A 72,089-nucleotide genomic window follows, 5' to 3' on the forward strand; every position below is an offset into this window, starting at 1 on the left:
CCCCAATGATCATGCTTCCCTATCTCACTAACGCCTTTATTTGACACTTTTGCATATAGAACCCATTACATACAGCATTGCATCCTCAAAAGCGTAGCATATCTGTCAAAGCGGATCATTACGCCATAGAAAAATTCAAACATGCATCAAAGTATAAGCCAGATAATACAGATCAACACCCAATCAAGATAACAATACTTCCCCACAGAAAAGTTGTCCTTACAAACTCCGATTGATATCTGCTACTACATCACAAATCTCCTCAAACCGTGGTGCCAATACCTGGTATTCTCAATCCCCAAAAGAAATCTTATCTTCTCTCTCCTGGCCTTCTTTGTCAGAATCGTTGTCTCCGAGGTTATTTCCCGTGTGCTGCGTGAAGATTAGAGTGCGAATGAGGGTGGGCATTCAACCCATCTCATTTTTCAACCGTTTGAATAACCATACTTGGTGTGTGGCAATTCGAACGATTGCCACTCTTGATGAGTTACACCCCGCCTTTGGCCTGAGGGATTAATGTAATTCTTATGCTTCGAAAGCATCAACATCTTCGTGATTATGTCTTTTGATCGAGTCTAGTCGTCACTGGTCTCCGTGGTCCCTTCCCCTCGTACGGAAAAACTTTTAGATCCAACCCCCGTGTTGTGTATCCTTTACCTTCCGTCCCGGCAAACCATTTCAAAACCAATCCCCAACCTCAGTGTTGATATTAATTTTTTCTTCCCTTGACCTCAGTGTCGATACCTTTCTTTCCCAACCCCAGTGTTGATGTCTATCCTTTTCTTGTCCAACCTCAGTGTTCATGCCTATCATCCCTTCACCGACCTCTGTGTCGATGCCAATCGTCATTCACAACCTCAGTGTTGATGTTTATCTTTTCTTGTCCAACCTCAGTGTTGATGTCCTCGACCTCAATGCCGACGCCTTTCCTTTCACAACCTCAGTGTTGATGTCCCCCAACCTCAGTGTTGATACGCTCCAACTTCAGCGTTGATGTCCTCCAACCCCAGTGTTGATGTTCATCCCTTCTTTCAATTCTTGTGGATCGTAGGTCTGTCAACCTTATCCTCGTCTTTTTCATTCTTGTGGATCGTAGGTCTGTCAACCTTATCCTCGTCTTTTTCATTCCTTGTGGATCGTAGGTCTGTCAACCTCATCCTCGTCTCTTTTCATTTTTTTTTGTGGATCGTAGGTCTGTCAACCTTATCCTCATCTTTTTCATTTCCTGTGGATCGTAGGTCCGTCAACCTTATCCTCATCTTTTTCATCCTTGTGGATTGTAGATCCTATCATTCCATCGAACCCGTATTTTCCAACCACGGTTTCATACAACAATCACCTCCTTTGAGAACCTTGTATTGGCACCTTGGCTACGTTACAAGCTATCTCCATTCATCAAACTATTCACCATAAACTTTTCCACCAGAAAAAAGAAAAACATTTCTCTTTCCCCAGCAGATATCAAAACAAAAATAAGGATAACACCTACACCATCCTCTTCAGGACAAATTTCTGGTACTTTGATATTTAATCTTCTTCCACCTCGAAGGTTCGAAAAGCTAGCGCCAATCTCACCTTCAGGTTTAAGACGATTAAATAGGGGCAGCTGTCATACCCCAAATTTGTCCTACCCTTAATTTCTAACTGGCTTAAACTTCGCATTCATCTGCATACCCCATTAGGACATTAACATGACATCGCATTCATTCATTAAATAAACATCTAAAAGCATGGGGTCAAAAATCCTCTGGTGAATCGAGTTCTTACTGGTTTAAGGTTCCTACTATAGACAAGTTGGTTGAAATATGGAATCAGGGCTTTTTGTTCACGAATATCGGTCTCTTGCAAATTGCAAGTTATGGGTCCACATTAATCCTGCTATTTCAAGGGAGAAAGGTGATTGCTTTTGAGAGGTTAAAAGTGCAAGCATGGATTAATTCTCAACAGAGTACATTCATTCATCGAAGGTTGTATCTATCCTCTACTTACAGTGCAATTCACCGGGATGGGAGTTTGAATTTGAATGTTGGAACATCTTAGTTTCAATTAAAAGGAAAAGAAGACTTTGAAATTCAAATTATTGCAAAAAAGGAGTAAACTGTATTTTTGAACCCAAAGCCAAGGCATGTCATCATGTGTTGTTTCAAATTCAAACACCAATTCAAAGCTATTATCATTACCACCTCATTACACAAAAATCATCACAAATTCTTTACAAATTCAAGTCCAAACTTATTACAAAAACCCATTCATTCAAGCCCATTACAAAATTACAACACAAAAGAAAAGCAGTTGAAGCATTACAAAAAAATCATATTCAAATCAAGCCAAGTTCCTCGCATACAAGCTAAACCAAAGTTCTGCAGTAAAGATAACAAAACCAAAACCAATCGCACAGGAAAATGAATCAACTACAACTTTGAACCGAATCCCAAGTTCCTTCCATTCACGTTTGTTCCAAATCAGCCCCACACATAAGGATTTTATTCAGCAGCACATTGAAACATACAGTTCCAATTGAACCGGCTGCTACACGAAACCTGCGAACCAGTCCCTCACAAAGCTGACCCGAGCTAAACCTGCAAGCAGAAACAGAAGAAGAAATTCAGTACCAAACACCATAATTGCTAAAAGCCTTGCATCATTAAACCACCAGTCAATATTAACTGATTTCCATGTAACCACATAACAAAAAAACAAAACAGCATTAACCTCAACTCAGTCTGTAGGATATGTATTTATAACTGGACGTTTCGTTGATAGTGATTGGAAGTTGCAGAAGAGAATTCTCAACGTTGTGATGGAACCATACCCTGATTCTGACTCTGCTCTCAACCATGCTGCCTTTCTGATTGGAATTTCGGTGGCAGACTGTTTCCTATTACTTGTAATCGTGCACTCAGTGAAGTTTCCCTTGGAAATCTCAGATTATTACTATCTGCAAAAAATACACTTATCCTCAATGGTCAGTTGATGGTGGGAAGTTGCATTTGCTGAGTTCTGTACAAGATCTAGTGATAAATCCGGGATATTGTAAAATATGTGAAGACTTCAGAGTTGCACGAGAAAAATTCCTAAATCTCAAACAGCAACTTCAGGTCCCCAGTCAAAGGAGCTTTTTGTAATAACCACCCAACAGATTTTTTATAACCAAACTAACATAACTAACTTGTCACACCTAGTAACTAACTCTCAACAAACTTCTAGCAGTCCTAACAGTTATCTGAAACAGAATTTCAACAGAAATTAGAAGAGTAACTGACCTGAAGAAACTCTATATAACAGGAATTCTTCATCACTCACCATTCTCCACCATTTTTTTCACCAATCCCTCGATCCCTTCTCACCTTCACACACCACCTGATTCTTCACCATCTTCATTCTCCACCACTTCACATTCATCTCCTTTCAATCTCCATTCATATTCTCCAAGAACCTTCATCGATTCAGAACCGTGGCAATCTTCATCACTTTCATTCATTCACCAACTCTGAAATTTCTAACCTTAACAGAATCAGCTCCAATCCTCTCCATTGGTTCAACTTCAACAAACCTTCAATCTCTCACTCTCCATCACCTTCACCTTCCTCACGCTTCATCTTCATCTGCAAATTAAAAAAAAAAAAAATCTTCATCAAGAACAACATCTCAAGAATGCATACAAAGAAAAAATCAGAAAAAGAAGAAGAATAGAATTCGGGATTCATAGAAGAGGAAGTGAATCGAAGTGCGAGAAACTAAAAATATCTTAATCAATCTTGGCTCTGCGTTTATCTCGCATCCTCCTGGTATCGAAACGTTCGAAGCTACTTCACCTTCGATCGTATTCACCGCTCTGTGTCAAATTCAATCAGGGGAGGACCTGCAATATAATCACCACCCTCAAAAGATCGATCTCCGCCATCAAGCTTCAGCATCGAATCCGCAACGACATCTACTACAACTTCGTCACAATCTGCGTACAAGAACAACAATCCAGCACGTAACTTTCATCATCAACCACTTCACCATTGTCGTGAATCCGAGAACGAAAGGAAGAGAGACGGGAGCTTGAGGAGGACGAATCACCGCTCACGGTGGCGCTGTGGAAGGGTTGATCGGAAAATGAAGGGGAACGGCGTTGTTTCGTGGAAGAAGAGAGTGAAGCTTCTCAAAGGAAGCTGATGCGTCACAATTGGTGAACCCTAAATCCTTTTTAACTCTTTAGTTTAAACTTTAGGTTAATTGAATATAGGATTAATTAGATTCAGTTTATAATGTTTAAATATGATTAATTAGGTTTCAATTTGATATTAATTACTGGTATAAAGTTTGACTAAAATTGATTAACAAAATTCTGAAAAAATATTTGGATTACAACTTTGGGCTAAACGAAATACTGGTTACACCCCCCACCGGCCCAATCACACCGCTGTTTGGCATGAAGAAACTGAAACAAAAATCTGTATACTAATTGGGGCCTGACGCTTTCATTTCCACACCCCCATTCGTTGGGCCCAAACGCGCTTACAACTAATTCCTGTTCAGGCTAATATTGCTTTTACACCCCTAGTTTAGGCAGAATTGTATTTTGGTTTGAAATCTGTTTTTCTTCATAACTTTGGCTTTATAAATCATTTTCCCATGCAATAAAAAATAAACAAAAATACATTTTGGGTACTTCTATGTGTGTAGATAATTGTGGCATTTTTTGTAGATTTTTAGAATTGTTTTACTATTTTTAATAAATCTTTTCTCCACATGTGTTCATTCTCCTTTTATGTTTTCTAGGTTTTACGAAATAATTTTGTTAAATGTCTTAAGAGTAGAATTAAATTCCCATTTTCTGTATGATATCAGTAGGCTCATGTATGACGTTGTGTATAAAAAATAAAAGTCCAATTCTCTGTTTTGATTAGAATTTCATTAATGTTCCTATGCCCGATTGAAGCATGTTTCTAAATGGGTAACCAAGTGAATTTTGTCCATAATGTGGCTTGCATTTATGCAAAAGCCTTGAGTTCTTTTTGCAGGAGCTATTAGAGATGCTTAAGGAGCATTAGGGTCTGAACTTGATTTTTGAATCTCTCCTTTTCTATTTTTGCTCGATTTTTCTTTCCATATGTAAATATTCATTTTGTATAGTATTCCATTGTGTATAATCTCGTGTGTTTGATATAGTGATACATTCTCAACCTCATAACCTCCCTTAGGTGATAATTAGGAATTAGAATAACATAGAATAGGATGGTAGACTTAGTTCCCCATTTCATTTCTTTTTCTTTTCAACCTTTAAAATACTTAATAAATGTCGATGAAGATCATACCGTTATTACATTTCATAGTAGGAAAGAAATGATTGGGGTGTAGGCCTCGATGTATGTTCTTTCCTACTTAGCGGAGAAGAAATGATTGAGGTGTGAAGCCTCGATGTATTTCTTAACCGTTGTTTAGAGAAACGATCGTGGTGTAGGCCTCGATGTGCATTCTCTAAATATTCACAAAAAAAAAAAAAACTCTTTTTGTATCTCCTTTACTTAGCGGAGAAGAAATGATTGAGGTGTGAAACCTCGATGCATTTCTTAACCGTTGTTTAGAGAAACGATTGTGGCGTAGGCCTCGATGTGCGTTCTCTAAATATGCAAAACAAAACTCTTTTTGGTATGATCTAAGTCACAAATCAAAATCCCCTTTAAAAAACACCAACCAAAAACACTTCAAAAAACCTAATAAATGTTCAGACTTTAAACAAAAGTAAGGAAGTGATGCGAGACCTTGTAGTGGGTTCTCGTCATCATGGAATTACCCTAAAAGACACAAACCAATCATTTCTTTTTCTTTTGCCTAAGGGCACCGTTATCTCCGCTCCATTGCATCCTAGGCTGTCCCTTATGCAAGAGCGTGAGCGTTAACGCCGCCCAACTAAAAAACACAAAAACAAACAGAAAATCGTGAGCCGAGCTACGGTAACTCTGATTCCTGAAAAGGATACGTAGGCAGCGGGGTAGGGCCCGTGCGAGTACAATTCTTTATTTTCCCTACATTTTGCATTCATTTCGCATATAGACATAGACATAGTTATACACCCATTAGATAGAAACAAACATAGGTGGATACCATCGAGTACGATGGGCGCGAGGGGTGCTAGTACCTTCCCCTTGCGTAACCGACTCCCGTGCCTTGATTCTCTGGTCGCGAGACCTTGTTCCTTCCTTTGCTAGGTTTTCTGATATTCCTTTCCCTTATGGGATAAATATATTGGTGGCGACTCTGTTCATTTTTCGCGAGCGTGCGACAAATCCAAACAAATCCTCATCGTTCATCAAATTTATCAAAATATCACCAAACCCCATCATACAACTATTAACCCCTTAAATTAAATATAATAACTAGGATAACCCCCTTACCTTAGATTATTGCTAGCTTTGATTCTCTTCCCAAATTCTACGGTTGGTTCCCTTCTCCTCTTCTTGCCCTAACTCTCTCTCTTTCTTTCACACTTCTCCAAAATTCTACGATGAATGAATTGTCCTTCTCTCCTCTTCCTTGTTTAATCCTTGGATCCTTAATATGGTTTTCCCAATTTCGCCTTTACTAACTCTACCTCATATTATCTCCTTATTTAATTTAATTTAATTAATAATGCTAATTAGAACTATATTATTTTATTATCCTAACTAAAATCTCAATTCCACTACCCCACACACATCAACATAACATCACACGTCACATAAACACTGCATATACTCATCGATAAATCACAATGACTCATATAATCACAAAACAACCAAATAATAGATTAAATAATTAAATCTAATTATCAAGGTGTTTCAACTCTCCCCTATTTAAAAAATTTCTGCCCTCGAAAATTACCTGACAGAAACAAGAACAGATAAGACTTTCACCTACTGATCCACCCCACAACACCTTCACTAAGGCAATTTCTTTACCTCGCAACTGCCTCACTTCTCGTCCTTCTACTCGCACAGGCAACGTTCCAATATTCAAGTTATCCCTCAACTGTATATCATCCATTTAAATCACATGCGAAGGATCCGAAATATATCTCCTTAACTGAGACACATGAAACACATCATGAAGATTTGCAAGTGACGGTGGAAAGGAAATCTGATAAGCCACCTCACCTATCCTCTCTGAAATATGATACAAACCAATAAAATGTGGCGTAAGCTTTCTATAGTTCAATGCTCTACCGACACCAGTTACTGGAGTAACTCTAAAAAACACATGATCATCCACGTGGAACTCAAGTGATTTCCTCCTCTTATCATGATAACTCTTCTGACGACTCTGAGAAGTCTTCATCCTTTCCCGGATCATCCTTATTTTTTCATTCATCTCTTGCACAATCTCAGGTCCGAGTATAACACTCTCGCCTGATTCATACCAACACAACGGAGTTTTACACCTTCTACCATACAATTCTTCACACGGTGTCATATCGATACTTGCATGAAAATTATTGTTGTAAGTAAACTCAATCAATGACAAATGGCTATCTCAAGATCCTCCTTAGTATAACACGCAAGCCCTTAACAAATCTTACAATGACTAAATAGTCCTCTCGGTCTGACCATCTGTCTCCGGATGATACGCCAAACTCAATCTCATTGTACTACCCAAAGCATATTGCAAACTCTCCCAAAACCTTGATGTAAACCTCAGATCCCTATCTGACACAATACTTGACGGTATCCCATGCAATTTCACAATCTCTTCAATATACATCTCAACCAACTTAGAAATAGGATAGTTAATCTTCATTGATAAGAAATGAGCCGATTTAATCACTCAAATAAAATCATTGCCCTTGACAGTCCTCGGTAAAACCATCACAAAATCCATGGAAATACTATCCCACTTTCATTTGGAATATTTAATGGTTTCATTAACCCAAAAGGTTTATGATGTTCAACCTTCGACTTTTGACAAGTTAAGCAAACATAAAACAAACTCAGCAACATCTTTCTTCATACCAGGCCACCAAAATAATCTCTTCAAGTCTTGATACATCTCCGTAGCACCCAGGTGAATACTTACACCACTTCTATGACCTTCTTCAAGGATACACTTCTTAAGCTCAAAAACATCTGGAATACACACTCTATTCCCAAATCTCATCACATCATTTTCACCGACTCAAAATTCACCTCCTTTACCTTGGTTAACCAATGTCAATTGCTCAACCAATTTCAAGTCAGACTTCTGTCCTTCTCGGATTTCTTCAAGAATACCACTCGTCAGTTTCAACATTCCCAATTTTACACTATCAGGAGTTGAATCACACACTAGACTCATATCTCTGAATTGTTCAACTAATTCCAATTCACACACCATCATCATTGACATATGCAAATACTTCCTACTCATTGCATCAACTAAGTCATGCGTAGGATAATTCCTCTCACGACTTTAAGTTGTCTAGAAGCATAGGCAACAACTTGTCCATTTTGCATCAATACTCCACCAAGGCCCATTTTTGACGCATCACAATACACCACAAAAGACTCACTCGGATTAGGAAAAAGTAATACCAGAGCGGTCGTCAACTTTTTCTTCAATTCTACAAAACTGTTTTCACACGCAACATCCCATACATAAGTTTGACCCTTTCAAGTCAACTGAGTCAATGGTAATGCCTACTTAGAAAATTCGTCAACGAATCTTTGGTGATTAGATAAAACAATGAAAATTTGGTTTGATATATTTTTATTTATTTATAAATTCATAAATGATAGAGTTAGGAGTGTTATTATGTGCTTGTGACTTACTCATGTAAAAATATTGTTTTTGTTATGTTATGAAAATGCTAATTTTTGTAGAAATGAAATAGATAAGTTGCATTTGATCGTTTCCTAAACAGTTGAAATGCTTACTTTAGTAGAGTTATTCGTTTGTTCAGGATCCTTTAAGTTAATATAATTTTTAAAATAGTTTTCTCGGTTAAACCATAGACACTTTCGTAGCCTTGGTTTAATCATTTGGCCTTTTAAACTTGTATATCAGTCCTATCTTTTTAGTGTATTGACTACTATCTAGTGTTATCTCAACATTCGTTGAGATATATATAAAAAATTCCAAAAATAATAAATCAATCATTTAGATTCTCATAACAAAATTAGGATTAAAAACCTAAATGAGGTTTATCATTTAAACATTCCTCACGATCCTAAGTCTATAATGAAATTGCTCGCACATGATAAGTGAGATCATAAACATAATTGTTAATATAGACATATGCATAAAGTAAATTAAGAACTAATAAACAATAGAGCAAATAAAACCAAATGAAACTTGAATTATAAAATGAAATGCACAATAATGTTTATTCTCCATTGGAGTCTTTGCAGCAAACATTAGATTCCCACGAGTAAATTGTGTAGAAAAATATCTAAAGTCTAAGAGAGATTACAATTGATGTTTTTACATAATTATATAGCCTTTAACACATTATAATGGGAATAATTTGAATTGAAAGCATGACCATTAAGTACAAAACATTAGAAGGAGTATGAAGTTGAAAACTTGAGACCATTGGGCCTTTATAGATGTATTTTAGAAATACTGATCCCCCAGTAAAATTGAAACACAATTATAATTAGAAGATGTGGACAGGGCGTTGATGTTGTAGAAAGTACAAGTCAAATGTAAGTATTTTGTATTATCGTATCCACAGGGATTGGAGCGATATCAAAACCGTTCAACAATTTCTATAGTTCTAAGCATAGAGTTTCAAGTTTGTTTGGTTGAAAGTTACGGAAAGTAAAAATGCGTAAATGACGAAAGATAAGTTTCAGAGGAAAAGACTTGTTGGGAATTGGTTTTCATCCACCAATTCAATATGTAAATCTTAGATCAGTTATACATAATGTATGCTTGTTTCAATATCATCACGTATTGCTCACAACAAAGTTCATGTCTAAACGTTTGTTGAGATTTCTACCTTATGGTTTAATCGACGATTTCTCAGCCTATTAAACGATACGGTAGCATTAATTTTCAATACTTGAAGTGAATATTAAACCTAAATCTATGTCTAGCATTTAGAGTTTAATATTTGTTATCTTGGATCGAGATTAGAATCGTATTTGTCAATATCAATTCAATCCATGAAATAAACGATGAAACAAAGATAACAACAATAATGATTCAAACATAAATTATATATAATGCCATGATCAAAGAAAATACATACTGTTTCGGTGAACTACGACCAAGCCCAACAAGAGAGGGATTTAGCTACTCATGGTAGCTTGAAGAACAATGGAAGATTCGAGTTGGAACGACATCAACGATGATTTCCCGACTCTCGATGTATGTCCATCTCCCTCTCCCTAAAAACCTCTATTTCTGTTACTATTACAAAGGTATTACAAGATAAAAGTGAATTAATGCTTCTGAACTGGTTTCTGCTCCTTTTATAGCTGTTCTGGCCGCCTGAGTTCGCTACGCGAACAGAAGTTCGCTGGAGCGAATGTGCTTCGCTTCTGCTCGCTGCTAGCAAAACTGGAAATTTTGCTTCTGACTTCGTTCGCTACAGCGAAATATGGTTCGCTACAGCGAATCGGGCCTTCGCTACCATTCGCTACCTTTCGCTGCAGCGAATGCACTGTTTCTGGATTTTTGCCTTTGAGTGCCTGGAGTTCACTACAGCGAAATATAGCTCGCTGCAGCGAATGCTCTATTTTTTGGTTTTTGCTTTAAGGCCAAATCCTGCACAAAAACAAACCAAGCCAAGTAATCTTGCACAATAATAGTTTATTCAATAATTGGGGGTTTTTATGTGAGAAATAGGTCAAATAAGCAAGATAAGTGCTATGTTATGATAAGTCATTTTAGCATGAATAAAGCACTTATCAAACTCTCCACAACTTGAATCTTTGTTTGTCCTCAATCAAAGTAAAAACAAAAGCAAGAGTTTCTAAACCACTTTCACATGATTAACCAAATTTCTCAATGAAGTATAGGAGGCACATGGCTCTTTGAAGTTTGAACATCCAAGGATAAATGTTTTATGACTTCCTTTAGTACTTAGACATATTCATGAAACAAGTCTTCCACATAAAAACCATGTCAATCAATCCAAAGCACTAAACATGTTTAATCATGAATCACACTTACCACACTTTTTGTATAAGTGAAAATGATGAAGTATTTTTGATCTCTCACATGACAAATCTTGCTAACATCTTGATTTAAATTCATACATTCATCCAAGCAAGATATATTGATATGCAAAAACATAGATCACAAGGACTTTCATGGTTGTAATGAGGTGTCATTCTTAAGGCTAATGGAAAAATGGTATTGAGGAGCATTCATACATATTTCTTCTTTTACACTCATTGCTCATCTTGTTCAATTCTTTTTCTTTTTGATAATCATGTTCCTCTTCCTTTTCCTTTTCTTTCTGTTTTCTTTTATTTTTGATTCTTTTGAATTCATATTTTTCTTTCTTTTTGGAAGAGGATACTTTCTTTTTCTTTTCACTTTTGAATAAAACCTTATTTCTCTTTTGAATGCTCCCTTTTGAGTTATCACAGGATGTTCTTTGTTGTCAAGGTTTCTTTCAAGAAAAGGTGGAATCTATCATATGTGAACTTTTATGTTTTTCCGAGAGATAGAACAAAATTCATTAAGTGGTTTACTTAATGCATTTTGTTTAGTTCACCATGATAGATTTGTATTATAAGGCTAAAAAATGGTTGCAAATGATCACTCTCTTTCAAGGACATTGAGGCTATATTTGGTTTTAGTAGTTATGCTCAAGTTCAAGAAATTGCCTTGATCCCTTCTATGTCTTTTACAATTATCAACATGAATGCAGGATTAAGCATGAATCAAACGAGTTAAAACAAGAATTTGTCAGTCTCCTTAACATATGGTGAACAATGGAAGGTTACCTCACTATTTATGGTTTATAACTAAGTGATTCATAAGAGGCATGTCATGGCATATGACTTGAATGAAATAGTTTTTCTGCAGCTTACTCATGTCATGTATATGCTAAATTCTAGGAAAGCTATAAACATGTACCTTGGCTATTGCAATCCTCTCAAGTCATAACCCTTTTCTTGTATCTTTGGTTTATGTGAAATTGGTCCTCTACTCCATGCTTCTTCTTTTAATTCATTGTTAGAGGACAACAAGTATCATGAATTTGGTCATAAGTCATCTATAGCTCAAAATGAAAACACACAAAAATCAAAAATGAAGAAGATGGCATGATTGGCAAAGATTTTTGCTGAATTTGTTGCGTTCGCTGCAGCGAAGCAGGGCTTCGCGTAGCGAACTCTGCATAATTCTGTTTTCTGCAGAATTTCATTTGTGCCATGTCATGATGTCTTCTTCTTACCAATTCAACTAATGATGCATAAAGATAATAAAGAAGTAAAAGGTTGGGTTACCTCCCAACAAGTGCTTGTTTAACGTCATTAGCTCGACGCCTGTTTCGAATAAACTTACGGTGGTTTGTATGAATTTATCAAAACATCCTTGCCACCATTATTTGGCCTTTCTTTCTTATCCATTCCTTTCAATGCTTCCAGGCCTACTTCATCAGGAGCTTTAACCTTGGAATCCTCTTTGTGTTGAAACAATGTGAAATTGATTTCTTCATCTTTGTGCCTTATTTTCATCTTCCCTTTATCCACGTCAATCATCATTCTTGCTGTTTTTATGAATGGACGTCCTAAGATCGGAGGGCTGTCTTCATCTTCGTTCATGCTGATTACCACAAAGTCAGTTGAAAATCGAAAACCCTCCAGTTTGACCATTACATCTTTCATTACGCCAATTGGTTTTGTGGTTGATTTGTCAGCAAGTTGCAACTTCATTGTTGTAGGGTTCAAGTGAAGATCTTCAATCTTTCTCATGGTGGATAATGGAAGAAGATTGACGCTTGATCCAAGATCTACTAAAGCGTTATCGAAATAGATATTTCCAATGGTAACCGGTAAAGTAACTTTTCCAGGATCCGCATTGTTTTCTTCCTCCTCCTTACGTTTTCCTTTCTCTTGATTTTTCTCCACAACTATACCTTTTGAATTCTCCCCAACTTTATCTTGAATAATGTCACCACCTTTCGTTGTGATTGCGTTACAGGTTTCCTGGGGATTAACTTGAGTGGTGGCAGAAAACGTACCTTTTTGCTGCTCACTTAGTTGCTTCGCAATTTGTCCAACTTGCGTTTCAAGATTTCTAATTGACGCATCGGTGTTTTTCTGGTTTGCCATGGATAATTGCATGAATTGATTCAAGGTATCCTCGATCTTTGAAAGCTTATCTGGCTGCGTGTAACTTTGGTACTGATTTGGTCGGTTTTGGCCATAGTTTGCGTTGTTATTGTGTGGATAACCTTGATTGTACGGAACTTGCCTTTGTTGTTGATTTCCCATATATTTTACCTCTTCGTTGATCGGGGGACAGAAACCAGTTGGATGATCACCCGTACAAAGTTCACAAAAAGCTACTTGTTGTGATGCGTTTGACGAACCGTGCATATCTTTGAGTTGTTGAGGAAGCTTGGACAGCTGTTTTGTCAATTCCTCTACGGTTTGAGTGAGCAGTTTGTTTTGTGCTAGGATTGCATCATTTGTACCCAATTCCAAGACTCCAGGCTTCTTTTGGACGGTACCTCGATTGTGTTGAACTTGGTGATCTGTGAGAGCCATCCTATCAATGATTGAAATTGCTTCTGCTGCACTTTTTGCTATCAAGGAACCTCCAGCTGTTGCGTCAAGTAAAAGCTTCGGTTGAGGTAATAATCCATTACGGAAAATGTGGATTTGTGACATGTCGTCGAAACCGTTGTTTGGACACTTCCGTAGCATGGATTTATAGCGTTCCCAGGCTTCACACAAAGTTTCATTTGAAAATTGGGTGAATGTGGCGATAGCTGTCTTTGCATCCATGAATCGGTTGTGAGAAAAGAATCTGCTGAGAAAGTTTCTCTCTAACACATTCCAATTGGTCATGGTTTCTGTTGATTGATCAAGGTACCAATCCTTTGCTTTTCCGATCAAAGAGTGTGGAAATAACCTCATGAAGACAGCTTCCTCTTCAGCCTCTGGTGCACCTAATGTACCAGCTATTTCGTAGAATCGGGTAAGGTGAGTGTATGGATCTTCATGATCCAAACCTGCAAAAGGATTAGCATAAATAATTTGCAGCAGTCCTGTTTTCATCTCAGCTCGTCTTGCGGCTGGATTGTTGGTGAGATGGGCGAACCGCCTTGGGCTACTTTCACAAGGACCATTAACAACTTCAGCCATTGTTTCTTTTGATGAATTTGATGAGGAAGTTGATGTAGATGCTCCTTTCTTTTTCTGTTTGGATTTTTGTTTCTTCGTTTGCCTTTTGTTCTTTCGGATTGTTCTTTCGATCTCGGGATCAAAAAGAAGTTGCTCCTTTGAACTTTTGCCTCGAAGCATAAACAGAAATTTTTCCACCTATCCAAACACTTGAGCAAACGTTGCAACAAACAGAAAAATATATACAATACATAAACAAATGCACAAAGCTTAAAAGTATAGAAACGATTGCGATGTTTTAATATCTTAAACGCCAATCCCCGGCAACGGCGCCAATTTGATGTTGTAGAAAGTACAAGTCAAATGTAAGTATTTTGTATTATCGTATCCACAGGGATTGGAGTGATATCAAAACCGTTCAACAATTTCTATAGTTCTAAGCATAGAGTTTCAAGTTTGTTTGGTTGAAAGTTACGGAAAGTAAAAATGCGTAAATGACGAAAGATAAGTTTCAGAGGAAAAGACTTATTGGGAATTGGTTTTCATCCACCAATTCAATATGTAAATCTTAGATCAGTTATACATAATGTATGCTTGTTTCAATATCATCACGTATTGCTCACAACAAAGTTCATGTCTAAACGTTTGTTGAGATTTCTACCTTATGGTTTAATCGACGATTTCTCAGCCTATTAAACGATACGGTAGCATTAAGTTTCAATACTTGAAGTGAATATTAAACCTAAATCTATGTCTAGCATTTAGAGTTTAATAGTTGTTATCTTGGATCGAGATTAGAATCGTATTTGTCAATATCAATTCAATCCATGAAATAAACGATGAAACGAAGATAACAACAATAATGATTCAAACATAAATTATATATAATGCCATGATCAAAGAAAATACATACTGTTTCGGTGAACTACGACCAAGCCCAACAAGAGAGGGATTTAGCTACTCATGGTAGCTTGAAGAACAATGGAAGATTCGAGTTGGAACGACATCAACGACGATTTCCCGACTCTCGATGTATGTCCAGCTCCCTCTCCCTAAAAACCTCTATTTCTGTTACTATTACAAAGGTATTACAAGATAAAAGTGAATGAATGCTTCTGAACTGGTTTCTGCTCCTTTTATAGCTGTTCTGGCCGCCTGAGTTCGCTACGCGAACAGAAGTTCACTGTAGCGAATGTGCTTCGCTTCTGCTCGCTGCTAGCAAAACTGGAAATTTTGCTTCTGACTTCGTTCGCTACAGCGAAATATGGTTCGCTACAGCGAATCGGGCCTTCTCTACCATTCGTTACCTTTCGCTGCAGCGAATGCACTGTTTCTGGATTTTTGCCTTTGAGTGCCTGGAGTTCGCTACTGCGAAATATAGTTCGCTGCAGCGAATGCTCTGTTTTCTGGTTTTTGCTTTAAGGCCAAATCCTGCACAAAAACAAACCAAGCCAAGTAATCTTGCACAATAATAGTTTATTCAATAATTGGGGGTTTTTATGTGAGAAATAGGTCAAATAAGCAAGATAAGTGCTATGTTATAATAAGTCATTTTAGCATGAATAAAACACTTATCAGGCGTAAAATCTCGTATATTTGTAGCAACTTTGTGCTTCTGATCATCTCTAAAACATAAAAACCTCCCAACTTTTAATATGCTTCCTCTCTCTAAACCTAAAAAAAACAAACTTCTCATCTTCTTCATAATCACCATCACTACAAACCTCAAAACTCAAACTTCTCATCATCTTCAAGTATTCTCCTGGTTTAGCTTTTATTTCATCTGAACACAAATTTAAACCTTCAATTATTTAAAAACTCTTTAAACCTAAGTTTTAATTAATGTAATGCTTGTTTAATTTACATATTCTTATAAAAATGTTTAACTAGATTCTTCCTCAAATGCCAAGTTTCTTCCACAAGCTTGACCATAAACCTTACAAACCTACCATTTCTCATTTCAAATAAAATCATTGTTTTGCTAAGGAATTTCATTAATATAATGTTATATATAAATTCAGATTAGTATAGTGCTTTCTTGAGCTATTTTTTTCTTTATTTTAGGACCAATCAACTTTTTGGAAGGATAACCAAGTAAGAGTTATCCTATTTACTCTACTCTACTTGATCTCCCTTTAGTTATTGTAGGCATTGATGATCGAATGACTTTTGGATTGATTAAAAGAGTGGGAGTTATCCTACATAGTAAGTGGAGTTTTCTTTTATTTATTTTAATCTTTTATTTTTTATTTTTCATCTCAAGCATAAAACACTACAAACCAGAAAAACAACATAAATTAGTCTTTATAATGCCAATTACAATAATCGTGTTTGAATAAGAATGTTGGTAGAAATAGAGGTTATAGGTCAACTTTTAGTGGATATAAAGTACACTTAGAGGGATAAGAATGAATGCTAAAATATAAAAAAAAAATCTAAGTTCATATTTAACACAATTTAGCATGATTTCAAATATAGAGAAATTTAACTATTTTATTCAATAGAAATAACACATATAAAATAAACTAATGAAAACAAGAAAAATAAGAAAACTTGAAACTTCCCTCATGCTTGAATAAAACATTTTCCCTAATGTAAAAGCCTAAAAGAGAAAAAGAGAGAAAACTCACAAATTTGTACTAAGGTGGTGGAAAATTCTCTTGGGAGATGTACCGATCGTCTATTGCCTGCAACACATGACCCTGTCTTTGCTCTTTGCCTTATATCCTAGCTTGTTGCTCCTGTTCAGTTTCACTGTGTGCTTCAAATGTTTGTGTATGATGTTATTCGATAAAGTTTGTGTTGGCATATCTTCATCATCATCTAAATGACTATGGGAATATATCCAATTGTTTTGGTCTCTGACTGTTGTTTTAAGCGATTTGGGAGAATTATTGTCTCTTCACCCCGGATCTATAGTAAATAAGCATCATTAGGTCAGGTGATTAGCTTCACTAAGAGACACAATTCCATGTCTATTTGAGTAATGTTGTAGAAGTTGAGCACTAGCATAACTCGATCACATCTTCTCACCATCACAAATGTTAATCCTGCAAAATATAAGATGTTAACTAAACCTGAGGCGTGTAAGAACACTGTTCTTAAGGATTTATCCGCCTCATAAGCGCAAATTCCCCAGGATTCAACAGGTTCTTCCCAGATTCTCATTATCAATCTGAGGTATCAGAACAACAAGAAATACTCTTTTAGTTGACTGGAAGACATAACCAGAAAATTCAAAGAGAAGGAAGTATAAAGAGTTTTTTTCAATTAACACGTTAAGTGTTTTTTATTTTTTCTATTATATCCAAAAGTAAAAGTGTAGGTATATATAAGAGAGGGAGAGAAATAGTGTTTAATGACTTGGACTAAATCAAGTCATCATTATAATAAATTCATTATTGACCACATTAATTTTAATAATGATAATAATATTAATAATTTTCTTTGAAAATATATTTTCATATTTGTCACTTAAAATTTGAGACAAAAAACTATTTAAAACTTTTGAAATATTATCAAAATTTACAACAGTCCCCCACATATTTCAAAAGTTTAAAAGAAGTGTAAAAAAGAATTTTCTGGATTAACATCATGAATGTGATGCATCAAACTAGTGTAGCAAGCTATATGAACTAGTCCTAGAATGATAATACTTAACATACAGTGAAATTGGTGTAGCAAGCTATATGAACCAAGATCACTTAGCGTATGTTAGAGGTCTATCACTCACATCACACCCCCACAATTCTTGTTGTTGACGCTGTGGTGCGCTAATAGGCCGTGCGCGTGCCTGGTTATTTCATGAGTGCTCTAGAGATTTTGCCAAGATCTCATACAAGCGGCCCCACTCGACACTCATATAGGTGATTTCATCAAGTGTATGCTGCAAATCATACACCTCCAATAAGGATATGAAATTCATTAAAAGCTACTTAAGCTTATCCTCTCAGTAATGCAGTGTCTAGCACTTTCTCATCTACACCATAGTAAAAGGACGCAAGCAAAAATTAATCAAATAATTTTTGGTGCTAGTGATAAGTGCCAAAATGTCGATGTTTTGAGTATGTAAATAGTGGCACTTATCAATACTTTTGTTAATACCGTTTGAATAATTCCCCGTTTTGTGTATAAATACGTATACTTTGTGAATAATTGTATTTTCATATACTTTTATACCATTTGATTGTTTTTCCTTTGTTTTTATAGGTATTCATGCTTATTGGAGCCTTGAGGAATAAAGTGTCAAAGGCACGGCTTCGATTTCGCAATTTTGGTGAAAGCCCGCTTAGCCACCGTCAAGCGGACTTCCAAAGACTCAAAATAAGGATGACCAAAATTATCATTTTGGTTTCCATTCAATCATTATTGGATAGAGCATTGAATAAGCTTTCCAACGCTTCGAACCGGGCGCAATTCGGAGTTACGGTTCTCGAGTTATGGCGAAAACAAAATCTGATTTTTAGCAGACTCCGCTAAGCGGAGGGGGTCCGCTGAGCGGAGCTCCAGCGGAGCAAATCAGCGTCTGGATGCAATTTTGAGTCCGCTGAGCGGAGGGGGTCCGCTAAGCGGACCTGCTAAGACAGCAGCTCGTTAAAAGGGGCAAAAATCACATTTTTAGGTTATGGGTTGGGTATTTTTGAGTCCCAACACCATCATTTTCATTCTTAGATCAAGATTAGCTTAGAAAACAACTTCAGAGGTTGCATTTGGATGATCGGGGGTGGATTGAGCGTCGAACGGAGCTGACAAACCGAGAGATTTTCGGTTCATTTCTCTTCTTCTTTGTGTATTTCTCTTTGGTTGGGTTTTGTTTGTATATTTACTTGAATCTTTTGTATATTTACCGATTATAATCTTATATTTAACTTGCTTTACAAATCTGTGTTGATATTATCCTGGATTTTTGCTCTATGCTGGGGATTTGGGGTGCTTTAGAGATAAACTTCTTGAATCCTTATCTAGGATGATAATCTGTTGGTTCTGAACTCTAGAGATAGATTTAGAGCTAGCATTCACCGATTGTATCTGTACTTAATGCTTTCGTGTTTGAGCGGCGCGCGAGAGATCGCCGACGCGAGAATACGGATGTTCTCGTGACTTCGCGTTAGAGATAACCTTAGTTGTGAGATGATCTCGTTTGTGCTCCAGAGATGGACGCTTATGTGAGAGATACGTGATGACATAGATGAGTATCGTAGGTTGAGTATAACGGGTTGGTAAGTGTATGTTTGTGAAGAGTGAATATATTTACATTCCTGATAAGTTATTTCTCTTCTAAGAATGTGTTTATTCTTACATGTCTATATCTTTGTTTACTTTTTGCTCATTCAAACCCAAGCTCGAAACCGTAGAAACTGTTGAATGGCATCTCTCCATCTCTGTGGACGATAATTCCTGGATTAATATTTCCAAATCTTTTTTGTTGCTTGCCCTGTACTGCATTCAACAAAATGGCGCCGTTGCCGGGGATGGTTTGATTGCATCGCAATAGTTTCCGTGGTTTTGAGCTTTGTATATATCGTATATATTGTATAGTTTCACTTGTATATATATTTACTTGTACATGTTTACTTGTTTATGTTCACCATATAAGTTTACTTGTATATGTTACATATAAGTATACTTTTATTAGTGAGTGTTGGTGAAACATGTTGATCTCGGATGAGCTCTTTAATAACAAATCTTCACTTTTTAACTTGTGAATCCAACATTCACCAACTTTTCTCTTTTTGTATAATAATACATGTATGTATTCATACTTGTATATATGTGTTTGTTCATGTACATATTTGTATATGTGTGTTTTCTTTTATGTTTGTATAATTGTTGTATATATTTGTACCCGTAACGTTTGTTAAGTGGTTGGTTAGGACACTTTCTTTAGGCTTGTGCGGTGAGATGTCACCATGGCATGAAGGGAGGAAGCTACTTTCCAAACACCAAAACAATAAAGGCGTCGAGCTAACGACGTAAAACAAGCGCTTGTTGGGAGGCACCCCAATGGTTGTAAATTTTTGTCTATATTTCAGTATTTGAGGTATTTAGGTGAAGTGGAGAGAGATGGAACACCAGATTCTGTTATGATTTTTCTGGTTTTTCTGTCATCCGCTAAGCGAGCCTAGCTCCGCTAAGCGATGACAGTAAAATTTTGTTTTCTTGCTTTGTACCAGTGGGGTTCCTATTCCACTTGGTTCACACCTTTTTCCCACTTTCACCAAGGCTATTTAGTAGTAGATACTAGTTTTATTTTTCTAATTCTTTTATTGGTTGTTTGTACTCAAATTTTGTTCGGTAATTCGAAGATTTTTGAGGTGATTTTCCAAAGCTTGAGTGTTTCAACTTGCGGATGTATGGTAGGATATTATTTTTGAAGTTGTATCATTCAAGGTACTCATTTATCGCTTTCTATAGCATAACATGTTTATGAAACTTTTCATTTGTACAATTACCATACCATTCATTCTTTTGCATTACTTGCTTATTGATTGAATCACTTTAGTTCCCAAACCATAAATGTGAGGAAACTTTCCATTGTTTACATATATGCTGGAGGCCACAATCTTTGTTTTAACTGGATTTTACTATGCTTAATCTTTTGTTTATGTTGATTTTATGAAAGCATGAAAAGGATCAAGGCATTTTGTTTCATTTTGAGCACAACCACCATAACCAAATAGTCAAATCACCTTGTGAGTGTGTGATCATTTGTTAACCCTTTTGAGCATTTTGTCAATGTCCATGTTGTTTTTGCTAAATGCTTATCTTTGAGTGTTTAGTTCTCATTTTTGCATGGATGATTGATTCTTTGTTTTCTTGAACCCTCAACCATGATTTTTGGTATGAATTTTTACCTTGCCTTAAAAAGTAGGGAGTATTCACATGATGATGTGGTTGAATTCAAGTTGGGGAGAGAAATGGTTGTGTACTTATTTGGTTGTTGCTATGAAATTGAAAAGAAAAGAAAAAAAATGTGAAAAGAAAAGAAAAGAAAAAGAAAGAAAAAAAAATGAAAAAGTTTTGAAAAACAAAAAGAAAAGAGAAGTGAATAATTGTGCTAATAAGTATTGTGATTGGTTTGAGAAACTTGTGGTTAAGGAAGAAGTTTAATCGAGATTTTGTTGTTTGAATCTTTGGTGGATTGATCACTCCCTTAGGTTTAGGCAAGTTTTTGTTTCGATTAGCCTTAGGACATATCCCTTGTTTGTTAACCAAGCCACATTACAACCTTTAAAAGTCCTTGTGATTCTTGCTTTCATATCTTCAATGTGATTTTTGGATGAATGCATAATTTAATCTTTTGTTTGCAAGATTGTTGGATGAGTGTTAAAAGTCCCTCACCTTTGTGTGTTCTTCATCCATTGATGAAATTTTGCTAGGTGTGATTCATGAGATAGCATGTATTGGTTTAGAATGTTTTGCATGATTTTTGTACTTAGGATTAGTTTCATTTACATGTTGTCGTTGTAGTATAGTGGTAAGTATTTACTTTGTTTATACGTTTTTGTATTGAGCCATACATTTGTTTTTGGTTTTTCTAACCTTGTTGATTCACAATTCTTTGGTTTATTACTTTTGATTCTTTGATTTATTTGACATTGTTTGAGGACAAACAAATTTTCAAGTTGGGGAGAGTTTGATAAGTGCCAAAATGTCGATGTTTTGAGTATGTAAATAGTGGCACTTATCAATACTTTTGTTAATACCGTTTGAATAATTCCCCGTTTTGTGTATAAATACGTATACTTTGTGAATAATTGTATTTTCATATACTTTTATACCATTTGATTGTTTTTCCTTTGTTTTTATAGGTATTCATGCTTATTGGAGCCTTGAGGAATAAAGTGTCAAAGGCACGGCTTCGATTTCGCAATTTTGGTGAAAGCCCGCTTAGCCACCGTCAAGCGGACTTCCAAAGACTCAAAATAAGGATGACCAAAATTATCATTTTGGTTTCCATTCAATCATTATTGGATAGAGCATTGAATAAGCTTTCCAACGCTTCGAACCGGGCGCAATTCGGAGTTACGGTTCTCGAGTTATGGCGAAAACAAAATCTGATTTTTAGCAGACTCCGCTAAGCGGAGGGGGTCCGCTGAGCGGAGCTCCAGCGGAGCAAATCAGCGTCTGGATGCAATTTTGAGTCCGCTGAGCGGAGGGGGTCCGCTAAGCGGACCTGCTAAGACAGCAGCTCGTTAAAAGGGGCAAAAATCACATTTTTAGGTTATGGGTTGGGTATTTTTGAGTCCCAACACCATCATTTTCATTCTTAGATCAAGATTAGCTTAGAAAACAACTTCAGAGGTTGCATTTGGATGATCGGGGGTGGATTGAGCGTCGAACGGAGCTGACAAACCGAGAGATTTTCGGTTCATTTCTCTTCTTCTTTGTGTATTTCTCTTTGGTTGGGTTTTGTTTGTATATTTACTTGAATCTTTTGTATATTTACCGATTATAATCTTATATTTAACTTGCTTTACAAATCTGTGTTGATATTATCCTGGATTTTTGCTCTATGCTGGGGATTTGGGGTGCTTTAGAGATAAACTTCTTGAATCCTTATCTAGGATGATAATCTGTTGGTTCTGAACTCTAGAGATAGATTTAGAGCTAGCATTCACCGATTGTATCTGTACTTAATGCTTTCGTGTTTGAGCGGCGCGCGAGAGATCGCCGACGCGAGAATACGGATGTTCTCGTGACTTCGCGTTAGAGATAACCTTAGTTGTGAGATGATCTCGTTTGTGCTCCAGAGATGGACGCTTATGTGAGAGATACGTGATGACATAGATGAGTATCGTAGGTTGAGTATAACGGGTTGGTAAGTGTATGTTTGTGAAGAGTGAATATATTTACATTCCTGATAAGTTATTTCTCTTCTAAGAATGTGTTTATTCTTACATGTCTATATCTTTGTTTACTTTTTGCTCATTCAAACCCAAGCTCGAAACCGTAGAAACTGTTGAATGGCATCTCTCCATCTCTGTGGACGATAATTCCTGGATTAATATTTCCAAATCTTTTTTGTTGCTTGCCCTGTACTGCATTCAACAGCTAGCAGAACTAACAAGTGACTTGTTCTTACCCATATGAACCTTTTTCATGGGATCTCCAATCACAAAGGTTGGGTGCCCATCACTTGTTAATTTCAATTGGCTAAGTCCAATTCCCCTCGATGTGTCACAAATAAATTTCTTCCTAGGGATTTTGTCAGAGGATTAACTAAAATCATTTTGATTTAACTTCACATAAAATGACGATATTATCTCATCGTTTAGTAGCTACTTTTATACACAAATGAGGAAGTCACTATTTTCCTTCCTAAAAGCTATTGACTAAGACGTCTTTAAGTCAATGAATCTCAAATATTACTCAAGTTTTAATATTAAACTTGGTCTCCATGATTAAATTTATACAGGTCTGCTTATATGATTTATAAGCGACATCATTATTTCTCAATAAAAATAAATATAAATATATTAAAGATTTTAGTATAAAGGTGTGTTTGAATGCTTTTCAAAAAACATCACCCCCCACAATGAGAAATAGCTTCACATTTAGTTTTATCTTTATTTGAATCATATATTAACATCAATGTATTATTGTAACACATTGGATCATCCACTATAAAAGAGTATCACAATTTAAATTATCACTTAAAATATTTCATGTGATGAAAACTCACCATACAAATACTTTTCACAATACTCAATAAATAATAAATAATTTTCAAATAATATGAAAATTTATTCTCACAGTGAGAACAATATCATCTCAAATTTCTAAAATTATTATATTTTATAAATTTCCCAAAAATATATCAATAATAATAATAATCAAATTTCTGTTTCATTAGTTTTTCTCATTCATATTATATGTACAATGTCGAATTAAATTTTCATAATATCAATATTATATGACTCCACAATAAAATATATTCTCAAGGAATTAAAATCGATCATATCAATATATATTGCATATATATAAAAAAATTTATATGTAAAAGGATATCTCTTAATTCTACATTAGTTCTTAACTCAAATAATTATTGAGTAAATAATATTCAAATATATTTTAAACTTTTCAAAAATTGTTATAATAATAACAATATATTATTCATACTCCTATGATAATATTATAAGATCGTATTTTTTTAATACAACTCTAAAACATCATATTTTAATTTAATATAATAATGTTCTAAAATATCTCTACTCCAAAGTTATACAATATTAACTCACATCACTACTGCATGCATAAGAAACATATTCTCGTGTCCACGGACACATTGTACAATTTAATGATAAAATTTTAATAAGGTAAAAATAAACAAGTGACAAATACTTTACTATTATAAAATAATACTTCAACATAATATTTTAATAAACATTTTAAGGGTCAAGTAATTTAACTCTGAATCCAATAATTTAATATTATACTAACATAAATTATTTATGACCTATTTATAGGTTGCAGTTATTAACGTATTTAACTAACATGGCAATTTACTTTTTGCGTGATAATTGCTTTGATGTGAAATAAAGCAAAACAAAATTTACAATCATAAAAATAATATTTTATGCATTTAATCATATTAAATTATAATTACTATATTTCTTTTAATTTTAATACTCACTTGAATGATTAATCCAGTTACAAAACAATCAAGATCATATTCTAACGATTTTTTTTCTTACAGAAGAACAAATATAATTAGTCTACACAAAGTTTTATGGAACAATCAATTCATCCTATATAATATATATTTATTTAAAAACAATGATATATTAGGACATGTAAGCTATCATCTCTACAAATTTCTTTGCATTTTATAAAAGACATAAAAGGATAAAGCATCCAAAATACATATAATATAAATTCAATTATTAAAATAATATTATTGATTATCAGTTAAATTTTCATAAAATGGAAAGATAAAATGGTGTACCTTAATAATTGACACAATTAGTGCTACGCCATAACAGGAGTATGATAGTTGCATATCGATAACATGATATCCCTGCTCCAAATCATGATATAATATTTATCTTTATAAATCTCTTTCCGTGGTCATCTTTGAGATCAGAGTTTGATTAATATAAAATAAATCCTTAAGATTGTTGTAGAAGTTGAGCACTAGCATAACTCGATCACATCTTCTCACCATCACAAATATTAATCCTGCAAAATATAAGACGTTAACTAAACCTGAGGCGTGTAAGAACACTGTCCTTAAGGATTTATCCGCCTCATAAGCGCAAATCCCCCAGGATTCAACAGGTTCTTCCCCGATTCTCATTATCAATCTGAGGTATCAGAACAACAAGAAATACTCTTTTAGTTGACTGGAAGACGTAACCAGAAAATTCAAAGATAAGGAAGTATAAAGAGATTTTTTCAATTAACACGTTAAGTGTTTTTTATTTTTTCTATTATATCCAAAAGTAAAAGTGTAGGTATATATAAGAGAGGGAGAGAAATAGTGTTTAATGACTTGGACTAAATCAAGTCATCATTATAATAAATTCATTATTGACCACATTAATTTTAATAATGATAATAATATTAATAATTTTCTTTGAAAATATATTTTCATATTTGTCACTTAAGATTTGAGACAAAAAACTATTTAAAACTTTTGAAATATTATCAAAATTTACAACAAGTAATACTAGGAATAACGTGCAAATTTCGAAACCCTCCTCGTAACCAAGAGTCTCTACAATTGGGTAATCATTCCCCAAATCACGATATCCCCCTTCGAAGCATTTGCAATTTTTTCAATGTGCTTTGCTAGAAATGAGGCAACACCAATAGAGGATCAAATGATCATAGCCTAGAGCAAAATAATCCTCGTTAGCTAGTTACTGTTTCACAAATAGTACGTGAGAGGACCTTTTGAAGGCATCAAGTGGTTCCATCCCCCTCCTGATCGGGGGACGAGTTCTGGCATCAAGTGATTCCATCCTCCTCCCGTTCGAACCGTGGTTCTCCCTATCAAATCCAGCGCCAATCACCACTGGACCAACTAACGATTGGTGATAGATTTGTGACTTTGTCCATTCTATTTTTTTTATTCTCTTTTCTTTCTCAATAAATGATGCCTTATTAAAAAAAAAAATTTGAAATTGAAGGATTTTATATTTTTTGAAATTGTGATACTGTTTAGGGATCAAAACATAACTAATTCTGTTTGCATTATTTTTTTCCAATTCCAATCGAAGTCCTGTGTTAGTAGAAAGTCCCGAGTGAGCAAAATCGTCAGTAAAGCTACCACCAACCACCTTCAGTCGCCACCACCGTTTAGGGTTTCTTCCGTTTTCCGATTCCATCTCCCCAAGTTAGGGTTTTTCCTCGCCATGGCCGACGGCTTCTGGAACCGCCAGCAGACGCTTCTCCCCCATTCCGGCCTGCACAAACGACCCCGTTCAGATTACGGTTCGTTTCCCCTTTTATTCTCCATCAATTTCTATCACGCTTGTTTAGTCCAATTTGTCATTTTTCTCTTTTGTTGTTACTGTTGTTGTTTTTAATGCAAATTAATGAAATTGCCCAAATAAGTCGAAACTTCACTTTGTTATTGTTTTGAATTTAGATTCTTTAGGGCGTGTTTGGATTGAGGAGTTTAGAGGAAATTAAATGTTGAGGGAAACTGAAATGATACCCCTTTTCACCCTAGAATGTTCATAGAAGATTGCTAAAAAATCCTCTTTTTTTTGGATGGATTTAGCTGTTATCAATAACACCAATGCCATTTGGGATAATTGAATGCTTTGGAGTTTGGACAACTGTTTTATAAGTTTAGATTGAGGAAGCTGATTACTTCACATTTGGATGTCAGGGTTTATTGTTGTGGTGTTAGATCTTATTATCCTAATATGGGTAGTTAAAAATGTGGTCTTGCATGTATGATCTTAAATTCTTACAATCTTTTATGTTGCCAAAGATCTTGATCAAAAGTAGAACCGGAAATTGGGGAATTATGTAGGATCGATCGGTTGCTGATTCTCTTTTTTGGATGGATTTTTCTGTCACTAACACCAATGACATTTGTGATAATTGGACGCTTTGGTTTCGTCAACTTTTTTATAAGCTTAAATTGAGGAAGTTGATTACTTTACTTTTGTATGTTAGGGTATACTGTTAATCACTGTAGTTAAAATTAAAACCGTGATTCTGCATGTATGATCTTAAATTCTTACAATCTTTCACATTGCATAAGATCTCAATCACAAGCAGAATCTGAAATTGGCTATACAATTGCTAATCTTACCTGTGTAATAAATGAGACCGCTGTGGTTTTGTCAATCCCTGGTTCTGCGAACTGTGTTCCGTGTCTCGGTTGCAAAAAATCATTTTGCCTTGATTAAATCAGAAACATAAAAGCAAGTCAATATTGTGCGTGCCTGAGTTTGATTTTAAGGGGTTACCTGAGTTCAATTTCGACTGCTGCAAGCATCTTATGATTCCGACTGCAGAGACATTATTTGAGTTTGAAGGTATCTGAGTTGGAGCCATTCTTTCTGTCGCTCGGGCATGTGCAACTTTTCTGTGATCATCTTCTGATTTCTTTACTGCGAGCATTTTGGTTCTCTCTGCTCCTTGTTCAATGTTCTCTCTGTCCGTGTTATTTGCTGGTCACACACACTGCTTCTACTTCAGAAATTTTCCTTCTGTGTTGGCATGATACTCTCTGGATGCTGCTTCATCTCTTTGAAAGTCTTTTTTCTTCCAACAGTCGTCAACAAAGTTTGGTTGTGTGCTTTTGAACCTTACATGATGAGCTTTATTGAAATTCATCAACCCTTTAATCATACGCTTCTCTCTTTAATTATGAACTGATCTATTCCCTTTTGGTTATTTATTTCTTGTCATAATCACTATTAATAAAAAGGTAACTATATAAATATGTATAACATAAAATAACCATAATTACAGATTGTCATTCTCACTCAACTTCTTTCAGTAGGATTGTACAATCCGTGTTTATTACCCAATATTTTCAATCTTAGACTCTCTTTCCAATTTTAGGTGATGGATGAATTAACTGTAAATATTATAATGTGTTTATCCTGTCAAATCGTAACATCGCAAAAGATACTATGGAGTTTGAGTGTATCTATAAACTAAACTAATTGAACAAACTAAATATGAAGAGACATTGCTGGGCTGTGAGGTGATCTCGTTTCTGTGTTTAAGTTCTTAGTGATTAAGGTCTACTTCTACTAAAATAGAAGAACATCATTTTAGTATCATTGTCATGTCAAAGGTGTAATTTTCACGTAGATGCAACTGTGACTGGGTGACAGTAGTGTCAATCCTTGAAGTTGTGATTTTTCAATGGTTATCAGTAAACAAAACCTTTTCAATGTCAATCCTTTACTTGCGTTTTCTAAATCTATCTTAAAAACTAAACTGTTAGTTCTTCAACCTCAAATTGTGTTTCTGCAACAGCACCTAGTTTCTCAGGTCTTTTCTCACCGAACATAACTCAGATCCTCATAGAAAGAAACTTAGTAATGTGTATGTAGTTGCTAGTGGTTAGGCTTATATGTCTATAATCATTTCACAGTGCAAGGACAATTTGGGCTCTAAATTGATGAAAATAGAGTTCGTATTTATCACATGGTTTCCTTAATGGGTTTCTTCTCAACTTTACATTGATGAGGTTATTGCTTACTTCATTCCAATTTCTAACTACTCTTGAAGAAAGAAATAGTAAAACTTTTGAGTCTTTGGTGTTTTTCCTATTTATAAGCTTTATCTTGGGATTTAAGACAGCGATTCGATTCTTTAATGAAAGGCTTATATTGGTTTTGTTCCGGGTGAATATATGTATAGGAACAAAAAAATACTCACGCAGTCATCACCAATACCAAATAAGACTTCCTTCTTCATGCCATAATCCCTTGCTGCAGCACTTGATGACATGCTTCTAGTAAGGCAATGATTTTCATGCTTAACTCAGTTGATTCTCATGTTTCTTGTTCATGATGATAGCCAACAAAATATTAGCTTTAGATATTGTTATGAAGAAACAATAATCTAAGTCCACTTCTGCATTTCATCAATAAGGCAGGAGGTTAGGTAATACCCAGGCTTGAATAAGTAACTATGATAAATTTTTCTGGGGAAACTACTATAATGCTGATATAGAATACTTGTGGAGCCATAGTTGCTAAATTGCGGTTAAGGTGGCTCTCTAATGCAATTGCATTATTGAATTTGACGAAACTGCCATTAATATTGCATCGTAGATTCTGCAAATCAGGTGTAACAACCACCAATGGTAAAGTGGGTACAGCGGATGCGCACCTATTGTGAGAAACAGGGTAGTTTTTTTTTTTAAAAAAGAACTGAACGGTCACTGTTGTCTCACGTGACTTTTTTTTATATTTTTTTTATGACTAGTGCTGTGCTCTTCATATTTTGCTATCAGCCCCAGTTGAATAGAAACTGGCAATCCGCCGCACAAGTATAAGAAACATAAAAGAGTACACAGCTTAGTTGGGAAGTCAAATACTATGTATCACTGATTAGAAGATACAGTTTTAGCTCTGAAAATTAGCCCAACCTCATTCAATTATATTGGTGACCAAAACAAGTTGCTAGTTGGGAGGATAATTAGAGATGAGATGCTGGGAATGAGAAGGTCCACGGGAATGAAAGTTATGCTGCTCTTAATTGGAAGCTGTATATAGGGATGCATGCATGAGAGCCTAGAAAATGTATCAGACAAAGAATCAGAATCGTAGCACAGCTCATAAGATCCTAATATTAGAGAAAAAGATACACAAACACACACACACATGCATAAATATTATGATAGATGAAGAAAAGATACCCATCCATCCACAGACTCATAAATTCATAATTAACTCAAACAGCTAAGTTCAAAATTGGTTCCCTGCAAAAATGAATCCATTAAAACAAGAAATTAGAGGATGAATTCTCAACCTCATAAGAATGAGACGAACCACACCCAACTCGCAAGAGATAGAGGAATGAACGGAAGAGATTCTGAGAGAAGAAAGGAAGATATTTTGCCTCAAGACCGGACTTGTGTGAGGAAGAAGTAAAAATTTCAATATTATTTTACCATCCAAAATCTTGGGTTTTTTGTTGACAAAACCCAGCCCATGTTGGGTCAATTCCCAATGATCTTCTACGATCCTATTGCTTCTCTGACCTCACTCACCCTGATCCCATTCACATTGCCACATGGAAAAGGGGTTTTGAATTGTAAGATTGGACGATCCTACGCAGTTATCACCGATCTTACATACACTGTATATTGGGGAAGAGGTTGGAGGATAAATGAATAGATTTTTTGTTTATGTTCTAGGTGTTTTCTTTAGAACAATTGAACTTGTACAACATATCTAATGCTGAAACATCTTTATATATGCGTTATCTTTTTATTTTTTTATTTGTATATTGATCTAATGCTTTTTGTATATATGTAACTGATTTATTTCAATTACTATACAACTTCCGCTATTTGCCTGCAATGTAATGTAATCAAACCATTTGACATATTGGTATTGTGTCCTTGTATCTTGTTTTATTTTGATTTTCAGCATATATTGTGTCCTAGTGTAGTCAAGATCTAGTGCTGGATCTTACGATCTTACGTGCTGAGATTGCCTTTCAGTGCTACGATCGGAGAAAGATCTCTTTTCGTGCATGGTGTGGTCAAGATCGAGCTTTCTAGAACAAGATAATAAAAAAATAGTGCTGGGCCTGTTTTTTTGGGCTGTCTAACTGGGTTGGGTTTTCTTAAGTGAAAACCCGGTTATTATTTCAATTAGGTTCTCCCTCCTAAGTCCTAACCCTAAAACAGAATCGGCTGCATCTTTCACGATAGGTGCTGGCAACTCTGCAACTTTCAAGCTTCATCTTCCCATCCCCATTCCGTTTTCCTCTCTTGCCCCTCTGTTATCGTCGCCGTTAATCTTCCCCACGGCAACGACGACGGCCGCGACCAGTTCTCTCTCTACCATCGGTATTCGTGTTCATCATTTCCCTATCACTGTTTGTGTTCTTCTCCCATAATTTTTCTTAACACTATTTTCTCCCCTTTGTAATGGCTTCAAATATATATGAAATTACCAATTTGCTCTTCCGTAGGATCTTACGTGCCGTTCTACGATCCTAGTTTTATGATCTTTCACATGTCCGATCCTACTTAAGATCTCGTGCTTGTTCCTCGTGATATTGTTCATTTTCTCTGATAAATAATAGTAAAAGTGATTTGTTGTTGTCTTATTATTTTTCTTGGGGATAGTTTGACATTGGACTGATTAGTTAATTTTATTAATGTAGCATGCACACTTTTCTATTAAATTTGATGTTTAGAAGTGTATGAATATGAATGATATATAATTTATAAGATATGGAGATTTTTTCCATAAATTGTTAGAGATGATAATCTGTCATTACTTTTATCTTTTACACTACAGAAATGCCAGCTACTGGTCTGCCTCCTGGAATTGAGATGCATAATTATCTTGCTCGCGAAGAGGACCGTTCTGGTCACCCAATGGTAAAGGACACAAAAACGATTGGATCTGCGTATGATCGCTACCTTCAGAGTGGGGTAACATTACATCCTTTTATGCATGCTAAAATAAATTACTATTTATTTTTTTGGGCATTTTCACTGGTTGTTACATTACCTGAAAACATACATCTTGTTTGGTTTTGAAGCAACTTTCTTCATTTACTTCTGCCGGGGAAGCCAGTACAGTTGGTGCTCTTGGGTTGCAAAGGGGTGTTGGTGGATTACCGAACCATTCACTAGGTGATCCTGCTCTCATGGGGCGTCACGGTGGTGGTGGTCCTGATTTTGCACCGAATGGACGGGGTATCAATTATGGGTTTCAGCCACCTGTGGATGCAATTTCAAGGCCTGGACCGGAAACAGCACTCCTACCCCCAGATGCTTCCCCTACGTTATATATTGAAGGTCTACCTTCTGATTGTACAAGAAGGGAAGTGGCTCGTATCCTTTTTGTTATGATGCAAAGCTTCTGAATTTTATCATCTTGTTTTCGTCTATGACTCTTGAACTTCATTTATTTCAATTCTGTTATACGTATATTCCTTAACATAGTCTTTAGATATTTTCCGCCCTTTTGTTGGATACAGAGAAGTGAGACTTGTCAGCAAAGAGGCCAAACATGTAAGAGTATTGTTTGTAACAGATGGCTGCTTGTATTGTAGCTAAAATGTCCCCTTTATGCTGAACTGTCTGTTTTTTGCAGCGTGGAGATCCTTTGATTCTTTGTTTTGTGGACTTCGCAAATCCAGCTTGTGCAGCAACTGCTTTGAGTGCCTTGCAAGGTATTATTTCTATATAGTTTCTTTTTTGGCGATTATCATTTTTATTCAGATACCTATGCTGTCAATCACCTTGCTACAGCAAGTGATCACGGATTCGCATTGCGGAGGCGACGCCGACTGCGCGCGTTCAACAGGTGCGCAGTCGCGGCCGCAAATTGCTCTGTTTTGACATCTCTTTTTGATGTTCATTCCTGTTTTTGAGTCCACAATTAGGCTCTCAGGGAAATCTCTCAAGTGCCCACTCTTTTTTAAATGTTGTGTCTATTTATTAAGGGTATATTGGTCATTCAATGTGTTTTAAGTGGCCTGTTGTTTTATTTTTTATGTGACTGCATTTACTCTTTTCAATGTGTTTTCCCCGTTTCTGCACGCGAAGCTCTCTTAAGTCGTCTTCTGTGTGCGCGTGAAGCCCTCTCTTTCTTCTGCTTCTTATTCCCGCAAAGTTCACTGTTCCTTCCTTCTTCTGCAAAGATTTGGCTTTCTGTTTTTTTTTCTTTTTGTTTCTTTTTCTCCGTTCTTTGGGTTTTAGTGAGTACACCAAAATACATATCTCATCTGAACAATGCCATTTTGATTACTTTTAGAACTTTAATTAGTCAGTTATTTTGGGTTTTGATTTTCGATGTTAGTGACAAATAACCAAAATTACTTATAATTATTAATTATGACTCCCCTTATAATTGTTTTAGTTTGTACTACATTGTCTTTTAGTCTTTAATAGGGGTCATCCTGTTATCCGGTTTTGTGGTCCAATGCTCTGCGCCGCTATACGAGATTAAAATCATAGATTACCTGCTGGTAGAAAGAAATCAGTTAAGATTCAAATGACATGATAATGAAACCAACCTCAATCGAAGGAAATCGGTTGTGGTTCAAAGGAAATCAGACACGGTATCCTTACCCGACTCAAAACAAATTCTCTGTACTATAAATATGGGTCAGAATACTATTACTAAATACTGTAAACGACTAACAGGAATAGAAAATGAAAGGTTTATCCATATCCATATCGAAGATTATCATTATTCATTCGTAAACGTACTACTGAGGTATTAGCTAACCGTGGCTTCTGGTACAGGCTATAAAGTCGATGAAATCAATCCCGAGTCTAGTTATTTGCGGCTTCAGTTTTCTCGGTATCCAGGCCCAAGAATTGGAGGCGGTCCAAGAAGTAGTGGACCCGGTCCAAGAAGTAGTGGACCTGGTCCAAGAAGTGGTGCTGGATCTCGTGGTGGTAGGAGGTGACTTGCATAACCCAGTTAGGATTTTTATGCTCATAAGAAATGTGGACGGTCCTTTAAACATGCTCATTTTGTGGGCTCGAATGTTAGCAGGTCATTACTACACAAATTCTTAATTTCATTTTGCTCCTGAGCCCTTGAGATGCACAAATTGTTATCAGGCAGAGATCAAATAGTAATTTTTCATTTTAGCTGTGTAATATTATTTGCTAAGTATGAACATTATGTCTAAATTATGGTAGCGTTTACTTTGAGTTGACCAATTACTGTATTATTGAATTATGTTATTTTTTGGTTACTCAAAATTATCCATTTACATGGGCATGTACTTACACTTAGATATGTGCTTTATTACTACAGAACTAATGCAAGAGGAAGTTATGTTTTTTTTCTTCCATAAGATGCCTAAACTTTTTATCATTGATGCAAAGTGCCACAAATATGTTTTTCTACCGACAGATTTGGTGATAAAGCAGGGATGAATGTACAAAATGTTCTTTTCTTCATGTTGTTTTGGTGGTCAAGTGTGTAGAAGAAATCTAAAAATGTGTGCAAAAATGATATAAAAATTGATGTGGCATTCCATGATATAATTACAAGAACAAATATATTTTGCTAAATCTTTTTTTTTTTGGTGTCATATTTTGCTACTTGGTAGTTTAAAATTAAATGATTTTTGTGGAATTTTTAAACACTTTTAAAGATAAATATATAGCTAATGAATGTCGTGATACAGTTCATCTAACACAAATCATTAATAATATTTAGAGACTTTCACTCAAAGCTTCTTTCATAGCTCTCATTCAAAAAAACAAAAGCCCTCAAGACTTATCTGATTATAAACCAAACCAATCTGTCCGGTGGGGTGTCTGTAAGAAGGGTAGTATTCAAAAATCAAACTGCTTTCATTTTAGGGAGGAATATTTTGGATGGAGTTTTGGTTATGAATGAAGTTTTAGATTTGACCAAGAGAAATAGAAGGAGCTGTTTGGTGGTGAAGGAAGACTATGAAAAGACCTATGATAGTGTAAAGTGGAATCAATGGATGGGATTTGGTGGTGAAGTTTTAGAATTAGAACTATCTTAAGTTCCTCTTCAAAAGAATGGGATTTAGTGTCAAGTCGAATCAATGGATGGAGGCTTGCAGTTCTATGTCAGTTATGTTATTGTTAATGGTAGTGCCACTAAGGACTTTATAGTAGAGAGGAGTTTGAGGTAGGGAGATCCACTATCCTCTTTCTTGTTTGTGTTAGTTATGGTGGGTTTCACTAGGTTGATGAGAAGAGCAATGGAGGTAGAAGAGTTCATTGACTTTTATGTTAATGAGGAGGTGTATTTAGATATTGCCCAATTTGCATGTTTGTGTTAGTTATGGCGGGTCTCACTAGGTTGATGAGAAGAGCAATGGAGGTAGAGGAGTTCACTGACTTTTATGTTAAGGAGGAGGTGTCTTTAGATATTGGCCAATTTGCAGATGATACCATGATAGCAAATGATACCTTGCAATTTTAAGGGAGTTTGATTTGGTGAAAGGTCTAAGACTCAACTTTAGTAAAAGTCAATTTTTTTGGAGTTCATGTTAAGAGTAATACAATGAATGTAACATTTCTTTCCTATCTTGCAGAATAGGGTCCATGCGTTTCAAGTTTCTTGGTGTGATCCATTTTTTCACACACATTCTCAATTTGTTTGAATATATCTTCATGAATCGTTCAAACATGATTCTTTGCCGCAAAGGGAAGGTGATTAATTCGAGAGACAAGCCTCCGATGGAGATGTTCTCCTGGAACATCCAAAGTTTTGAGTAACTAAAGACGAACTTGATTCGTTTCTTAGACGAAGAATATTTGAAGGCGAAGAAATTTGAAGTATTGAGAGACACGATACCCAGCGTGGGTGGATGCGAGTTAGAAATGATAAGGATGCTAGGGAAATGATGTTTTGACCAAATGATATTACTTTGATTGTTATAATCAATTAGAAAAGTTGTGGTTAAGTATTTTTTTATCTATTTTGATATATGTTGTATGTGTTGTCTTTTTGGACTTGTTGTTGTTCGTTTTGTCCTATATGGATTCTTGTTATTTATATTAAATGCGAAAGATCTTTGTGTTCTTAAAACAACATTTATCCATGAAAAAAAACTTAATGAGTAATGGTTCATACAATTGAGAAGCTTGACGGTAGTTTGAAAATGATATTTGACAACAAAATAAAATGTTAATTATTACTAGTTCCAATATTGAGACACCGAGTTCGGTTGTGATCATGAAGACGACGCAATGCATATTTTCTATCTAACTTATCAACCGTGTCCATTTTTGTTCTAATACGTGTGTCATACCCCAAAATTTGCCCTCATATATTTGCAAATGTTATTTTATTTCGAATAATTGACATAACACAATTGGTAGGGATTTGAGGTTAAAAGGTACAAGAGCGAGAGGTCCCGGGCTCGAATCTCACTTCTAACATTTCTCCTTTTTTATTTGTTTTCTAACTTTATTTCCATTTATTCAAAAATCATAAAAATTGCATTTTTTTAATATTTTAATTTAATTTTCGCACTAATTAAATATGCATTTTTTAAAATAGTCAATTTTCACTTTTATGCATTTTTTAGTCAAAAAATCATCAAAAATCATAAAATATTCAAAAAATCCAAAAAATAAGTTTTTAATTTTATTTGTTCTATATTTAACATTTTTCACAACTTGGGTAACAAGGAAAGATCTTTTTAAGAAAATATTAGTTAATCATTTAAAAGATCACAATCAAATTATTTGTTATTTGAGCTTTCAATGAATAGTTAATATTTGATATTTTTTTTTATTCCATATTTGTTGACCTAAGTTGCACTATAAATATCACTAATTTTTACACATTAGGGATTGACAACATTTTCTAACCCTTATTCTCACACCCTCTCTCCCTATTCTCACAAACACAAAAATTATCTTCTCCTCCTTCTCTCAAAGATCGAACTTCACTTTCTCCCATGAATACCATAACAACTTCATAGCTTGTTGAAGAACATCAAGAACACTTTCAAAAAGAAACTCAAGAACTTACATCTTCCTCTCACGGTAGAACCGAGACGCACCTCTTTCCTCCACAAACCGCCATCGAAGCCCTCAGGTGGTGTTGTTTTTTTTTTTTTGTTAGTTTTTTTTATTGGTTCAATTGATGACCAATGATTTTATATGAGGCCTCCCTTTACAAAAAGTTTTTCTCAATTTTAAATATTTCAAAAGGTTTTGGCCAATGATGATATCTGAGGCTTGTTTTTTTTTAATCATTGTTTTGGTCATTGTTGCTACATTTTAGTTTAAATTTATGTTTTTACGATCATAATCTTTTTTTAAACCCTTGGAAATTTTTGCCCTTTTAGCCATGATCTAACTTTCTGAACCTTTCTTTATTTCATGGGAAAATTTAGATTATTTGAGGCCAAACCCTTTTTATAATATTTTTTATTTTGTTATTTTAACTATTATCATTACTAACTTTTTTTTTATTATTATAATAATAATAATTATTATTATTACTCATTTTTGTTAATTACTTTTATTATTATTATTATTATTATTATTATTATTATTATTACTATTATTATTCTTATTTTTTTGCAGGTACCTCCATGAAGCATACACACCAAATCAGAGCTAAGTTATTTTTCAAATTTCTTTTTTTTTATTTTTTATTACATAAACTCCTTTCCTTTTTTCTTCTTTTTTAATATAATTTCTTTTTATTTTGTTTAAAACAAATTATTTTTATTAGCCATCTATATTATTTAATCGAAAACTCTTTTTTTCGTAATATCAATTTTTTTTCAATAATAATTTAATTAAGGTTTTTAGTTAATAATTATTTTTGGGGCTAATTAAATGTTTTTATGTCTTAAAACCCTGATTTCTTCATGATCATTAATCACTGTTAGGTAGATGTTGTCCATTAACTTAGTATCTTTGTAATGGTTGGGGATTGTAATGCACTAACATTTTTCTTCTTTGTGCCCAATTCTTTCAGGGTTAGCAACAGGATTTTACCTCCGACTACCAACCACACACAATTCCAGCTAAGTATTTTTTTTAATAATAATTTTTATTATTTTTATGCATCAACAATTTTGATTATTTTCTTTTCCTTTCTTTTTTTTATTATAACTTTTTTATTTATATTTTTATAAAATAATTTCTATAGTAAATTTTAATCATTAATATTTAACCGAAAATCCGATTTTTCACAAATAATTGTTTTCTCTATATATATATATATATTAAAATTCGAATATACTTTTAATTAATTGATAAATTAGGATTAACCTTTATGTTTATTTTAACCCTTGTCCTATTTAATTGATTTCTTAGCCTTTTCATTAACCTTTCAAGGTTTCCGTAACATCATTTATTTTTTATTATTATTTGTCTTTTGGGTCACAATAAATTTTCTTTTATTTTTTTTAATCCATTAAGGGTTGTAGATCCTTCATACACTAAAATTATTTTCTTTTATGCAAATTTTCAGGGTTAATCAGTATCCTCCGACTACGCGCCATGGCAATTGAAAAGCTAAGTTTTCAATCCTTGTTTTATTTTATTTAAATATTATTTTCTTTTTGCCTTTTGCCCAAAATAGGGTTTGCTTCGAATAGTCAATACACTCACCCCTTATTTATTTTCCTCTTAATTTGCAGAGTCAACCAAGGGTTTGAGGAAGATCAAGGCATTCAATATACACAAATTAATTATTGCCCTCTATTATTTTCTGCTTTTCCCCTTTCCCGCAGGTGTTTATTGTAATAGCGTAGGAATTTTATTTTCTGCTTTTATTTTATTTTAACTGCGTGGTTAGTATAATAGGGAGTGCAAGATTATGAATTAAACGTAGATCACCTAACTACAAGATAAATGTCATCGAAGTTAACACATGATTGTTGCACCCACACACCTTTAGGGTAACCCCTCTTGTTGCCTTATACTGTTGCCTGCCTATATTGTTGCCTATGCCTTAATTATTGTTGCCTTTAAATAGTCAAGTCCCTCGATCCCGAGGATACCTAAAGCAAACGTTGCCTTCAAAGTTATTGAAACTCCCTCGATGTTGCCTTATAAAAACAACTGTCCCAATTGCTAAGGTATCCTCGCCTGTTGCCTAAAGATTAAATGACTATTATATCCTTCCCTTAGACTACCTGCCCTCTTTATGGCAAGGGACAGTCTTATGGCGAACGATACTCTCGATGACCCTTAACATCCAATTGAAAGACTTCCTACCCTCTTATGGTATGGATAGACTCTTTCGCCCGAAAGGCTAAAAGAACGATTTTTTTCTAAACTTAGGGTAAGTAGCTTTTAAATTGCTTGCTCAATTCAAACTTAAAATTCAAAATCTTTTTCCCACTCTTTTCAAAATCAAAAAGACTACGCTTATTTACAAGCTAAAGTTCTTCTTCAAAGTTTTTACTTTTCACACCTCCTTTGAAACAATTCAAACAAAGTGAGCTAAGCAATTAAGAGCCCATGGAAAACCATGGATGCAAAGGGTGCCTTACACCTTCCCTTTGCATAAATTACCCCCCGAACTCAAAATCTTTTTAAAAGGTCTTTTTCTGTTCTTTTAGCCTTTCCAATTGGATAAAATAAAAGTCGGTGGCGACTCATGCTTAACCGCGACATTTTTCAATTATAAAAAGTCAGTTCACCGTATTACAGAACTGGCGACTCTGCTGGGGACTTTCGATTAAAAGAGGGGTTACCTTAAAAGTTTAGGAATCACTTAAATGTTTTCTATTGTTTTCTTTGTTTGTTTTATCTTTCAGGGGCGTTTTGGGAATTAACTGAAGGACGAATCCTATTCCCGGATTCAAGTACACTTAAGATTAGGAGTGGCATAGTCATGGCGACCTCTTTCACATATGTGGGAGATGAGTCAATATGAAGTTCACACTTGAGTTAGGACTCCATAGCATATGCACACCTTTCTCAAATGAGGGGGGTCTATGTATGTGTCTGTGGGTGCGCTGGAGCTCAAGGACCTTTAGTTACCCTTAACCCATCCTGGCCTTTAGGAACGTAGTGGGGGGACTACTCTTGACAAATGTTAAGAACTAGTCGCTACCCGATGCTACAATTCAGATAGGTCCTTTCTCAAAGTATCATTGCATGATGCGAATGTATCATGTCCGAGGGTGCTTTAGAAGGGCTGACAATTCTGGATAACTTGTAGAACCCGTTGCTGAAATCTCCTTATCCATAGAAATACCCTTGGGAAGGACACCTGATCAGACCCCATGCAAGCCTTAAGCCAAAAATTGTGTGACTTGCGTGACTTGCCTGTGTTTGCTACTAACCTTAGTTTCCTTGCAGGTTATGTTAAAATGACTTGTTTGTCCTTACTATCTCACACTACGCCTAATACATTGCATTCACATGACATCATGACATCATAAGCATAACATGATTTAACTAACCCTTTCAAGGATCTTAGGAATTTAGGGCGCACAATTTCAGGTGCCTTTATCAAAGACCGAATTCCTATCAAGGGGCAAGAGGATTTATTTTCCTCTGGCCACATACCTTCCAATTCAGAAGGCTCAACACCTACCAAGGGGCAAGAGGATTTATTTTCCTCTAGCCATGTACCTTCAAATTCAGAAGTATCCCGAATCAGAGGCGATGACCCACTCGATATGGTGAGCTTGATTCTCAAAGAAAGACATTCAAAGACAAAAGTCAGAGTTCTTCAAACAAAGACGCGACCAAACCATTTTCTAATGTTGCTAACTGAATTCCTAAAGATCCTCGAAAAGATTGCATTTGCATTCATAACATCACATAAAACCAACTTTATCTTTCAGGTCGACCAATCGGTCAGGAAACTATCGTCAACAAAATTAAATACAGCCTAAAGTATTGCTCTTTCAGATATGGTCTAATGAATGACTCGTTCTGACATTCTCTTTCAGATATGGTTTAATGAATAACTCGTTCTGATGTCCTACTTCCAGATATGGTCTAATGTACGACCCGTTCTGGTATTCCTCTTCAGATATGGTTTAATGAATAACTCGTTCTGATGTCCTACTTCCAGATATGGTCTAATGTATGACCCGTTCTGGTATCCCTCTTCAGATATGGTTTAATGAATAACTCGTTCTGATGTCCTACTTCCAGATATGGTCTAATGTACGACCCGTTCTGGTATTCCTCTTCAGATATGGTTTAATGAATAACTCGTTCTGATGTCCTACTTCCAGATATGGTCTAATGTACGACCCGTTCTGATATTCCTCTTCAGATATGGTTTAATGAATAACTCGTTTTGATGTCCTACTTCCAAATATGGTCTAATGTAGGACCCGTTCTGGTATTCCTCTTCAGATATGGTTTAATGAATAACTCGTTCTGATATCCTACGCCAGATATATTTCGGAAGCTCGAACACCGGACATTCTGAAACATTCCAATTAGATGCATATTCTGGAAGCTTGACCCCCAGACATTCTGAAACATTCATATCAAGATACGCATTCCGGAAGCTCGAACCCCAAATACTCTGAATCTCTACACCAGTTCCACAACAACGACGCAAACATTACAACATCTGTTGAAGATCAGATTGATTACTCGGAGGGATGCTCCTAAGAATTCTAATACCTCTGGCTATAAAATCAATGTGAGGTGCGCATACCATTCTTAGATATTACACAAAATTGCTAGACGTTGGAGAATAAGATTCAAGATCTAATCGATATTGGGGAAATCAAATTCAACCCTCCCGAAACTCCTGTGATAATCACCGCTCCTATGACTAGTCATGACAAGACTGATTCATGTCTAAGTGGATGAACTTTTAATCATTGGATTTACTTTCATGCGCAAATTTTATTCTGTTTGTTTAAACATTCGAATCATGATAGACATTATCTGTTCTAATAATTATCATCAGTGCATTGCATATGTTTGTCTTGAATAAATTATTTCGCTATCACTCATTTAAACTGCATCTTTACTTTGCATATGTTTTGTGATATTCGACTCCTGCTAAAGTTGTATACCTTTTGAGGGAGGATGACGAAAACGATACCACAACCTCATACAATATGCTTTTGAACGGACTATGATGACGATGTACAGGCATTGTTTCAATTCCTAAACAGTGGAGATATAAGGATGTTAATCCCTCGTCAACCCCTTCGAGCCTAAGAAGTAGAAGTTTCTTTCTTGTACTAATTAAAACCCTTGATCATAACCTGGGGCAGGGTAGTTCTCAGTTTATTTGGTTATGCATTCTATTTTAAGAGAATTATTCATTACACCTTTCAACAAAGGTTTCATTCACAAGCGTTCATCCGCACACATCAAAGAAGTGTTGGAGACGTCAATCAAAAGCCAATGATGGTTCATCAATCATTAAGCAAGGCAGTCAATATCTTTCAAAAAGAAGAAAGAAATTGAAAAAAAACTTGTATACGAAGAAAAGCCTGCTAAGTCAAAAATCAAAAAGATGACTTAGGCAAAAATCAAGGCATCCCGCTGACTGTAAGCTCAAAATAGATAGTTCAGGCAAAAGTTAGGGATATCAAAAGGATGAAAAAAGAAAGGTCAATAAATTCCTGAACAACACAATGTTGTGACTACCAAAAGGAAGATGTGACTGTCATCTCAAAAGTTCTCTTTGCTTGTGAACCATCATCATTATCAAAGGTACAAATCCAAAAGTCTCTTGGAACTTGAATGCATAAGTTGAATTAACTGAGCTTAGGACTGAAGAACATCACGAAGAAGGGGATGGGCATAAATAAATTTTGAGCTATTATCCTTTGTTTCTTAAACCGTGAACCAAGCCACGTTACAACCCTTGAAAGTCCTAACTGAAGCATGGTTAGTTCGAAAGCATACTGTCACCAAAAAAGGTATCATGACTCCTTAAGGTTTGCTAAAAATGCTGAGTTGATATTTCATTTTTACAAACATCATGTTGTTACAAATAACATGTTTTACAAATATCGCACTTTTACATCTCCTGCTTTAACGTTTTTCAATAAAACTCAAGACAAATGTATGCATTGCATCTCATGAATTCATTATTAAACATATTCTGCTACATAATTTCAAATGTTAGCAACAGAAAGAATTTGCACAGGGTATAACTAATGACTAACAGTTATCCCGACAGACAAGATCATTCCAGAAGCAATGTCTCCTGCGTGTACAAGGGGCATGACATGTTTTGTCCAATCAATCTGGGGCAATCAAGTCAAGATTCCGAGAATCTCTCATGGATGCTCGAACAATCAGGGGCATGCATCCAAGAATATCTAAAGCTACTCCCCAATCGACGTGAGACATTGTCATGAGTCTATGATTACTAGGGGCATGCCGCCCAAAGTGCACATCTCATAAAGTCCTCGCGAGGCGAATCTTTCCAAAGTTCCTACTAACTGGGGCAAATCTATGCAAGTCCAGTTCAACATCTTGATCAATACTCAGTGGCGTGTCCTGAATCAAGTAGTAAGTTACTATGATACTGATGGCAACTTTCAAGACACCCACATCTCCCCACAGAGCCAGGTTCATAAGATCATATCCCCACAGAGTAATCATCAAGAAGACGTCTTCAAACACTCTCGTCCAACAAAAGATGTAGATCCCCAACAGAGATTATATCTTCAACATTGTCATTTCTCCAACACTTTGCTCTTCTCCAAACATGGTTTATTAATATCTCTCATCCTCAGTCAGGGTACATCAAGTTACTGATCATCCCCAAGCAGAAATCATAAATCCCCAGCTAAGCCTCTCCAAGAAGAGATCAAAACATCAAGCTCTCAATAACATCAAACGATTCTAGTCACACAAGTCATAAACATACATCATAAACATACATCATAAGTCATAAACACATTCATACATCACATACACATTCCTCATTTATGTTGAAGTATATAACTCATGCATCATGGCATTGCATGAAAAACTAACAATGTTTGACAGGTACATTACAAGGATTCGAATCTTATTCAAAGCAACCCCTGACGCATGGCATTCCAGGCATCTACGGATGAAATTTGGACAAGTCTAACGCACGAATCATCCAACGACCTAACGCACGGTCTTCCAGACATCTTAGGATGCAATTGAGAATAGTCTGACGCACGATTTATTCTCCGACCTAACGCACGGTCTTCCAGACATCTAAGGATGCAATTGAGAATAGTCTGACGCACGATTTATTCTCCGACCTAACGCACGGTCTTCCAGACATCTACGGATGCAAATTGGGTAGTCTAACGCACGACTCATCCATCAACCTAACGCACGGTTTCCTAGACATCTACGGATGCAATTTGAATAGTCTGACGCACGACTTATTCTCCGACCTAACGCACGGTTTTCCAGACATCATCTGCTGATGCAAACTAGACTCAGTCTAACGTACGACTCAACCTAAGTCTATTCCTCAGAAACAGTCTAACGTACGACACATTCTGACTCTCAAGTATATCAAGTAGGATGGCATCTTTAAGCCCATCTCCGACAAAAGTCCCTAATTCAGCTAGGGCAAATTTCTTGGTATTCTAGTGTTCAATCATCTTCCACCTTCAGATACCGACTGGCACACAAACCACTCTACATCTTCAGGTTTAAGATAATTGAACAGGGGCAGCTGTCATACCCCAAAATTTGCCCTCATATATTTGCAAATGTTATTTTATTTCGAATAATTGACATAACACAATTGGTAGGGATTTGAGGTTAAAAGGTACAAGAGCGAGAGGTCCCGGGCTCGAATCTCACTTCTAACATTTCTCCTTTTTTATTTGTTTTCTAACTTTATTTCCATTTATTCAAAAATCATAAAAATTGCATTTTTTTAATATTTTAATTTAATTTTCGCACTAATTAAATATGCATTTTTTAAAATAGTCAATTTTCACTTTTATGCATTTTTTAGTCAAAAAATCATCAAAAATCATAAAATATTCAAAAAATCCAAAAAATAAGTTTTTAATTTTATTTGTTCTATATTTAACATTTTTCACAACTTGGGTAACAAGGAAAGATCTTTTTAAGAAAATATTAGTTAATCATTTAAAAGATCACAATCAAATTATTTGTTATTTGAGCTTTCAATGAATAGTTAATATTTGATATTTTTTTTTATTCCATATTTGTTGACCTAAGTTGCACTATAAATATCACTAATTTTTACACATTAGGGATTGACAACATTTTCTAACCCTTATTCTCACACCCTCTCTCCCTATTCTCACAAACACAAAAATTATCTTCTCCTCCTTCTCTCAAAGATCGAACTTCACTTTCTCCCATGAATACCATAACAACTTCATAGCTTGTTGAAGAACATCAAGAACACTTTCAAAAAGAAACTCAAGAACTTACATCTTCCTCTCACGGTAGAACCGAGACGCACCTCTTTCCTCCACAAACCGCCATCGAAGCCCTCAGGTGGTGTTGTTTTTTTTTTTTTGTTAGTTTTTTTTATTGGTTCAATTGATGACCAATGATTTTATATGAGGCCTCCCTTTACAAAAAGTTTTTCTCAATTTTAAATATTTCAAAAGGTTTTGGCCAATGATGATATCTGAGGCTTGTTTTTTTTTAATCATTGTTTTGGTCATTGTTGCTACATTTTAGTTTAAATTTATGTTTTTACGATCATAATCTTTTTTTAAACCCTTGGAAATTTTTGCCCTTTTAGCCATGATCTAACTTTCTGAACCTTTCTTTATTTCATGGGAAAATTTAGATTATTTGAGGCCAAACCCTTTTTATAATATTTTTTATTTTGTTATTTTAACTATTATCATTACTAACTTTTTTTTTATTATTATAATAATAATAATTATTATTATTACTCATTTTTGTTAATTACTTTTATTATTATTATTATTATTATTATTATTATTATTATTATTACTATTATTATTCTTATTTTTTTGCAGGTACCTCCATGAAGCATACACACCAAATCAGAGCTAAGTTATTTTTCAAATTTCTTTTTTTTTATTTTTTATTACATAAACTCCTTTCCTTTTTTCTTCTTTTTTAATATAATTTCTTTTTATTTTGTTTAAAACAAATTATTTTTATTAGCCATCTATATTATTTAATCGAAAACTCTTTTTTTCGTAATATCAATTTTTTTTCAATAATAATTTAATTAAGGTTTTTAGTTAATAATTATTTTTGGGGCTAATTAAATGTTTTTATGTCTTAAAACCCTGATTTCTTCATGATCATTAATCACTGTTAGGTAGATGTTGTCCATTAACTTAGTATCTTTGTAATGGTTGGGGATTGTAATGCACTAACATTTTTCTTCTTTGTGCCCAATTCTTTCAGGGTTAGCAACAGGATTTTACCTCCGACTACCAACCACACACAATTCCAGCTAAGTATTTTTTTTAATAATAATTTTTATTATTTTTATGCATCAACAATTTTGATTATTTTCTTTTCCTTTCTTTTTTTTATTATAACTTTTTTATTTATATTTTTATAAAATAATTTCTATAGTAAATTTTAATCATTAATATTTAACCGAAAATCCGATTTTTCACAAATAATTGTTTTCTCTATATATATATATATATTAAAATTCGAATATACTTTTAATTAATTGATAAATTAGGATTAACCTTTATGTTTATTTTAACCCTTGTCCTATTTAATTGATTTCTTAGCCTTTTCATTAACCTTTCAAGGTTTCCGTAACATCATTTATTTTTTATTATTATTTGTCTTTTGGGTCACAATAAATTTTCTTTTATTTTTTTTAATCCATTAAGGGTTGTAGATCCTTCATACACTAAAATTATTTTCTTTTATGCAAATTTTCAGGGTTAATCAGTATCCTCCGACTACGCGCCATGGCAATTGAAAAGCTAAGTTTTCAATCCTTGTTTTATTTTATTTAAATATTATTTTCTTTTTGCCTTTTGCCCAAAATAGGGTTTGCTTCGAATAGTCAATACACTCACCCCTTATTTATTTTCCTCTTAATTTGCAGAGTCAACCAAGGGTTTGAGGAAGATCAAGGCATTCAATATACACAAATTAATTATTGCCCTCTATTATTTTCTGCTTTTCCCCTTTCCCGCAGGTGTTTATTGTAATAGCGTAGGAATTTTATTTTCTGCTTTTATTTTATTTTAACTGCGTGGTTAGTAAAATAGGGAGTGCAAGATTATGAATTAAACGTAGATCACCTAACTACAAGATAAATGTCATCGAAGTTAACACATGATTGTTGCACCCACACACCTTTAGGGTAACCCCTCTTGTTGCCTTATACTGTTGCCTGCCTATATTGTTGCCTATGCCTTAATTATTGTTGCCTTTAAATAGTCAAGTCCCTCGATCCCGAGGATACCTAAAGCAAACGTTGCCTTCAAAGTTATTGAAACTCCCTCGATGTTGCCTTATAAAAACAACTGTCCCAATTGCTAAGGTATCCTCGCCTGTTGCCTAAAGATTAAATGACTATTATATCCTTCCCTTAGACTACCTGCCCTCTTTATGGCAAGGGACAGTCTTATGGCGAACGATACTCTCGATGACCCTTAACATCCAATTGAAAGACTTCCTACCCTCTTATGGTATGGATAGACTCTTTCGCCCGAAAGGCTAAAAGAACGATTTTTTTCTAAACTTAGGGTAAGTAGCTTTTAAATTGCTTGCTCAATTCAAACTTAAAATTCAAAATCTTTTTCCCACTCTTTTCAAAATCAAAAAGACTACGCTTATTTACAAGCTAAAGTTCTTCTTCAAAGTTTTTACTTTTCACACCTCCTTTGAAACAATTCAAACAAAGTGAGCTAAGCAATTAAGAGCCCATGGAAAACCATGGATGCAAAGGGTGCCTTACACCTTCCCTTTGCATAAATTACCCCCCGAACTCAAAATCTTTTTAAAAGGTCTTTTTCTGTTCTTTTAGCCTTTCCAATTGGATAAAATAAAAGTCGGTGGCGACTCATGCTTAACCGCGACATTTTTCAATTATAAAAAGTCAGTTCACCGTATTACAACGTGTGCTCACTGGGCGGCCTTTCTTGTTTCTCCGCATGATTGGATTATGGCAAACTTTATCTCCTTCATAAACAGACTAATATTCATTGTATGGTAGCACTTGAAAACTTATGTTGTAAACCCTAAATAGGTTTGCGACCTTGTAAACGTCGGACAAAAGAGCATAGGCGTCTTGGTGCACAATGAAACATGCATCGATAACATGTGAACAAGGAATACAATATGCTTGAAACTTTCTGTAGTCATACCAACGACCTAATAGGTTGACCTTGTAACGTCCCATTGGCTTTCCCTCACTGTGGTCTATTGTCTCCTTCACACTGAAAGTGTTGTTTGGTTGTAGTAAAAAATTCTTACCTGATGCGTATTGGATTTTGTTGTTTCTTCTTTCATCACCTTCATGCAATTTTCTGTAAATATTTGTCTAAATTTCAACACTCCACTCCATTATGCACCCCTTTCAGCAAATAGTGCCTTTAAAGACTGAATTCATTGACTCGACGAGGTTCGTTGTCATGTAACCCCAACACCGACCCTCGTCAAATGCCCTCGTCCATTTTCTATTGGAATATTGTCTACCAACCTTAAAGCATCACCATTAGCCAAGGAAATTTCATTCCGCTAATATTAAAATGTTGGTTGGTTTAAAGCATACCCTATATGTTATAAAAAAAAAGGGTTAATGTTATAATATATTATTTACTAAGATATAATGTTGGCAAATAAATACCTACCCATGTTGATAACGTTTTTGGAGGTTTCTGTTCTTGATTTCCCTCATAAAATTTTCTGCAATGTGTCTGATACAGTAGACATGCACAAATGACGGATTATGCTAACCATCATAAGGATTATTGTATGCAATTTCGATCGATGCATGCTTGTCTGAAATCAAACATAGGCTAGGTTGAGGAGCAACATGCATTCTCAAGTTCTTTAGAAAGAACCCTCAACCATCAGTCGTCTCACCTTCCACAAGGGTAAAAGCAACTGGGAAAATATTACTCTTGCCATCCTCTACTACCGCCATAAGTAGCTTACCCTTGTCGACTAAATGATCTGTCCATATTTGATACAAACGAGATTTGGTCATGTTATCAACATAACCTTATACGACGTTGATAGAAAATTTATTCTCTCCTTATGCGAAAGATGGAGATCGAAAACACACATTTCATCTTCCAACTGGTGAATGCATTGTCACACTAGAGGATACATACATGTTGTTAAGTTTATATGTAAATGGTTTCGCAGTAGTTGGACAAACAAATGTGGCCTGTTCTAAGGCTTAAGAACTGTTCGGTGTAGAACTGACGAACGTAAATAAAAAAGGATAATTCATTAAAATGACTTGGCTCAAGGACAACTACGATGCTATTCAGTTACACGCTAATTCCACCGTCGAAGAAATACTTAGGAAGACTAGATTTTACATTTTATTGCTTTTCGGTGGTTTATTATTTCCTGATACTAATGGCAACACTATACATATTCCGTATTTACAATTATTATCCAACTTTAATAAATAGGTAAATATAGTTGGAAAAATGCAACTTTAGCGCATCTATATAGACACTTGTGTAAATTCGCTAAAAATGTGTATAACTTTGCTGGTTGTGCAATATTACTTCAGGCTTGGGGATGGTCCAAAATGCCGACATTGGCGCCAATGAATCCTAATTCATTCCAATTTCCATATGCGTCCAACGTTTAAAACATTTTATTTTTTATATATGTTTATTATGCGTATTTTCTAATTAATAACAATTTCTTTTTTAGGTGATCCGCATATGGAATGAATTACGAAAAACTCCCAAATATTGTGCTCCTTGATATCGCGCGTTCATCAATCATTTCGAGCTGGATGATGTATTATCTTCAAGACTTAACTGCAAATACTTATAGTTTATATAATTTTTAACTAATCATTTGAATTTATGTAACAGTTTACATGGAGGCCTTATCTTGGACTTGAAGATTTGGATCCAACTGAAAGTGACATGTGGAGTTCAAGAACGCTTATAATTTGCTTCACTTTTGTTGAAATGCATCATTCAGATAGGGTTAAACTCCAATTTGGCATTCAATAAGACATACCGGATCCTCTAAAGTGCATGGATGAGTATCACGGAAATCAAGTGAACGATCAATGACAATTCAGTAATTGGAAAGACCATTACAAACAAGAGCGTCATCAATGGAAAAACCACCATAGTACTGTCTTACAGGGCAATATCATGCTAGGAGAATGTAAATCGAGTAGGGATTACATGAACTGGTATGCATCTGTGACAAATTTATATCTATCACAAAATAGAATCTTATTTGACTCTCGTAACCAACCCACATATTCAAGCTTCCAACACATCAAACCATCAACAAGCACTTACACCCAACAACATAATTTTAACACCCAACAACATAACTTTCACACCCAACAACCTTTCATTAACACCTAACAACATAACTTTAACACCCAATAACCTTTCATTAACATCCAACAACCTTTCATTCCAACACAACCACCTTATACCCAAAGCCAACAATATCATTAACAAAACCCATATACATCATACACCCAACCGTAATACATTCCTACAACCTACCTCAATCCAACAAAACCCATCTACATCATACATCCAAACCACAAGACCACAAGACCACAACTACCAAACGCCCCATCAACAAATTCCTTTTTAGTCACAACAATTTACCCGACTTCATCATAAGAGCAATAGTCCCCTTCATGATGCCTACCACCACCCAACAAAATTGGAATAACGAGGGAACCATATTAAGTTATCGACGACAACTTGCTTTATCAATGAAGAAATAGTCGACGAATTATATGATCGTGGATATGACGTGGGGCCTTCTACCCAGCCATCAAATGATGATGTGTCTCATAGAATGTCTACGCGAATTGAGCAAGCTTCTTACTGTGTAATCGGCCATCTGTTACACCGACTGGGTCAAGATCATCACTAAATATCGTTTATTATAATTTATTTTTATTTAATAAATAAATAAATATTGTTATAACTTTATTTTATTTGAATTATTATTATTATTTTATTTATCAATTAAATATATTTTAATTATATAAAATATTAATATATTTTATTGTATTATTTTTTTAATAAAAAATAAATGAAAAACATTTTAGAAGCTTCCGCCGTATCAATATACGGAGCCTTTTAATGCTTACACACTTCTGCCAATTGAATGGGTGAAGCTTTTCATTTTTTTACACTCTTCCGCTCAATCAAAAGGTGAAACCTCGCTTTGCCAAAAACGAATTATTTTTAAACTATGGTATAATCAATAATGGTATACAAGTGGAAATGTATGGTAAAGTAACTTTTATGTATAATGGTATACAAGTGGAAATGTATGGTACTTTTCCATCAACAATAACTTTTATGTATAAAAGTGGTAGGCCAGTGCAAAATTCCCCAATACACATCATAATAGCAGTGCGAGGTTAAGAGCAAGATATAGGTGCAAACTAGGTGTATAGTACCATCCACATATCTAAGGATACGTTTGACTGACTGCCAGTGTGTGTCTAGTGGGTGAGCCATAGATTGACAAACTTTATTGATTGAGAAACTCATTTAAGTCTTGTAATTGTTGCATACTGAAGGTTGTTCCATGAAGATCTCTTCATTTAAAATACTAATGAGAAAATCATTATTGATATCTATATGTTAAATGGACCACTTGTTACTAAATGCAATGGTGAGAATGAGCCTAATAGTCATTGGCTTAATAACCAGAGAGAAAGTTTTATGGAAGTCAAATCCATGGAGTTTATGATATCCTTTGCCAAATAATATAGCTTTATATTTGTTCATAGTTCCATCAATATTCTTTTGACATGAAACACCCACTTACAATCAATATCTTTCATATTAGGAGGGAGTGGCACAAGGAACTAAGTTTTATTTTTTCTCAAAGGCAAAATACTCTTCATTCATGGAAGCTAACCACATGGGACCTTTTATGGTTTGTTTGACAATTTTCGGTTCAGAATGTGCGAGAAAAATGGAAGGGTGAATTTTGGTAAGGGGAATGTCATTTTTTATTCTAGTTTATACATTGTGAAACTACAGTTCACACACCATAGAAACACAATGAAAAACTTGCATTGATAGAAGAAAGAGATAAGCTTTTGTATTTCACAACTAGTTAACATCAACACTGGTGTCAAGTATATATAGCTATATAGAGTTAGTTATATTCTAACTAACCTTTATAACTAAACTGTAACTACCTACCTGATTATGAATGTAACAGTAACTAGGATACAAAGAGATCTCATTCTATATGTTGCTCATCATGCTTAACATCCCCCTCAAGCTGGAATAGATATTCAACATTCCAAGCTTGCTTTGAAGATTGTTAAAAGGTCCTACATGCAGAGATTTTGTCAAGATGTCTGCCACTTGATCTTTTGAAGCAATATGAAGTAAATGAAGAATGCTTGCCTGCACTTTATCTCTTACCACATGACAATCAATCTCAATATGTTTTGTTCTTTCATGAAACACGGGATTGACTGCTATATGAAGAGCAGATTTGTTATCACAGTAAATTACAAATGGAGCAGGATGCTTAATTTGAAAATTTTGCAGCAGGTACAAGATCCATTGACCTTCGCATGTAGCTTGTTTCAATGCCAGATATTCTGCGTTAGATGACGACCTGGATACAACAACTTGTTTCTTGCTCTTCCAACTTATCAAAGAATCTCCAAGGAAGAAGCAAAAACCAGTTGTTGATCTTATCGTATCGGGACATGCTCCCCAGTCAGAATATGAGAATCCTTTAAGTGTGAGAGCTGATGATAAGCTAAAGAACAAACCATTACCAGGATTTCCTTTAAGATATCTCAACAGATGGATACCAGCTAACATATGTTCATCAGTAGGATTGCTCAAGAACTGAATCAGCTTGCTAACTGTGTATGAGATTTTAAGTCTGGAGTGTGTGAGATAGAGTAATCTACCAACTAACCTCATGTATTCAGTGGGATCAGATAGTTATTTACCAGATCCTTGATGCAATTGGACATGAGGCTGCATAGGAGTATTGTAAGGTTTTGCTCCAGTTAGACCTGCATCTTGCAACAAATCCAATGTATATTTTCTTTGGCAAAGAGTAATTCCTTATTTTGACCTGCTTACTTCAAAGCCAAGAAAATATTTTAGATTGCCAAGATCCTTGATGCTGAACTTGTTATGTAAGAGGGTCTTAATACTAGTTATCCCATCAATATCAGTCCCCCCTAAGACCAGATCATTCACATAAACAAGGATTATTGTGAATCGAAGTCCATTGGATTTGGTAAACAAGGAATAGTATGACTTGGATTCAATGTAGCCAGATTGGAGAAGAGTTGCAGTAAGCTTAATGTTCCACTGTCTGCTTGCCTGCTTCAAGCCATAGAGGGATTTTTGGAGTTTGCAAACAAGATTGGGATGAGGTAATGTCAAGCCAGGTGGAGGTTGCATATACACTTCTTCATTGAGTTCACCATGCAACAAGGCTGTGTTAACATCAAGTTGAAACACGAGCCATTGACAAGCAGCAACAATAGCTAAGAACATGCGTATAGTGGTCAAACAACAGGACTGAAGGTGTCCATGTAATCCAAGCCTCTAGTCTGGGTGAAACCCTTGGCCACTAATCGAGCTTTGTACCTCTCTACAAAGCCATCAACATTTTGTTTAAGTTTTAAAACCCATCGACATCTGTAACACCCCAAATCTACCCCACGATTAATAGGAAAATCATAGTACAAAATCTCAAAACAAACATCGTTTGGAGGCGTCACATTTTCAACTTAAACAAAATCTCATGCAAGCTCATATATGAAGATACATAACACATATAACGGAGGAACTCATACTTCCTTAGTCATTCAAATTCAAACAAACTTTATAACATCGCAGCGGAGTTCAAAGAACAACATAAATCCTAAATCATAACATCTTTACCAACATGGCAATAACTATCCGATATGTCTCACAAGAGAATAACAACAAGATCCAACAAGTTAATATTTGATTAATGTTTTTGTGTTGATGTGAATTCACAAGATTGCGATATTTATTTGAAATTGTCATTTAAATAAGCATACATTATTGAGATGATATGAAATAGAGACTAAGATGTGTATATTATTGTGACGAGATGTTTATACATTTTTCTAATTTACTTAATGACATTCCTATATTCATAATAAAAATATAATTTAACCATTAATATTATGAAACATCTACATGGGTTAAATATCAAAAATATAGATTTGAACTAAACGTACACTGCAATGTTAAATAATTTACATAATTTTTTTTCGTCTATTGTGATTCTTTCAAACAAACTCAATAAACTAATTTATGCAGTTAAGCATAGCATATCAAATTTCTATTGAAAATCTATTTAAAAGTATACAATTTTCTATGTTAGCAAGTAAATATGAAAAAAAAAATCACACATTTTATAAGTTTTTATTGACAATATAATGGATGCGACTCAATGATGCACATCCACAATCACAACTTAAACAACATCAACTCAATGTTGAATTTCAACGACAAAAACAACGACATCATACTATTCATAGTAATTCATCGTATCTCAACCACATCTTTACGGTATACAACTTACACAATATTCAACTTCGCAAAGATATCATCAATCGACAAACATACAATTTCAAGAAAAGCTTCCAAAAAGGTTTTCCAAAGGTTTTCAATCATTTCCAATAGATAGGCATTTATTAAAGCTTCACGAGGGTTCAAACGACACTTGAAAAGGAGTTACGGATCAAAAGATACATCAATTTGAAGTTTCCAAAACGTTTTCAACAGCAAGGTTCGCTTAGCGGGCTCAAGCGCGCATCTCAGAACTAAAAACAGAAGCGAACCATTTTCGTGTCTCCGCTTAGTGGACCAGCTCCGCTTAGCGAGCTTGCGAATTTTCAAATTTGCTCCCAGGTTCCGCTTAGCGGGCCAGGTTCCGCTTAACAGATGCGCGGTTATGTAGAAAAATAACAGAGATATCAGACATGCGTAACCATACTTCCACCACCCAAAACCATTCTCAATCGGCAATTAAAGGCATATAAAATAAATATCTAACATCATTCATCAACAACCATCATCAAAACATGATTTCAAGCACAATTTCATGAAAATCCAACATAAACCCCACGATTCTAGAACACACATTCAAGGTTACTACACATACAATCTAACCCACCCTAAACATCATCATACAAACCTTTATCATGAAAGAATCCCACCCTTACCTTGGGTTGGATTGAAGAGAACTCTATCTTCAATGGGAAACCTAGCTTTCTCCTCTTCTCTTCTCTCTTCTCTTCTTTCTCCAAATGAACTCTAACTTTCTATTCCCTTCAATCTTCTTATTTGTTAAACCCTTACTAATTCTGAAATTGCTAATGGGCTCTAATTAGCACCTCTCAATTACTAACACAAACTTAGGCCAATAACTACTAACTCCACTAACTTATGTCATTTACTAATAATTCCCAAAAATAACACAAAATCACTTAAACACATAATAACAGATAATCAAATAAATAATTCACATAACACACAATCAAATAAAGCACGTAAATAAAATGGTTGTTACAACATCCAATAGCCCTTTTATGATGAGGTAATGGAACTAATGTCCAAGTATTGGTCTGTGTGAGGGCCTGTAACTTAGATTGGATAGCATCACTCCAGTGTTTATTTGTAATAGCTTCCTCATATGTGTGAGGCTTAGGAATAGAAGATAAGTGAAGAATGAATTGGTTATGTGTAGGAGAAAGATTATGATAGGAAAGAAAATGGGATAAAGGATACTTAGTTTGAGAAGAAAAGTGAGTAGCAACTGAATTGTGGAGTGGGACTGTATTCTCAATCAGGTTACAATGGTAATCTTGGAGGTAAGTGGGAGAATTGCTGTTTCTGACAGACTTTCTTAATGCAGTAGCAGGATTAGGATTAGAAACATGTATGTTAGGATTAGATAATGTGTCAGAAACAGTTAAAGGTTCAGGAATAGATGTATCAAGAGAAACAGTATCAGAGTTGTCAGGAATAAGGGAAGAATTATGCTGATGTGCAGTAGTGTTATCAATGTAAGGAAAATCAAAAACATCATGAGAAGGATGATGGAATTGGGTTGAAGTTGAGGATGATGAAGGTAAAGATTGTTTATATGGAAATAAGGATTCGAAAAATACAACATCTCTGGACAGAAAAATTTCCTTTGAATGTAAATCAAATAGTATATGACCTTTGACTCCAAGTTTAAATCCTAAATATAGGCATTTTCTGGATCTAGAGTCAAGCTTCTTTCTATGTGCTTGCAATGTTGCAGCAAAACATAGAGAACCAAATACTCTAAGAGAATCTATGTTGGGAAGGCAATTATAGAGAATTTGAAAAGGTGATTTTTGGTGTAGAAAAGGTGTGGGAAGTCTGTTAATGATATGAATAGCATGACTTACTGCATAAGACCAAATTTTTTTAGGAAGGTGGACTTAAAATAGCAAGGCTCTAGTGATGGCAAGAATGTGTTGGTGTTTCCTCTCAACTATACCACTTTGTTGAGGAGTACCAACACATGAAGTGTGATGAATAATACCATTGATTTTATAGTAATCATGCATTAAGAACTCATTTCCATTGTAAGATCTAATACACTTAATGGCTTTATTATGTTGTGTTAGAGCCATAGACACAAAGGCTTTTATTAGATTGACAGTTTCAGACTTTTGCTTCATAAAGAAAATCCAAGTAAAACGACTCTTATCATTTACAACAGTTAGAAAGTACTTGTGACCATTCATTGAAGGGATAGAAAGAGGACCCCAAATGTCCATGTGAACTAGATCAAAAGGTTCACTGGAATGATGAGCACTATCAGGAAAAAGGAAACCTCTTTTGTTTAGAATAAAAACATATGTCACACGATTTATCAAAGGAATCAACAGTTATAAAGGGAAAAATTTTCTTTATTTCAATTAACTTGGCATTGGAAGGGTGCCCAAGCCTCAAATGCCAAATGTTACAATCAGTTTCCTGTCTAGGAAGTACATAATTAATAGCTAAAGTGGTATTATGTAAGGATGATGGCATAGAATCAATGGGAGAAGGTGAGATGAGAGGGATGGCAACAGGTGGTTGATTGAGAATATACTATCCTCCTCGTAACTCAGCTGCACCAATCATCTTCCTCGAGCAAGTGGTTTGTATAAAACATGTAGAGTTATCAAATATAAATTGGCAATCCAAATTAGAAGTAAGTTTAGGTACAAAAATGAGGTTAAAGGTGAAATGTGGCATATACAAAACATTGGTCAGCATAAAATTTTCATTAAAAAAATGGTGCCAGCAAGATGTGTTGACACCAATGCGCCATTTGGTAATTTCACAGTTATTTCAGGAATTCTCTTTAGACATGAGAGCAATCTTCTAGAAAAGCAAACATGATCAGTAGCCCCCGTGTCAAGTATAAAAGTCTAAGTTGTGTTTTGTGTGGGAAAAATGCAGATAATACCTGAGTTGGTCTTGGCTTGAGCGACAAGATGGTTAACACTGTGAGAATTAGAAGATTGTTGCAGTAAGGCTAGAAGGGATTTGCGTTGAGCAGGTGTGAAACTAATTCTTCATATGCAGTCTCATTAGGCTGTTCAGTATCAGGTTCATGTTGAGTTTCATCCTCATCCTCATGGTCAGTTGATACATTGTTAATGTGGCTTTGTTGCTTCCAGTGAGGAGGATAACCATGCTTTTTGAAGCATGTATCAATTTTGTGATTGGTCATACCACAGTGAGTGAACACTCTCATACCTCTACCACGACCATTGTTGGACCTGCCCCCTCTTGAACCTCGACCTCGAGTAAGACTATTCCCTCTGCCTTGAGACTGATTAGCAGGAAAAATTAAAATCTTGGACTCATCAACTGGGACAATTAATTGTCTTTCTTGTTGGACCAGTAAAGAATATACTTTGCAGATATTGGGAAGAGGATCCATAAACATGATTTGGGATCTAACTGCAAAATATGTATCATTTGACCCTCTAAGGAATCAAATTACCTGATCAGAATCACGATAGATACGTATCTTATCAATAGCTAGGCAAGTGGTGGCACATTCACAAGCAGGTAGTGGGTGAAAATTGTCCAATTCTTGCCACAACATTTTCAATTTAGTGGAATAAGATGAGATTGAAGAAACACCTTGTCGAAGGGTGCAAATTTCTTCCTGAATCTCTGAGATTCTGAATACATCACCATGATAGAAGCGATCTTTGAGTTATTTCCATCCATAAAACGCTCTATGATATTTCAGATTCAACTGAATTGTTCAACCACGACATTATCATTGTGTTGCATCGACCCCAAACAATGGAATCACGATCTTCATATGGTGGTCAAGGTAATGCACCATTGATAAAGTGCAGTTTGTTCTTGGATCTCAACGCCATCGTCATAGATCTTGACCAAGAATGGTAATTACCGACATTGAAGAGAGGGGAAACAAGAACAAGGGCAGTTTTTTCATTGGGATGCATGAAATAAGGATTAAGAGTATCATTTTGATTCCCTTTGTTGGTATTGGAGTTCGTGTTGGATGGAGAAGAAGAAGTAGAGGAGCTATCGGTGGACATGGTGGGAACGAAAAGGGAAGCAAAGATTGCAAGAAGAGGAAGAAGAAGAAGGGTGAATTGTGAAAAAGAAGAACTCTGAGAATGCAGCGGAAAGGAATAAGACGTTAGCCTTAGGTCGATGATACCATGTGAAACTACAATTCACACACCATAGAAACACAATGAAAAGCTTGCATGGATAGAAGAAAGAGATAACCTTTTGTATTTCATAACTAGTTAACATCAACACTGGTGTCAAGTATATATAGCTATACAGAGTTAGTTATATTCTAACTAACCTCTATAACTAAACTTTAACTACCTAATTGATTATGAATGTAATAGTAACTAGGATACAAAGAGATCTCATTCTATATGTTGCTTATCATGCTTAACATACATGATGAGTGTTGGAAGTATTAGTGGTTTGAATAGGGAAAATAAGGATAAGAATAATGTTTGCTAGTAAAGATAATATTGAAGAGTGCGGTGTTGGTGAAAATATTGGAGTTAAATGATTGAAGCTGAGGATAATGGTAAACCTGATGAGTTAATAGGACTGAGTAGGAGTTAGATTAACCTAGTGAGAAGTAACATGGGATGTAGTATTAGAATAAGAGTTATTGTTGATGCTATCCCACACCGGGGATGCAGTCAAACTGAACGGTTTCTCCGTGGTTTATTGGAACTGGCTAGGAGGGCTTTTGACATAGGTTCAAAATCTTTTGGTACCGATAGTGGATTCCTCGACACCCATCCTACGTTCGATATTAACTATGAACTTGTGGTATCCTTTTCGCATCACTCTTGTAATCACCCCGACGATGGTGTGAAGTGTTGGTGTAGCTAGATCGGATAGTGGATTAAGAAGCTTTTGCCCGACCTTTATAGAATTACCTTCAAATACCTACATAAACCCTAGATCCTGACTTGTAATTTGAAGGAGTCACGAATGATGACATCGAGAGGTCGACACTAGTTCAGTGGAAAAGTAAAAAAAAAAAGAAGTTGATTAGCTTCCTAATTTCATGTTTGAGGATGTTACGAGCTGGTAAATCAAAGATTTAGATATGAATCACAAGGATCCAGATCCAAAACTTTTGCGTTTGTCCAACGATGTTTGCGATGCAGATCATAATTTTTATGGAAATCGCATGGATCGAGAGTTGATTCTCTCAAATAGCGCCACTGTTCCGTTTGGAAATAAGAAATGAATGATCTAACTCCACGAAGGAACCCGAAATGAAGAAATTTTGATAAGAATGGTCTTTAATGGGGACTCTGATCTCCTTTACGATGGCGCGGGGTGGACTTGCACAGTTAGCACTCAAACTCCAAAATCAATTCAAAGTTTAATATGAGTAAATTGTAATTGGATATTAGAGATTGTATACCTTCTCATCACATGTGAATCATTTTTATATTCGTGTCAAATAGAGTTGACCTTTGATGAATTGAATCTTAGTCAATTAGACTCTAGACCGCTCCAAAACAATAAGTTTTTGAATTTTTCACAAGTTTTATGATGTAAAATTTTAATAGAAAATACTTAGTTTTATCCACGATTAAGTATTCTGAGGTGGATTGAAAATATTTTTTGTGGGGTCAAGTTAAATGATAATAAGGGTTAAATTGAATTCTTTTTAGAGTTATGATATTCATATACCTAACTTCTACACCAATACTTACATCCAACACTATTCACCGTATTTATACGGTGAATATTATTTTTTAAGTAAACAATATTTTTACAAAGAGTGACGTGAACTGTAAAATATTACTTATTATAATAATAAATATTTTTTTAATTTACTTAAGAGATACAAATATAAAATTGTATTATTAACTGATCGTACCTGATCAGAAGAATCGTCAAGGCCTGCTCGGATGCTGGTCTTCGTAAAGTGAGAGGGGGGGTGTACCTGCAAGGTACTCCGATGCCAAAGTGAGTAAGTGAGCAAAGGAGAGCAAGTACTAGCTAAGGTTAGAAGAGAATTGAGTACCTGACCCTCTAGTCAAAGAGGGTATATATAGCCCCCAGCGCTGGGCCATGATCTCGCTATTGGGTTGGATTCCCAAGCCCAACTAGGAGACTGCCAGGTTTCCTGAGCGGAAATATCGGAGGTGCGTGTACGCCCTCTGTCCTGGTTAACCGCTCCGAAGTCCAAGGGAAGACGCGGTCTTTTAGGAGCCACGTGGGATCCGAGTCATTCGGAGGATTGGATATGAAAGAGCCCTGCGCGGAGCGGGGTCCTCGGCAAGGATGACGTCCGGGGGAGAGTTAACGCCGAGCAAGGTCGTCTGCTCCGGTTAGGGTGTTAGTGCCGAGCAAGGCGTGTCGGGAAGGCAATGAACTATTCATGGGCCTCTGAGGCTTATTGGGCCGAAAGCGGTGTTGGGCCTAGCCTTGGCCCAGTCCAGAACAGGAGCCCCCCAAGTCGGAGTTTTCTGGTTAAGAAGCTGTGACTTTGCTTCTACGCTCGGACCCGAATTCTCGTGGTTGCTCGGTGAATCGGTCCTCGTTACACAGACGCGCTCGGAGGAAAATCCAGTGGTGCGCGAAACGTCGCGCGTGGGAAGCACGCGCTGACGTGGCATAGGCAATGATGGCCTAGGGTCTAGGATGCGGCGCCTGTCAGGAGAGGTGACGCTTCGCCTTCCGAGCCTTTTTCCTATAAAAGGGGGCGAATTCTCTCATAAGGGAGTTTTCCTTTCTCTGTTTATCTACTCGGCTTCGATCAAGGGTTCCTCGGAGAATAATTTCCCAGCTCGTTCATCATATCAAGATCGTTGCTTAGCGAAGGATTCTCCCCGGCCATCCTCATCATGTCTGCAAGTAAGTTCGTTTAGCCTGTCGTTGCTTCACTATTTTTCATAGGATTTGTGTTTCGCTTTCGAGGTCTTCGCCATCGTCATCTTCCCCGGGTTATCTAAGCGATGCCCGGGGGTCAGCGTGGGTTGGCAGGCCGGAGTACGTTGGCGTTAAACTGTTTAAGATAAGCTTTCCCGTTGTCGTGTCATCTGTGAGTCCTCGGCTGACGAGCGTTGTTCCTCGATGGGGTTTGGCTGGGGGCTCTGCTGCTCCTGCTCTACCCTTTCGCTTGCCTTGCGGTGGAAGGGTGGATTTGATGGACTATCGAATTCACTTCTCCCTTCTGCGTGCAGGTGAATCAGATTCGAGTGCTACCTCAAGATCCGGCTCGGACACCGACTCGACGACCAGTGACTCCGAAAGCTCGACGGCAACTAGTTCCGACGTCGAAATTATTGAGGAAGATGGCACTCCCTCGGCCGAAGGCGCTCATACGCTATCCCCTGGTTCGGATGCCGAGGGAGGGGTTTCCCCTATGCCGTTATTCAGTTATGAACATATCGTTGCGCCCGATTGGATAGCCGAGGAGGCTCTATCTGTTGTTTCTCGGTACACCGCGTCTCTGGAGGGGGCGTTTACAGAAATTGAGGTTCTGGGGGAAGGCGATCCGCCCAATTATCAAATAGGTTGCCCGTCTCCGGACGAACGCATATGCTCTCGGTTTGCCGGGGACGGGTTTGCGATGTACGATTACGTGTTTAGGGAGCTCGGCTTCCGGTTACCTTTCTCTGGTTTTCAGGTTTCAGTTATGGCGTTTCTATCTTTGGCGCCGTCCCAAATTCATCCGAATGCTTTTGCTTTTATGCGGGCATTCGAGATTGTTTGTGATTATTTGGGTATAGGCGCAACGTCTGCGTTGTTCGGAAGATGTTTTCGTGTTCAACGGCAGGCGTCAAACGGGCGGTACAGCTGGGTTTCGTTCAGGAATGCCGAGCGTAAACTCTTCGGAATGTATACTGATTCCGTGAAGGGTTTTAAGGATCGATACTTCGTTGTCCGTCCCCTAAGTCCAACGGCCTACTCTTCGGTGTCGGATATGGTGGCCGAGCGGGATGCCGAGGGGGAGATAGTGAGGGATGAATATGGGCAGGAAGTAAGGGAGTTCTGCACGACGTTTCCGTTTTTCTGGTGGAAGGGTCATTTTGCGTCTCCTCCGAAATACTATGCTTGGGAGGACGATGATTTGGATGATCAAGACCGGGAGTCATACTCGGTCCTCTGCAAATACGTAGATAGCTTTACTATGTCTCGTTGGGTGACGAGGAATGGGGATCCTGTATTGGACGAGGATGGGGTTCCGATCACGGAGCAGCGACCTATTAATACCAAGGCTTTGCTAGCTTGTCGGACTCCCGAGGAGACCTGGATGTTGTTAGGTTGTGTCCATTCACCTTGCTTTGTGATCTCTGTCCGGTATTTCGCTAACTTGTTTATTTTTTCTTTGCAGAGGCTATGCCGGAGAAGGAGGATAATATCCTGAAACAGGCATTGGATGCGAGGAAGAATCAGAAAAAGAAGAACCAGGGAACCGGAGCTGGAGAGAACTCAGGCTCGGCAGGCTCTCCTCACAAGACTCATGCCGACGAAAGGTCAACCAAGAGATCTCGTCCTTCCGAGGGGGGACGTCCAGATCAGTCGAACCTAGGTCCTGGGCGCGCCTTCGTGTTGCCTCCTTGCTACAAGGATGGAGGCTATTTCGAGAAGTTCCCCTTGGTTACCTCACCGGACGAAGCCCGTCGGATCAGTGATATGGACCCCCCGTCCCTTCAGAAGCAGTTGGCGTGCGACAGTGCCGCCGTGGTGAGGGTCTTGGGGATGGCGCAAGTGTTGGCCAGTGGAGGTTCGGGCTCGACCGAGGCCCTGAAGGAGGCCGAGGCGGCTAAGAAGGTGGCCGAGGACAAGGTGAAGGCCATGGAGACCGAGCGCAAGGAGTTGAGGAAGAAGGTCGACGCGGTCCTGAAGCAGAAAGACGCGGAGGTTGCGGCTGAGAAGAAGAAGCTGGCTGACCTTCGACTCGAATGGGCTCCCTCGGCTGACGAGTCGCCGGATGTGGCAGCTCTAAAGTCTAGGGCTGAGTTTGTGGAGAAGATAGAGAGCCTGAAGATAAGTCTGGCCGATATGGCCGATGTCGGGTTCGAGCGTGCTCTTAACCAGCTGAGGCTTCTGAACCCTGGTTTGAAGGAGGACAATGTCGGGCTCTCTCCGAGGATCGTGGATGGCGTGTTGGTGCCTGAGTCCCCGGGGAGCGAAGAGTAGAAAGTGTAGTTCCGGGCCTGCGTGTCCGTCTTTCCCGGCCTGCGTGCCATTCTTTTTGTTGGGCTATGCCCGGGTAACTTTTGGGGCCTGCGTGCCTGGCAATGATTGTAACTTTTGACATCGCCGGCCAATTTGGTCGGCAGCCTTAATGTTTTGTAGTTTTGCTTGTCTATATTCGTTTACTCGCTCCTTTAAAGTATTATCGTTGTATGCTCGTATTTTGATAACACTTCTCGGTGCTCGGAAACCGGGATGTTTCTTCCATACTTAGGATTTTTTCGCTTTTAGCCGGCTACGCTCGGGTATGCCGGGGATCTGCTTATGTCTGAATTTTACTGTCGCATGTTTGCGTTGCTGTGTATTGATGATTATGGGATCCGCTCGGGTGTTCCGGGGACCTATCTGATGATTAGAATTTTGAGTAAGGACGATGCTCGGCTTGGATAGATTGCCCGGGCGTGTTGAGTACGGTCCGGGTGCGCAGAGCGGGTGTGCGCTTTTAGCGGGTACGAGACCATGTTTATGGCCAAGTTCTCGCGGCGTGAACGATCCCATCGCGAGCTGGGGTTCTGCCAATCAGGTACTTCCGCGGAAGGTCTAGGTGTAGAGTCTTCCGCGTGGTCGGTTTTCCCATTTCGTGGGAGGATCCGACCGTTGCTGTCGTGGAGTTCCCTTGTTCGTACCGATGACGCGGGTTCCTTCCCGGCTTGCACTTGTGCGGGATGCAGGTCTCCGGGGGTGTTAGGTCGAGTCTAACTGTGATAACGTCTGAGTTTTTCAGCGTTCCAAGGCCGAGCAAGTTTTACTCCGAGGAGATCTTCAAGGTAGTAGGCGCCGTTCTCGGTTTTATCGTAAACTCGGTATGGGCCTTCCCAGTTCGGGGCTAGTTTGCCTTCGCGCGAATCTTTCATATTTCTGCGGAGCACTAGGGCGCCGACTTCGAATTCACGCTTGGTAACTTTGGTGTTGTAGCGGAGGGCTATCTGTTGTTTTAATTTTGCTTCTCGGAGGGAAGATCCCGTGCGGATCTCCTCGACCATGTCGAGTTCTTCCCTCATAGCTTCGTCATTGAGCTCTTCTTCGAGGGGTGCCTCGGTGCGCCGAGAAGGTTCTCGGATTTCCACGGGGATCACGGCTTCGGTGCCGTAGGTTAATCTGAATGGGGTCTCACCTGTGCTCGAATGGGGGGTTGTTCGGTATGCCCAGAGTACACTATGAAGTTCTTCGACCCAAGCTTTCTTGGCTTCGCCGAGCCTTCTCTTTAGTCCCCGGAGGATGACTCGGTTAGCCGCCTCGGCCTGCCCGTTCGTCTGAGGATGCTCGACCGAGGTGAAGTGTTGTTTCGTGCCGAGCTTGGCCACAAACTCTTGAAACTTTCTATCGGTGAACTGGGTGCCATTGTCGGTGATTATGGCTTGAGGCACCCCGAATCGGGCGAGTATGTTTCGTTTGTAGAAACGGAGCACGTTTTGAGACGCGATTTTGGCGAGCGCCTCGGCTTCTATCCATTTCGTGAAGTAGTCGACGGCGACCACCAGATATTTATTCTGGTATGAGCCGACCGGGAATGGTCCGAGGAGGTCCATTCCCCAGGTGGAGAAAGGCCATGGTGACGATAGAGATTTAAGCTCGTTAGGGGGAGCCAAGTGCATGTCGGCGTGACGCTGGCATTTGTCGCATTTACGGACATGCTCTTTGGCATCTTGTTGCATGGTCGGCCAGTAGTAGCCGGCTCTGAGGGCTTTCCTCGCGAGTGATCGGCCGCCGAGATGCTGGCCATTGATCCCTTCATGGAGTTCTTGGAGTATCTCAGATGCTTGCGAGGCGTCGACACACTTAAGGAGAGGGATGGAGAAGCCTCGCCGGTATAGTTTGTCCTCGACGACCGTGTACGAGCAGGCTCGTCTCTTGATAGTTGAAGTTTCCTTCGCGTCGGCGGGTAGTTCGTCTTTGGTGAGGAAGTTATATACCGGGGTCATCCAGCAATGGTCGTCCCCGATAGCGAGCACTTGCAGAGCTTGCGCGTTTTTGCTTATGCTCGGTCTGGGTAAGAGTTCCTGGATTACCGACTTGTTTCCACCTTTCTTTCTTGTACTCGCGAGTTTAGATAATATGTCGGCTCGCGAGTTATGCTCCCGGGGAATGTGCTCGACGTTTACTTTTGAGAATTTTTTCATTTTCTCCCTGACGAGAGTGAGATATTCGGCCAGCGTGTCGTTCTTTGCCTGGTAATCGCCGCTGACTTGGGATGCGACGAGTTGGGAGTCGGTATAGACCATGACTTCGCGAGCACCTACGTCCTCGGCCAGGCGTAGGCCTGCTAGGAGGGCCTCGTACTCGGCCTGGTTGTTTGACGTGGTGAAAGACAAGACCAAGGATACCTCGATGACGAGTCCCTCGTCGTTTTCCAGGATTATTCCGGCTCCGCTTCCCGAGCTACTCGAGGCTCCGTCTACGTAGATGGTCCATTTGTTTTCGGTGGGGCCCGGGTAGTTAGCAATTGAGGTCATCTCGGCGACAAAGTCGGCGAGCGCCTGAGCTTTAAGCGCCTTTCTTCCTTCGTATTGGATATCGAATTCGGATAGTTCGAGGGACCATCGTAGCATCCTTCCCGCCCTGTCTGGTCGGCTGAGGAGTTGCTTAATCGGTTGGCCCGTCCGAACGACTATGGTGTGAGCGAGGAAATAATGTCTCAGTCTTCTGGCGGCTGTTATTAGGGCCAACGCAACTTTCTCTATCTGCTGATATCGGGCCTCGGGCCCTTGTAGGGCTTTGCTGGTAAAGTACACGGGCTTCTGTCCGTCTTCCGTTTCTCGGATTAAGGCCGCGCTGACTGCCTCGTTCGAGACAGCCAGGTAGAGATATAGGGTCTCCTTGCCATCCGGTCGGGATAAGACGGGCGGTTTGGAAAGCACCTGTTTGAGGTGAGATAATGCCCGTTCGCACTCCTCGGACCATTCGAAGGTCGCCTCTTTCCGAAGCAACTTAAAGAATGGGAGGGCATGCTGGGCGGATTTTGCGACGAAGCGGGATAGTGCTGTGAGCATCCCGTTTAGTACTTGGATAGATTTTTTGTTGTTAGGGGTAGGAAGTTCCGAGAACGCTCGGCATTTATCCGGGTTGGCTTCTATTCCTCGTTCGGTTAGGTAGAATCCGAGGAACTTGCCCGCCCGTACTCCGAAAGTGCACTTCTCTGGGTTAAAACGGATCTTGCAGGATCTGGCCTGCTCGAACACCCGTTCAAGATGTGCGGTGTGGTCGTCGTCTTCTCGAGATTTGACGATCATGTCGTCCATATATACCTCGAGGGTGTCGCCGATCTCTCCCCGGAAAACCTTGTTCATCATCCGCTGGTACGTGGCCCCGGCGTTCTTGAGTCCGAAGGGCATTACGTTGTAGTAATAATTGCCCGACTCGGTCATGAATGCCGTGCATTGCTTGTCGCTTCTCGCCATGGGGATTTGATTGTAACCTGAATAAGCATCCATAAACGATAATAATTTATAGCCGGCCGAGTTGTCGACCAGCCTATCAATATTAGGTAACGGGTATGCATCTTTGGGGCATGCCCGGTTAACATCAGTATAATCAACGCACATTCTCCATTTTCCATTAGATTTTTTGACTAGTACAACGTTTGAGAGCCAAGTTGAATACTTGGCCTCGGAAATAAAATTTGCCTCTAAGAGGTCTTTTACAGCTTTCTCGGCAGCCTCCGCTTTCTCGGGAGACTGCCGACGCCTACGTTGAACTACTGCTTTTGCGGTCGGATTGATGGAGAGTGTGTGGCAGGCGACCTCAGGGTCGAGTCCGGGCATCTCTGCTGCGCTCCAGGCGAACAAGTCGGCGTTGTTCCTCAGGCAAGCTATGAGTTGCTTCCTCGGTGTATCCGGGATGTTATTGCCGATCTTCACAGTCTTTTCGGGGTTGTCACCCAGAGGAACGAGCTCGAAGTCCCCGTCCGGAATGGGCCGGATAGGGTGAGCTGTCTTCGGCTGCGGCTCTTCGCCATTCTTCAGCTCCTCTTCTGTGAAACGAGCGTCGAGGTCGACTGAGCTGACGTCTGTTGTCGTCTGCTGATCTTCAGGAGGGGATTTGTCCTCAGCCCTTGGTTTTTTGTTGGAGCTGGAGGGTGGGGAGATCAGCTCCAGTCCCTTTACTGATGCGTCGAATATCCTCCTAGCGGCTTCGATGTCGGCATTGACTGTGACTACTCGTCCTCTCTTCGTATAGAACTTCATCTTCAAGTGAACGGTTGAGGGGACGGCAGTGAGTTCGGCCAAAGTGGGGCGCCCGATGATGCAGTTGTAGAGGGTCTTGCAGTCTATCACCAAGAACCGTGTCTTGACTTGCCTGGAAGCTTCCCCCTCCCCGAAGGAGACGAGCAGTTCGACGTAACCCCACGGCTTCGTGGTTGACCCGTTGAATCCTTGGAGGTCGGATCCCACGTAAGGAGTGAGATGTGAGTCGTCCAGCTGTAGGGTTTGGAAGAGGTGGGAGTACATGATGTCGACTGAGCTTCCCTCGTCGACCAGGACCCGTCGGACGTCGAAGTTCGCCATCCTTGCTCGCACGAGCAGTGGGATTGTGGCGTTCGGAGCGCCGCCGGGTAGCTCCTCCAAGTAGAAAGTGATCGATTCTGACCTCCCTTTAAACCTCCTCAGGGTCGGGGTCAGGTCCGTGGTGGCGCTGATCAACTCGTCGAACTTCCTTTTCACGGAGCCGATTGTGAGGGAGCCAGGGTCCCCGCCGTTGGATATCAGCATTGCTGTCGGGAACCCTTCCCAGACGCTAAGGGCAGATGTCGCTCCGACCGAGGGTATGAAGTCTTCTGGTCGGGTGACGGATAGTGCCACCTGCAGCGGCCTGGCATTCGGTGAGTTGCCCTCGTCGGAGCTCCGACGGTCCTTCCTTCTGGGAGGGTCTCCTCTCTTTGTGTACTTAGAAAGGTGACCCTCTTTGATCAGTGTCTCGATGGCGTCCTTCAGGTGTATGCACTCGTCCGTCAGGTGCCCGTGGCTCTTGTGATACTTGCAGTATTTGGACTTGTCGGTCCCCGGCCGAGAGGGATTCGGCTTCGGGGGCCTGATGTTGGAGTTTCTGAACTCGGCGTTTATGCACTCGGCCAGGATCTTCTCCCGTGAAACTTTCAGGGGGGTATAGTCGTTGAAGCGCCCTGCTGGACCTCTGCGCTCCTTTGTGTCGCGGGACCTGTCGTCCCTCTTTCTTTCGTTTGCTCGGGGCGCGGCGGACGGGTCTTGGCTCGAGCTCCGAGTAACGCCATTTCCCCTTGATGCTTTGACTGCGGCCGCTTTGCCTTCCTCGAAGGAGATGAAAGCCTGCGCCCTTTTCAAGATGGCGTTCATAGATCGCATTTTTTTGATCTTTATTGCTTTCCTGAATTCGCTGCCGGGGAGGAGCCCTCGCTCGGGGAGATACCTTTTCATGTAGTCGGTTGTCTCCACTTGGACGGCCTCCTTGTTGAATCTGTCGAGGTAGTCTCGGAGAGGCTCGTCGGTCCCTTGGACTACAGCTTCGAGGTTTGCCTCTGATTTCGGTTGACGGCGGGAAGCAGTGAAGTGACTCAGAAAGAGTTCCTTGAGCTCGGCCCAAGACTTGATGGAGTTGGGAGGGAGATTCCTGTACCAGGTCATTGCCCCCTTCCGGAGCGTGGTCGGGAAGATCCGACATTTGATGGAGCCTTGGACGACGTGATACTCCATGACGGCTTCCAGGTTCCTGATGTGGTCGTCGGGATCTGTAGTCCCGTCGTATGCATCCAAAGTCGGGGGTTTTTCCATTCCTCGGGGAAGACGGGCCCTTCTAATGCTTTCAGACAAGGGGCTGCGGAATTCCTCCTCGTCACTGGCGCTCGGAGAGATCGAGCGTGTGTTACGCCGGGCGGGTTCCTCCTTGCGAGGTTTCCTCCCCTTCCTGGCGAGCCTTCTTTCCTCTCTGTCGGGAGAAGGGCTCTCTTCCTCTGCGGGCTCAGGCCTCCGATTTTTCCTGCTTTTCCGCAGAGGGGAGCGCGAGTAGGACCTTTGGCGGCGGGATCTTTTCGGTGGAGACCGAGAGGAGGATGGTGAGCGTCGGCGAGTCCTCCTGGGCGGGGAGCGCGAAGAGGAGGAACGCGATCGACGGTGTCTCCGCGGGGGAGAGCGGTGACGGTGCCTCTTTTCCAGTTTCTCAATCCGTTCGCCCTGGAGTCGGATGAGGCGGTTGGTCCGCTGCAGCTCTTTGAGGATGACGAGGGTCGAGGGGTCGGTTTCCCCACGGGCATCTGTAGCATCCCGAGTCTGCCGATGGTGAGTTCTCGGTCTCTCACGGGAACGGGTGGAGGAAGAGGCAGTCTGCCCGTCCCTGTGGTCCGTCTCGTGTTGGACGCGAGTCAGCGGTTGTTCAGGCTGGGTTTGGATCAACTCGGCGTTGCGATCGTTCCGAGCTGTGTCCTCTCCGTTGTTCTGAGGTTGGAGCTGCTCGGCCTCGTCATTCTGAGCCTGCTCGACGTGCTGAGGTGGTGGTCTTCTGACGGATTGGGGGGTCTCATGACCTGTCCTCCCATTCCTTTCAGCAGAGTGTCGTCGACCTCCCCGTCGATGCAGAGCCTGGCTGGATTCCTCGATCATGTCCGTAAGGCGGAAAGGATCGGGGGTCGGGACGAGGACAGTGTTGTTGTTGTTACCGGCCATGACGATCGAAGGATGGATTAGCTTTTGATCTTTGTTTCTTTAAAGAAGGGGAAGCTTGATTCCCACAGACGGCGCCACTGATCGTACCTGATCAGAAGAATCGTCAAGGCCTGCTCGGATGCTGGTCTTCGTAAAGTGAGAGGGGGGTGTACCTGCAAGGTACTCCGATGCCAAAGTGAGTAAGTGAGCAAAGGAGAGCAAGTACTAGCTAAGGTTAGAAGAGAATTGAGTACCTGACCCTCTAGTCAAAGAGGGTATATATAGCCCCCAACGCTGGGCCATGATCTCGCTATTGGGTTGGATTCCCAAGCCCAACTAGGAGACTGCCAGGTTTCCTGAGCGGAAATATCGGAGGTGCGTGTACGCCCTCTGTCCTGGTTAACCGCTCCGAAGTCCAAGGGAAGACGCGGTCTTTTAGGAGCCACGTGGGATCCGAGTCATTCGGAGGATTGGATATGAAAGAGCCCTGCGCGGAGCGGGGTCCTCGGCAAGGATGACGTCCGGGGGAGAGTTAACGCCGAGCAAGGTCGTCTGCTCCGGTTAGGGTGTTAGTGCCGAGCAAGGCGTGTCGGGAAGGCAATGAACTATTCATGGGCCTCTGAGGCTTATTGGGCCGAAAGCGGTGTTGGGCCTAGCCTTGGCCCAGTCCAGAACATTAACTAACTTCATAACTTCATTAACCAACATTTTACATTTCATTAATCAACATTTTAAATTTTAATTTATTACTAAAAAAATATTTTTAATATTTGGACGTTTATTAACCAACTTCATAACTTCATTAACCAATATTTTACACTTCATTGATCAACTTTGTTTTACTACTAAAAAATAATTTTAATATCTATGCATTTATTTATCAACTTCATCACTTTATTAACCATTTTTTTACTTTTCATTAACCAACTTTATTTTACTACTAAATTATTTTTAATATTTTGTTGTTTATTAACCAACTTGATTATTTCATTAACCAATTTTTTATATTTCATTAACCAACTTTGCCACTATTCACGTATATGTCACTGTTCACTACTTATAAAATATTTTTTATTAAAAAAAATATTGTTCATCGTAACAATATTAGTATAGAAATTGGGTGTAGGAATAACATTATATATTTTTTATCTTATAGGAGTGAGGGTACAATTATAAGGACACTAATTTAAATTTTTAATGCATGAGTGAGAAGAAGGGGAATTTCTTTTGTACAATCATATAAGGTGAAAAACACCTCTGAAAATTTCAAAATACCTTTCAGATATACATATCCGAACGCACAAAAAAAAAGGATATTAGTTGATTTGGATATGCATATCCGAATTAACCAATATTTTAAATATTTTTTGATTTTATATTAAAAAGATATTTATTTATACTATAATTATAATATAATTAAAGTGAATTATTACTAATAAAGAATAACTTAAATACAAATTGTTATAAATAAGGAATAAAGAGATTAACTTAATTTATTTATAACAAATTGTTATAAATAAAGAATAACTTAATTTATTTATCACAATTTTTTTAAAATTATAAAAGTAATTATTTTTTAAATGATTATAAAATTATGCATTATAATTAATGAAATTATCATCTTAAAAATATTCTTCTTTTAGTATTATAATTTTTAATTTATATTAGTTTTTTAATTAATTTTATATGAGAATTTGACTTAAGTATAGGTGTA

General features: G+C 37.7%; 1 protein-coding gene and 1 long non-coding RNA gene across 3 annotated transcripts; both read left to right on the forward strand.

Moving 5' to 3' along the window:
- Positions 1-26,404: 26,404 nt before the first annotated feature.
- LOC131653032 (RNA-binding protein 1-like) lies at positions 26,405-34,162 on the forward strand. Of its 2 annotated transcripts, none has more exons than XM_058923067.1 (6): positions 26,405-26,690; positions 31,715-31,851; positions 31,962-32,256; positions 32,375-32,436; positions 32,519-32,597; positions 33,676-34,162. In XM_058923067.1, exons 1-6 carry the CDS (start codon positions 26,612-26,614, stop codon positions 33,840-33,842), a joined length of 819 nt encoding a protein of 272 aa, XP_058779050.1. In that variant the 5' UTR covers positions 26,405-26,611; the 3' UTR covers positions 33,843-34,162. The 2 variants fall into 2 exon arrangements, with proteins under 2 accessions (XP_058779050.1, XP_058779051.1); XM_058923068.1 differs by lacking the exon at positions 26,405-26,690 and adding an exon at positions 26,719-31,257.
- Positions 34,163-45,078: 10,916 nt separating this feature from the next.
- Positions 45,079-50,864, forward strand: LOC131653033 (uncharacterized). The gene is made up of 3 exons (XR_009298935.1): positions 45,079-46,972; positions 49,678-49,767; positions 49,845-50,864. It is a non-coding gene; the product is annotated as an uncharacterized LOC131653033 (long non-coding RNA).
- Positions 50,865-72,089: the final 21,225 nt, after the last annotated feature.

Source organism: Vicia villosa, linkage group LG2 (genome assembly GCF_029867415.1).
Source record: "Vicia villosa cultivar HV-30 ecotype Madison, WI linkage group LG2, Vvil1.0, whole genome shotgun sequence".
Classification (NCBI taxonomy): domain Eukaryota; kingdom Viridiplantae; phylum Streptophyta; class Magnoliopsida; order Fabales; family Fabaceae; genus Vicia; species Vicia villosa.

Excerpts from the sequence above, each read along its gene's own strand:
- LOC131653032 (XM_058923067.1), top strand. The coding sequence starts at position 26,612 with ATGGCCGACGGCTTCTGGAACCGCCAGCAGACGCTTCTCCCCCATTCC. Across the intron at positions 31,852-31,961 it reads ATCGCTACCTTCAGAGTGGG|CAACTTTCTTCATTTACTTC; the intron begins GTAACATTACAT and ends TTGGTTTTGAAG. Across the intron at positions 32,598-33,675 it reads TGCTTTGAGTGCCTTGCAAG|GCTATAAAGTCGATGAAATC; the intron begins GTATTATTTCTA and ends CTTCTGGTACAG.